Source organism: Protopterus annectens, chromosome 1.part2 (assembly GCF_019279795.1).
Source record: "Protopterus annectens isolate FY-2018-M chromosome 1.part2, PAN1.0, whole genome shotgun sequence".
Lineage (NCBI taxonomy): Eukaryota > Metazoa > Chordata > Ceratodontiformes > Protopteridae > Protopterus > Protopterus annectens.
In genome coordinates this window covers 895438196-895510284 of record NC_056727.1, presented here as the reverse complement: position 1 = coordinate 895510284, position 72089 = coordinate 895438196, and positions in this window count along the sequence as shown.

Sequence of the window (72089 nt, the reverse complement as noted above, 5' to 3'; positions counted from 1 at the left end):
GTCTTCATACTCTACTCCAATTGTCTCTCCCATATCAGCCCCACACTAGACTTACCCTCCTTCTCACCAGCTGAACTCCTACTGACTAACTTCAAACTTAACAGTTCCAACACCATAACTGTCGCAGCAATCTTTATTCCCCCAATGATAATATTAACATACTTGAGAACATCCTATCTCACCTCTCACATACCATCCACAATGAAATAATTATACTGGGAGATGTTACTATTGATTGGCTTACTATACAAGCTACCAACACTACTTCCTGTATAAACATACATGGGTTTGAGCAGCTATTTACAACCCCAACCTACATTAATAAATCTCACCTACCCAGCTCTCTTCTTGACTGGATATTGGTCTCCCAAACTGTTAAATAAAAACAAAGATAACAACACAGGAGGCTCAGATGCAAAAATTTACTAGTGTACACCAGGAGGCAAAAAACCATACAAGTACAGAATTTTGTCTGACATGATGCAGGAAGTACAGAATATTTTATAGTGTTTTCATTCAGGTTTTGCCCACCTTACTGACGTGGTTAGTCACAGGGCATCTACATCACTTTTACTAACAGTATTCTATTCATAAAGATTGCTGATGTTATATTTTTAAAAAAGCTTTCCCTTGGGAATAATACAGCCTTGCAAAGCACCTGGTCAGTTATAATGTCTTTCTGTAAATGTTACTCCTTCAAGGTTTCAGGCCTGCTCGAATACAATAGTTGGTTCAGTCTTGTAATACACTTCTTTGTTCTTCTTGCAACATTTTCTCAGCAGCTGTGTCTTATCTTGGTAACATTTACAAGGCCAATTGTCCCAGAGGAAGGAGAAGAAGATTTTCAATGCTTTATACATTTAATTTCCCGACCCAGCAGATAATAATTAGTGAAAAACATAAGCTTGCTGAGCTGGCTACTGCCAGGGTCAGAGTTCAAATACACTGCAGTTCCAAAGCTTCAAGCAATTACATGTAAAATCATTCTTATTGCCATATTATTAATAGAATAAAATGCATTATATACTATTTGCTTTTAAACTAGCACTTTATATATGTTCAAATACATATTTTCCTCCCTTTTAATACTTTTATTCTATTCTGAAATATAAACAATGTCATTTCGTCCTCTGGCCTTCTCCTTTAAGGACTTTCAACCAGGTAAGTCATTTAGTTTATACTTCAGAAAGAATTTCATCTGAAATTAATTTTTCTAACTCAATGTCTTGGTACAAAGTTTCAGTTACAGATATATCAATAAAATCTTTGATTAATCTTTTCATGCAGGGAATCCCACAACAGACACATGCTCCTAATAGGAGCAGACCAACACAAATAGCAATCAAGATGTTCATTAGGATAGAACCCCACCCACCAAACAGACTCTGGAAGAAGTTCGTCAGTGGGTTTGGGCCTGGTTCAGTCATGGCCAATACCTGCTGTATTACCTCTAGGTGGTCATTAATTTCTTGTCGATTGTCTGGTCTAAACGCACAGCATTCTTCTTTGATAAGCGCGCACGTACCACCTCTCACCGCTAGGGTGAAGACAAGAGACATTCGATTTTGTAGCACAACAGTTCTCATTCCATTCAGTTCATCAGTCATTAGTTCGAGAGCAGAAAAAGTTGCATTACTCATTACTTCGAGAAGTTTTGACAGCTTTCTCAACTCCCAGATCGATTTGACTGCTCCATATGCTGGAAGTATTCCAGCCCAGGATATTACACTGTCACTCAAGTCCATATGAGTCAGTTTTTCTTTGTTTTTTATGGAATGATGGTCTTTCCAACCATCTTCGATTTGTCCCACTGGATTTACAGGTTTTCCCATTAGACCTTCAGGTTTCCGAGCTACATCTCTCACATTTCCTATCTTACCTAGAGGTAATTCTGCAGTATGTCTTATGGCCGGAACCAGATAACCCAAAAAACAACTGCCGGACCAATTCTCAGGTAGCCATTTGTATGCCTTTTTCCCACAAACAAAATAACTGTTTTCTACTTTAGTACTCATGCGGGTTAATTCTGAATGAAACATTTTCTTGTCTATAATAGACAGTTGTTTATGCAAAACAGGATTTCTCTGCACATCACTTAATGTTGTTTTCATTAAGCTCAAATATGAATCATAATTCGTATTACAAACAGTGCCTCTATCTTTAACTTTAATGTAGCATTTATAAGATATGGTTATATTACAGTTACTCCAACCCACTTGAAGTGTATCATTCTTATAAAACATACAATTCCTTCTGTGTAATAGGCAAATACAATGCAATTTTGTCTTGTGATCTTACAGATCCTGTATCAAAAGTAAATTCTCCCAAGTCTCATTTATCCCCAAGGGACAGCGGACATTAACAGTCCTCCATATGCTGTTGGTATAGCAGTACAAACCCAGCAATTTGAAATGTTCATAGTCTCTACATATACACGCTTCATAGCTAGGTATGTGTTAAAGTTTGGATGCCAGTCTATAGACAGTTCATCATGTCTCTCCACTTTCACTTGTGTGGTTACATGTAGGAAAAACCACAACAAAAGGAAGGTCATCACAATCATAGTCAATAAATGCATAGTCAACAAGATGATTAAGCAACATCTTTGGGGTTGATCTGTATTTTTACTCGTTTTGCTCTTGGCCATCCTGCCTTTGTTGTGTATCAGTCCCAAAATGTTTATCAAGTTGAAAATTCTTTACCGGTTTACAGTGCGTTAGATGGACCCAGGACGACCTCTCAGCAACTTTGACTGCAGTAGGCATTGCCAACAGTACCTTGTATGGTCCTTCCCACTTTGGACTCGCCCAATTCTTCCTCTTTGTAAACTTCAACCACACCCAGGTCCCCGGAGTCAGCACTGCTTCTAATGGTCTGGTCTGTCTTTTATCTGAAAAAGAGTTCAACTGCAAAACAGTTTTATTTGTTAACAGTTTTCTCATGTAGCTAGGTAATGAGCTGTCAGCCTCTAGTTTTGCAGGCATGAGAGCTTTCCACTGTGGCACATAATATGCTCTTCCAAATATCATTTCAAAGGGAGTCAAACCCTTTACATTTGGAACTGTTCTCATGCTCAGCAGTGCCAAAGGCAAACATCAAATCCAGTTTTTCTGTGTCTCACTCACTAGCTTCCTCAATTTGTTTTTTAGAATTCCATTGTACCTTTCCACCAGTCCTGCAGACTGTGGGTGGTAAGCACAATGATTCTTTAAGGAGATTCCAAAGAATCTCCCAAGCTGGTGAATCGTCTGATTAACAAAATGTGTCCCATTGTCACTATAAATCCTTTCCGGTATGCCAAATCTGGGAATTATTTCTTTTACTAGGGCTTTTGCCACGGTTGCTGCATCCGGATTTTTAGTTGGAAATGCTTCTACCCATTTGGAAAACATATCTATAATTACTAAACAGTATTTTTCCCTTCACATTTATTCAATTCTATGAAATCCATACAAATAGTGTGGAACGGATATGGTGGTGTAGGAAAACTCCCTTGCTTGGGTTTGAATGCCCCTTGCGCATGATGTTTGTTACAAATATGACATGCTGCACAAAATTTTTTGTATAATTTATGAATCCGTATGTTTGGAATATTCGATTTACTAACTGTACCATCCCCCCTGTTGAGACATGGCACTGCCCATGACTCAACAAAGCTGCATATCTAAATAAATTAGACGGTAATATTGTTTTTTTCTCTTTGGAGACATACAGTCCATTTTCGAGGATTGCACCTCGTTTCTCCCATTTTTGTTTCTCTGATTTCATAGTTAGTGTCTGCATTGTTTTTAACATTTCTAGATCTAAAATCTCAGAGGGTTGTAATTCCTCGGTTAAAAGTAAAGTTTCTGAGTCTGAGGCTGCTTGCTTTACAGCTGCATCAGCTTTTGCATTTCCTTTTGAAATTCTATCCTGTTGTTTTGTATGAGCTAAACATTTACAAATAGCTACTTTAGTAGGTAACTGAATAGAATCTAATAAGTTCAAAATAAGTTGCGCATGATTAATCGGTTTGCCATTAGATGTTATCATTCCCCTATTTTTCCATTGTTGCGCAAAAACATGCACTGTAGAGAAAGCATACTGACTGTTAGTATATATGTTTATACATTTATCTTTCACTAGAGTGCAAGCCCGTGTTAAGGCTATCAGTTCTGCTGCTTGAGCAGATAGGTTATGCTGTAAAGGTTGGGCTTCTAAGATCTCTGTATCTGTGACTACTGCATATCCTACTAGATTTTTCCCTGTAGGACCCTTTCTGCATGAGCCATCCACGTATAATGTCACCTCGGCATCATCTAAGGGCATATCATTGAGGTCTTGTCTGGGCAAAGTTATTTGCTCAATTTCCTGCAGGCAGCTGTGCGGTGTGCCATCCACAGGAGTTGGAAGTAACGTTGACGGGTTTAATGTTGTACAACGTTCAATTACCATATGAGGTTGGCTCAGCGGGATGGTCATACATGAAAGATGTCTAGCAGGAGAAAGATATGCTATTTTCTCTTGCAGTAAAATTATCGCGACTGCATGAGGCACTCTCAATGTGAGAGGGTGGAATAACACCACTGAGGCCGAAGCCTGTACTGCCATTGCAGCTGTGACCACTGCTTGCACACAGTGAGGCAACGATCGTGCCACTGGGTCTAACTTAACTATGATGAATAGTAAGCTATAGGGCGTTGCTTATCCCCATGCTGTTGCATCAGAACTGACGTCATGTATCCCTGTTTACAATCTACGGTCTGAAAGAATCTTTTGTGGTAATTCAGAAGTCCTAAAACTAATGAAGAAGCTATCAATTGTTTTAGTCTGCAGAAAGCTGTTTCTGCTTTGGGTGTCCATTGTAATATATCTTGTGCTGCCATTGGTGTTTTATATATTAAATCAGCCAGTGGAGCAGATTCTAAAGCATAGTTTGATATCCAGCTTCGACAAAAATTAGTTGTTCCCAAGAAGGACATCATTTCCTTCTTGGTCGCTGGTTTAGGTGCTTGTAAAATTGCTGTTTTTCTGTTTTCGTCTAATATTCTACCTTCATTGGATATTACATATCCTAGGTATCTGACCTGTTTTTTCCAAAGTTGTAACTTACTTTTGTTTACTTTATGTCCCTGTGCTGCCAAAAATGTCAATAATGCTATCGTATCCTCCCTGCATTGATGCTGGGTGGGGCTGCTAGCAAAATGTCATCTACATAAAGTAGAATCTGACTACCTCCTGGTGGGGTAAACCCTGCCAGGTTGCTTGCCATTTCTTGTGCAAATATTGTTGGACTTTCACAATATCCCTGTGGTAGCCGAGTATAGGTATATCTTTTACCGTGAAATGTAAATGCAAACCAATACTGGCTATCAGGATGTATAGGTATTGAAAAGAAAGCATTGCTTATGTCTACTACAGTAAAATATTTTTGTTGTGGCTTTAAATCATTCAACAAAGTGTGTGGGTCTGGCACCGTAGGTGCTCTAGGTATTATTGCATTGTTTACAGCTTGTAAATCCTGTACCATCCGCCATTCCCCGTTTGCTTTTTTAACAGGAAATAGAGGGGTGTTACATGGTGAATCAAGAGATTCTACCAGTACTCCTTCCTTGAGTAATGCTGCTATTAAAGGCTTGATTCCTTGCTCTGCATCTTTCCTCAAGGGGTATTGTCTTTTCTGTGGTCTAAATGCTAATTTTGGTGTAATAGTAACTGGTCCCGCTGTTTGAATAAGTCCTACATCTGATTTGCCTGTTGACCAAAGAATCTTTGGTAGGTCACACAAGGCTTTTTCTTCTTCTTCTAATAAGAATGCTAATCAGCTGTCTTCACTAGTTTGTAAGTGTACAGCTGGATGTGTCTGTGTTAGCCAATTCAATTTCTGTTTTTGTATTCCCTGTTCTGATAATTCTAAATCAGTTTGTTTTTCCCATCTTGTTACTTTTTCTCCTAAGTCTGCCCATTTCATATTCTTGCTTTTTGTTAAGCCGACATGCGATAGTCGATTAGATGTGTACAGTGTCATGAATTCCTGAGGTAATGAACAGCTTACCACACTGTTTCCCTCAGTATCCCAATACAAGGTTCGTAATACTAATCTGTTAGCAGGATTTTTGAATAATTCTTGCTCATATTCTTTATCAGGTCCTGGCATACTACAGTAGTATAGAGTACAATGCAACAAATGCTGTTGGTCAGTGTCAAGGGAGGGAGCCTTACTGATGGCTACATTCATCAGTTCCTCGGTTACTGCCCCTGGACCAGTCATAACTAGGTCCTGACTGTACCAGTAAAAAGTCTCATCCTCCAGTCGCACCACGAAAGTATCCATTTGTCTTTGTGCCTCCATACCCTGCATAGTGGGAACTACCGCTATGCCAAATATCTGCATAAGATCTCTTCCCAGTAGGTTTACTGGACATTTTGCAGAAACTACAATTTTACTTTTCTGAGTCATACCTGAAACAGGGTCAGTTATTGCTATATCATGGGAGAGTGGTTCTTTATATAGCTGTCCGTTTGCTGCTTTTTCTAATATATAATCAGGTGATTCGGAATATTCTGGTAACTTGGAGGGGTGTATCAAAGTTTGTGACGCTCCTGAGTCACACAGGAATTTTACTTCCCTTCCCTCCACCAGAAGTGTAACTTCCGGTTTTGTGTCTGCCAGATAGAGCTCCAAGCTCAGTAATGCCAAATCTAAAATTTCACTTTCTTCATCCTCTACATCTACTTGCACTTCCTCTGTTCCTTCTACTACATTTACATTTGTCCTTTGTTTGTTAGCCTTTCCTGATGATTTCTGACTTTCATCACTATCATATAGTCAGTCCTCATCACCTTTACTTTCTGTAGTCACCTTTTTATTTAGCCTGCAATCCCTTGCTAAATGTCCTTTCTTTCCGCACTTAAAGCACTCACCTTTCTTTTTTCTCTCTTCAAAATCTTCTGACCATTTGTCAGATTGTCTATTTCCCTGGGCATTTTTCTTACCCTTTTTGCCGGACTGTACTACAAAAACCTCAGCTCCATCTTCAGCAGTGAAGACTTGTGTCTTCTTTTTCTTTTTACTATTAAAGTGTCTTTCAGCATGTCTAGCATATTCAAGTAAGGCTTGTAGCCTACTTGTTCGATAATCTATCATATGCTTTGTAATAAAGCTACTGATAGGTGCAATACAACCTTTCAAAAATGCATTTTTCAGTTGCTGTTCATACGAGGTATCATGTGTCCGATTTTCAGGAATAGCCATACCACTATGGTTATTGAAACATTCCAATAATCTACCATAGTACCCATCTACAGTTTCATTCTCTTGTTGTATGCATTGATTAATGCAAGTCCAATCTGCTCTAGGTTTCCATTTTTCAGAAATTCGGTCTGTAAGACCTTTCACTCTGTTGTCTAGTTTTGCATCACCATGTGGGAGTGGTTTAAGCTCTGCATTACAAGGATTCCAGGTGCCACAAATCATGTGCCAGTCTAGACCCACAATTTGTCTAACTACCTTTTCTACTTCTTCCCCATTCAAGTGGTAACTTAGTCTCATACCTTGTAAATCTTGTAAAAACTTTGTGTAATTAACTTTTGGATGAGGGATTCCCTCTGTAGCTTTCCGAATATCTTCCAGTGTTCATGGTCTGTATACTAGAAGAGTTGGGTCCTGCCCTTCCTGTCCTGCCTGAGGATTTGGTACCTTGATTAGTGGACAGATTTCTTCCTCATTTTCCTCTAGTGTGTTTCTCCCTACTTGATACAAGTCTGTGTCCCCAAGTGTTTTATGTGTCCGGGACCTAGTTTCAATAGGATTTCTAACAAATGGTTTTACTGTTCTTGTGACATCAGGATAACGTGGAGGTGGACCAGCTTGTCCTCCTGCTTCATATCCTGAAAAAGGCATCGGAGGGGGCGAGGGAGGAGGAGCCATCGCTATTACTGTATTATTATCCTCTTTATCTAAAAATAATGTCTTAGCATTTTTAGTTTTTTGTTCCCTTCGGTTTACTTCCTCAATCCACCTGTGTGCCTGAGGAATGCCTAATCGTTGTTGTTTTTTTGCCTGACCTTCTGCGTCAGATTTAAGTTGCTTTAAAAGTTTAACTAATGAAATTTTATTTAATTTACCATCAAATCCGTATTTATTAACCCATTTTGTATAATACCTTACATTATCAGCCCGTTGTAATTGCATATATTTTGCGTCTTCAGTTAGGGCCGGATCTCGCGATGTTTTAGTGCACTGATTTCCCATACTAAAAGAAAATGTTATGTAACCCTTTTCACCACGTGGTATTTCAATTCCTTACACAGTTTATCTAGAATGACTGCCTACCTTATTCTGTTTCCCTGATCTCTGACAAAATATAAAGTAATTTCCTTTTGTCCCTGATCTGTATAACAAATCTTCTGACAATAGTATTTACTGCAACCTAGTCCCTGATCTAAAACAGAAAAAAGGCAAATATCTTCCTACCTGAGCCTCCTGAGTCGACCAGTTCGAGACCGCTCTTCGGCCGCAGATCAGAAAGTGGCCAGCCTCTCAAAACGGCAATTCAGTCGGAGGTCTTTGTATTTCAAGAAGAACCGTTTTGGTAGCTTCTCCTGTGCAGTGTTCGACCACCGGTACACTCTGATCTGTAGCTGTCTGAGGGTTTCCGATTCAAGAAGGACCAAACTGTTAAATAAAAACAAAGATAACAACACAGGAGGCTCAGATGCAAAAATTTATTAGTGTACACCAGGAGGCAAAAAAACATACAAGTACAGAATTTTGTCTGACATGATGCAGGAAGTACAGAATATTTTATAGTGTTTTCATTCAGGTTTTGCCCACCTTACTGACGTGGTTAGTCACAGGGCATCTACATCACTTTTACTAACAGTATTCTATTCATAAAGATTGCTGATGTTATATTTTTAAAAAAGCTTTCCCTTGGGTATAATACAGCCTTGCAAAGCACCTGGTCAGTTATAATGTCTTTCTGTAAATGTTACTCCTTTAAGGTTTCAGGCCTGCTCGAATACAATAGTTGGTTCAGTCTTGTAATACACTTCTTTGTTCTTCTTGCAACATTTTCTCAGCATCTGTGTCTTATCTTGGTAACATTTACAAGGCCAATTGTCCCAGAGGAAGGAGAAGAAGATTTTCAATGTTTTATACATTTAATTTCCAGACCCAGCAGATAATCATTAGTGAAAAACATAAGCTTGCTGAGCTGGCTACTGCCAGGGTCAGAGTTCAAATACACTGCAGTTCCAAAGCTTCAAGCAATTACATGTAAAATCATTCTTATTGCCATATTATTAATAGAATAAAATGCATTATATACTATTTGCTTTTAAACTAGCACTTTATATATGTTCAAATACATATTTTTCTAATGCAAACCCTTCCAAATGCCCTCAGTGACCACTGCCCTATAACAGTTACCAGACATACTCCCCACTTTACCAAACCTAACAAATTTATTACCACCCACTCACTTTCTCATTTCTGTCCTAACTCGTTTATTCACCACCTCTCCAAAATTAACTGGTCTTACCTCACCACTCTTCCTTTAGATGAAGCTGTCTACTCCTTCAGCACTACATTCCTAAACATTCTTAACTCCCTTGCTCCTCTTCGCACAATTAGAATCAAATCTAATACTGCTCCCTGGCTCACTAACTCTACCAAAGCCCTCATGAAAGACCGGGATAGGATTTGGAAAATGTGGACTAAAACTAGGACCCCTTCTCTACTTCAGACATATAAAGAACTCAGAAATAAAATAAAAAAAATCATCCATTATGACAAAATAAACTTCTATGCCAATCCTCCATCTACTCTTAAATCAGACCCAAAGAAATTCTGGAGCTCTATTAAACAGACTCTTCATCCAGGAAATCTTTCCTCTCCTAACCCATGTCGCAATGCAACACCTGAAGACATAGCCAGCAAATTTAACAATCATTTTATAAACTCAGTAACCTCCATAATAAATTATCCCCACCACAGAAACAACACTAGCACCCTCACAAACTCTATACCACTTCCAAACCCTCCTAACTCCTTCTCTCTAAAAGCAGTATCAACTAACTATGTAAAGTCATTACTCTCTAAACTTAAATCTTGCTCCCCATCTGTTGACAAGCTACCCTCTTACTTCCTGCAGATTTCATCTGAGCCTCTTGCCTATCCTGTATCCATCTTAATCAACCAATCCATTTCTGAATCCTATGTCCCCACTGTGTGGAAGAATTTCTTTACTCTACCCATTCACAAAGGGGGCAGACATATCCAACTTCAGACTGATTGCCATACTCTCTCCACTCTCAAAAATCCTAGAGAAATGCATTCACAAGCAGGTAATGCATTACCTTCACCAAGAAAACCTTCTTACACCCACACAGCATGGTTTTCGTCTGAAGCATAGTACAACTACTGCACTCCTATCATTCATCAACATAGTCTCCCTAGCTTGTGATAACAATAAACTTGTATTATGCCTATTCCTTGACCTTTCTAAAGCCTTTGACACTGTCTCTCACCCACTCCTCCTAGATAAACTCACTAACTTACATTTCTCTCCCCCTACTATATCTTGGTTCTCCAGCTATCTCTCAACCCACCAGCAATCAGTTAAATGGCCCTCTGCACTATCCTCCCCTCTCACTGTACAAATGGGAGTTTCCCCAAGGGTCCGTACTTGGACTACTACTCTTAAATATTTTCACCAACTTGCTCTACTCCTCTTGTCCCCAGTCATCTCTTGTGCAATATGCTGATGACTCAACTGTTATAACCATTGCTGACAACCCAACTGACATCCATTCAACTACCCAGGCACCCTTTCACTCCATTGAGACTTGGCTTAGTGATAACAAACTAATACTTAATCCAAAAAAAAAAACTAAGCTCCTAGTCTTCCTCCCTAAAAACATCATCACACACAAAAGTGCATTTATCATCTTATCCTGCAACAACACTATCATCTCAGCTGAATCTAGTACTAAATTGCTAGGTGTTACAATAGATGATCAGCTTAAGTTTGATCTCCATATTACTAACTCAGTAAAAAGAACTCATCAGAAACTTGGACATCTTTTCCGTAGCAAGAAATACTTAACTAACACTGCCCAAATAACTCTCTCCCAGGCTTTATTACTCTCAACACTCCTGTACAGCTGCCACATATTCACAAACCTAAATTCTACACTTATTTCCAAGCTTGAAACTACCTATATTAAGATCACCAGATTTGCAGCTAACCAAACCTACAAGTCACACCACTGCTAGCACTAAGCAACTAGACTGGCTAGAATTCCCTCAGCTGCTCCAACTATACCAACTACAAATCATCCACTCTATCCTCTATCTAGCCTCCTTCTGCCCCAGCCTCTCAACTATCATATCCAAATATTCCCCTGCTGTGATGCTACGCAGCTCAAATCAAGAATTATTAGACATCTACAAACCCAAAACCAATATAGGCTGCCTTCTCTATAACTATAACCCGGCTATATCCTGGAACCAACTCCCCTTGGAAATAAAATCCCTCCAGCATAGCAAAAGTTTCAAATTAGCCACAAGGAAATACCTAAAAACAAAATGGTCTTGCCACTGTAGCCAACCACCCTGAACCCACCATCCTTTCACTTATTTCACCACCTTACTCTTAATGTATTTCTAACACTATTCCCCTGCCTCTTCTACCTCTTCCCTTCCTCTATCTCCAACCACTCTTAATTCTTACAGTCTCAAAACAACCTACCTGTCTAGTCTGTCTCCTACACTCTACCTCCCATACATCTCCTACTAGCCATTCCTACTTTCCTTTCTTGTTTCCAAACTCCTATACATCTAGATCCGACCCACTTTAAATACGCATCTGCCTAGCTATTAACTCATTTTGCTCTAAGCAGCTTAAATAATATTGTAACTAGTCACATTTTCTTCTGCTAATTGTTTAAACCCTTGTTTGTAGCAACTCACATACTTGTCTGCCAATTGTTAATACTCTCTATAATTGAATTGCCTGAGGAGCTTTGTTTTTCTTTCTCCAGGTCTCTGCTTGTAAAATCCTATAGCTGATTGTTACTACTATGTAACTATATTTTAATAAATTGTTTTCTAGTCCAGAGGAGCTTTTCTCCCCGGGTCTCTGCTGAAAATGAGCCAAAAGCTCAGCCAGACTAACCTGGTTAACAAATGTAAAATAAAAATAAAATAAAATCAATTTGACACTTTGAATTTCAGCAAGTGGAAAATGTATGACTAATTCCAATAAGAAAAAATAGAAATTACTTCTATATTTTTGAAGCATTTTTTGTCAGGAATCTTCAAACTTCTACCTACTAATGTAAAGGACTGCATCCCTGCACACCCTAGTACACATTAATGTCAAACCTGCTATCCTTTGGCTAGGAGAATGCTCTGAGATAAAACAGGTCAGTAGTTAAGATACATTTTAATTAACTTAAATGATATCTTAGTGGCTAAGGTATTCTTTTTAATTTTGTTGATACTTTAATAAAGGTAGGCATGTACAAGTAGGATCAACAGGTGAAAAAGATAGTGATATCACAATATATTTTGCACAAGTTATAGAAGGAATACAGTACTCATTACAGCCGTGTGCTCCTCCAGGCATCTTCTGCAGTTAACCCTTACTGCCCCTCTAGGCGTCAAATAATGAGTGTTCATATTTGCATTAATAATTCCAAGACCATGTTACTTACAAGGTACCAGGATATTTTGTCTTGAACCATATGTGATGGCAAACACAACTCTATTGATATTTGACCTCTCTCAATGAGAATTTTCTAGAACTGTAAGGTGATAACTTAGTTTTTAAAGGCTTAAGCCACGCCCACTAGGGGTTAAAGGTGCACACTCAAAAGAGCTGCTCCGGAGTGAATGAGTAACCGCAAGTTTAAAAAGTAGTATTAAAATTGGTATTATTCATGTCCAGTTCAGCACAATATTAAATGTAATGAAACAACAGACACTGATGCCACTCAGTAGTCTTTCGAAAGGGGATGGCTCAGATACCACACGATATTTATGTTCAATAGAAGATAGTTATAGAGGATAGGCATGGATGCCACTCAATATGACATCAAATCGGTGGTAGGAATGGATACATCATATAGTGCAGTAGTTACTTGTAAGGCAATTTGGGAAATCTGGGACAGCAGATACACTGTAATTTGGAAAAAAATGCATTCCAATTGGTTAGAAAATGACAAATACAATGCAACATCATGGAAATAAATTCAGAGTAGCTGCAGTTTTACAGCAGCAACTAGGTGCTATATGGAGCTATTACGCACTCACTGCAGCAGAAGCAGGCAGCCAAGGGAACTCCTGAGACAGATGGCATTTCCTTTTCTAACTGCACAAGATAAGGTGAAAACTGGGATAACGTCAGTGTAATAGTCACAGGATTACAGAAAAATGGAAGATAAAACAGAAAATAAACTACTTGCTACTCTGTGGTGCTCCCCACCATGGTATTGTGCATATTACATCATTTCCCAATTATTGTGGGCCTAGTTATATAGTCAGTCCAATAGCAGATTAGCCCAAACTAAAGCAGACCTGGAAAATGCAATATAGCACAAGTTCTGCAAGTGGCATTCAGCAACCAGAAGCTTTACATTTTTGCTGCTCCAGTGGCATAGAGGGATAAAGCCATAATTATGGCCCAGTCAACCTGTGTACAATTAGCTCTTCAGACAACTGATGGAATGGCAGGAAGACATAGGTATGCCTGTCCGGGGTTGTAGGGCTTTTGTCACTGATGTTTAATTAAGGGAGGCATGGTTCAAACAGTGGAGCTGCTCTCAAACATAAGCAATGAGCATGTGAGATGCAGCAGAAAAGTTGGTAGGGCAAATACAGAAATCCCCACCCAGGACAGAGGCAGAAACCCTTAGGATACACAACTGGCACCAGAAATAAAGGACCAAGTCTGGGGGGGGGGTCAGTAGGAGACAAGGGTGGTAGACACAGTGTGGACATGGAGTACCGGGAGCTTGGACAGTAATATGATGTCCCAAGGAGGACCAAAAAAAAGACAATTTTCTCTCCTCTCATCAGAATAAAACCAGCTTTTTGAGTTCTAGCTAAAACATTACCAAAGCACAAAACAATGTTCAAATCAGCACAAGTATGTTCCAAACATAGAAGACAAAGACCTATTCCAGTTGTTGCATGTCTGGTTTTACAGTCAATTCAATGGTTCAATGTCACAAACAGAAGCAGAGCGGATGAAACTGATGACTGTCTGTTAATTCAAATAGTTCATATCCTTAAATGTATAGAGTAAATGTGCAGTTGCCAGCCGTCTCCTGATCATGAAACATAATTGCTGGTATTTCTGGCAATGAGACCTTGAAATGTACCAGGCTCATGTGCGGTTGCAAAACGATGTATTAGCACAGTTCACACACTGCTTATTGACATTTATCTGGTGGTTGTACTAACTGGATGATCACTGAAAGTCTGAGGACCATAAGTGCATTCCTCAGCAACAAAACATATGTGATTAGTAGTGGAAATATTTACTGTCTGAAACTGCAGTATCTCACATATTGCCCTACTCCAAGGGATATCAGTTTTGCAGTTAGTATGTAGTAGGAGTATGTGGTGATACAGCCCTTTACATTGGGTAAGTAGTAGGGAGACTACTTAAATGCTTAAAACATATAACAGTAAGTTCCAAAAATGTTCTGTTTCTTGAAGTAACTGAGCTAAGATTTTCAAAAGTATTGGGACCTGGAGTATTACGTCATGCACTTCCTGTACTGTGCCATTTTAACTATACCATGGTAATACAAAATTGCTATTTGACTCTTAATTATGGATATTGGAAAATATAATTCTGATAGCTTCCAGGAGTACTTATTTGCAAATATTTGGAGACCCTGTTACAGGTAACCTGGTAATGGGGCACTACATGTTGATTCTCCATGGAATAAGTTTTTAGGGTAAACTGTTTTTTCTTTGGGATAATATGGCTGATAGGGTGGACACACAAAGGTTTTATTTTTTATATCAAGTCTGATACTTTTATATTGCCATAAATAGTAACAAAAAAGACACTGCATTAACAAATAATGCTCATATCAGTACTTTTTTATTGCAGCACTTATTGTTTTTGCTTTGACCTTAACAGACTAAGTAGAAAGCAAGCAATTGCACATATGTTTCTAGGTACGTACTGGAATAAGCTGCCCTTGTGGGTCATTTTAATCTTAGGCAACTTCTCTTGATGAAAATCAAACTCTGCACCTCTTTTCTTTGAACTAAGCCCCATTCCCATTATGCCATCCCCAAGGCCTGGCAATTTTTTCCTAAGTCTGGCCTCCAAGTCTGCAGTGAGTCTGGCTTACCAGAGCAGCTGTGACTCTATTGTAGCTTTAATTTTGAAACAAGACTTCCTTAGACCATCCTTAAAGAAGGCTAATCATACTGCAAAATTGCAGATACTATATAGATTAGCAGCAGTGAGGCTTTACTAATCCAGTGAGCATAAATCTGGTTTTACAGATTATATATCATTGTGCTCTACTTTTGTTGGACCTCTAAATTACAATACTTAACAAGACTTAAGTCCTGTGAAAATGTATCAAGCCAGTGACCAGTTATCAACTACTGTCTTAATATGAATAATTATAAATTTGTTAATGTTCCCATGCTGTAGTAGTTTCATTTTCCACAGATACACACAGCAATAATTTAGTTGTACATCAGCATTTAAGTTTATAACATGGGGGTATTATACACATTATATGTACATTTTAAGTATTAGTGCTAGCTTTAAAGAAAGAAGGCATTTTCTCTTTAAATGTTTATTATGCAGCCAGGGTATTTATGAATACACAGAACAGATACTCTATAACTAGCAATGTAAATGAGAAAACCTTTCAGAAGAAATTTTGTACTTCTGTAATTACTGACAATGACATCTTAGTTATAGATACCATTGAAGTGAACTTGGTGACTGTCTACATTTCAAGCATATTTCCATCTTTCCTTTTAGGTTATTTTGTTTTCTTTCTTTTCTTTAAATGGGCCTATATTAGATCATCGAAGTGTTAATACTTCGAATGGTCTAATATCAAACCGAAAATAGCGAACGCTGAAAATAGCGAAGCTGCAGATAACCAAATTTTTTTCCTAGGGAAAGAATTTGGTTGTCCGTTTCTGTGGCTTTGTTTTTTTCAACACTGTGGTGGAAAGTTATGTGTTGGGTTCAGGTAAGTGTGCGATTGTGTGTACGTTAGGGTTAGGGCGGGGTATGTGAGTTAGGGTTAGGGTGCGGGTGAGGTGAGTGTGTGATAGTGATTGACTTTAGGGTTAGGGCAGGGTATGTGAGCTAGGGTTAGGGCACGGGTGAGGTGAGTGTGTGATAGTGATAGACTTTAAGGTTAGGGTTTGGGTTAAGGATAGTGGCTAGATAGTACTGTATGTACAGTTTAGTGTAGGGTTAGATGTAGGATTTTAAGTGTATATGTGGGGATTGCTGTTTTTTTGGTGTGCTTGTGTTGTGTGTGTGTTTCTCAGAACAGTGAATTTTTTCCAAGGGAAAAAAATTCACTGTTCTGAGCTTTCGATGTTTGTAGATTTTGTGAGTAGAAGTTCAAGGTTGCTGTATTCGATGATGTGTTCTTTCGTTGAACTGATATAGACCTCTTTAAATCATGTGTTTTTTTTTTTCAATTTCTGTACTGCATTTTCATTTTTAAACAACCCATATCTTTATTGAATTATTACATATTATATACACAATCATACATTTATGTAAATGAAAACAAACCATACTGACATATTTTCAGTTGCTGCTAATATACATAACCTGTAATCTATACAGTCATTGTCAGTCAAAAGGTACATAGCTCATTACATGACTACCTTCCCTTAAACCTCAGTACTCCTCCAAGACATTATTCTAAATATATTGTTTATACAATTCCCATTTTTTTATGTAATTTGCTCCTACCCTTTTCTAAATATTGCACTTCCAGTTATTTTATCTCTTTTACTATATTCACTACTTCTAGTACAGTTGGTTTAGAGTTTGAGCTCCATTTTTTATTAATTGCTTTTTTGTCAGCCACCAGAATTAAATTCAGCAAGGCCTTACTATGTCAAGTCAGTTCTGATTATGTATCATAGCTCAAAAAACATCATTTGCTTAGTTACACCAATTTGCTCACCTAGTATTTCTGTCAGAGTAATCTGCAGGGAATTTTTAAAGTCTGCCAACTCAGTACAACTCTCTGAAATATGTTTCCAAGTACCTCCCCATCACACCTCCAACATTTACAATATATGCGAGGAAAATTTGTTTTGGAATCTGTATGGGGTACAAAATACCTATGCAAATACTTCAAAGAAAAAATCCTAACTCTTCTAGACTTTGTTACATATTTGGGAGTCATACATATACCCTCTCATTGTTTCTTTGTAAATTGCTTACCCATTTTCTCTTCCCAATCCTTTCTAACCTCTCTGATTGATTCCTATAGTCATCATGCAATATTTTATATGGCCTACTAATTATCCCATTTAACAGCATTTTCTGATATCAATCCTTGATAAGGAAAGCAATCTCTAGCATGCAGTCCAAATGATTTATTGGCCTTTTCCCATTCTGTTACCTTTCTCTCACCAATTATTTGCTCCCAATACCTTGGTTTCTTTGCCAGTATTCTCCAGTAAATTCAAGCCTATTCTCTGTACTCATAATTGCAGTCACCCCCATTAGCAAAATCTCCTTTCTGTGATGGCTTAGTTCTTAGAATAGTTTTTGCTACTTTATGAATATAATGTTCTGTATGGTTATTGTTATTCTCCTTAAGGATCCGTTCCATAATACATTTTGATATGATAAACAGGCATGCTGTATTCAGCAATATATCCCTTACTTTCAAGGTGATTTAGAGCTGTAGCTTTGTGGTTCAATGAACCACCTTTTGAAAAATGATTGTGAGGGCTTCAGGCTTATAGTGATTTAAAAAATAAGTAAATATTTATACAAACATATGGCGTGATGCATGACACAAAATGTTTTAGGTTCTTCATGTGTTCCCTTTCTTTTCTGTCAATGGAAATTATCACTTGGTCAAGGGTTGCAGATATTTTAAGAAGCTGGTCTGTACTAAATGGGGTAATCAATTGCTAAAAATGATCAGGGGTATATTAGTTGTTGTCCCTTATAACATGCATGTCAGTTTCAAACCTTAAGGCTTTTAAAGTAACTTGCAATTCTGATTTTGCTTTTCTTGTTAGCAGTGATGCAATTTAACCAGGCTAGAAATGGGATTCATGATTTATCTGAACATATTAATATTTGGTGATGTGAATGAATGCAAAACTAACTAAATCTGTAAATAAAACTCTAATTATCTATTATGCTTGCTCAATAAAACAGACATTGCCAAAACTCAAATTGAATGCAAAACATGCATTTCTACTCAGTATGGAGTTCTTAACAAACACATTTTAAAAAACAGATAATATACTCAGAGCTACAGAGTACTATTGGAATAAAGCCATTCATTTTCAAATATCTAATTTACAAAATTAGTTTGCCCTGTCTCCAGTTATCTAATGTTTCCAAATCAACTTCATGTAGGAGTAATGCACAAAGTGACTAGAATTAAAACCTTGCAAAATTTACTTCATTTTGTTAAAGTGTATCCTACAGGAACTTAGAAATGAACATTTTATATTATTTATAAGAACAGCTGAAATATGACTGGGAATATAAAGACCCTGGGATTCAGAAACGTGCCTAACATGACAATAGATTGCCTTCAGCGATATGTCTTATAGTGCTATGGGACCCAAAGCTCATTATGGGGCCTAAAGTTCATTATCAATTAAGAAAATGAAACTCACAGCTTTGGTCAGCTTATTAGTAAACCTACTCATACTGGGAGTGGGACCTATGGGGATAGAGGATAATCTACACTTGAACCTAGGGATCAAACGAGAAAAATGAATGAGCACAGAAATGGCACACTTTACATGTGCTAAGATGTGTGAGAAGAAAGAAAGAGTGGAACTGCACTTTAAATGGGTCACTGTACTAATTAAATCTCGTTTTTCACCCTTAAAAGGAGTGGTTATGGAAATACAGGACAAATGGAAAAAAGGGCAGCAAGCAGACGCTAGTACACAAGGGAAACAGGAACAGCAAGCAATAGCTTCTATACAAGGGCAATATGGAAGGGAAGCACATGAAGGGTGTATGGTGAAGAAAGGAGGGTATACATTTTTAAAAGAAGGAAAGTAAGGGCATGTGAAGGTGCGGCAAGAGTTTAATGGTCAGTAGCAGGGACAAACACAGGAATGTAAAACAGACAAAAACTGACAGGAGAGGTGCTGACTCACTGAAGAATGGGAGAGAAAGGACAGTTGGGTTAGTTACATATAAATAAAGGAAGGACAATGTTGATGGGGAGGACTGGACAGCAAACTGGGAAGGATAGTGATATACAAGGGAGGAGAACACTGCAATGGAGGACAAGGTATATACAGTTGTCCGGGTCCTTATCAGTTCATCAAAAAATCAGTTCAGCGAATGGCATTTTCAGACCAATTACATGAAACATGCCATTCATCGAACTGTTCCAACTGAGATCATGGTACAGTGAGGAGTGTGAAATTTGCCCTTTCCTCACTTATAGTGCAATCTCAGAGTCAGTATATATGATTAGCAGAGGGTGGGGGGTACAGCCCCCCACATGAAGTGAATTTAATGAACAATATTTTCGATGAAATGCCATTCATTGAAGTGATAGTTTGATATATTGATATAGACCCCAGCTGTCCATAATGCAATGCCAGTGAGATACCAAGGGGGTAGTCATACACCACCCTGACCACCCTCCCCTCTGACCCCTGCCTAAGGTATTAATGGCAGGGGCAGGCAGTGATGCAACTCTATCAATATTGAAATGTGCCTTTCCAGGTAGATGATGCAAGCTTCCAGCAGCAGATCTAACATCTCCCCACCACCTCAACTATCCCTCTTTGTGTTGAAAAATCACTACACCTGACAGTGCCACCAGAAAGAGCGAAGGCACTCTCCCACAATGAAATACCATCAGGGGCAGGAAAGGTAGCCTCTTGGCTGTTCCCCCCTCATGTAGCCACTGGGAAGGCAGCCTGGGATGTGGGTTGGAGAGATATGGGGTATGGCTTGGTTTGCTGAGGGACTGCAGACCTAGGCCTTGCTACTGGCACTGCTGTGGTAGCTGCTGTACAAAATTGCAAAATAAATGCAGAAGAAAAGCATAACAGACATAAAATAAGTTGAAAAGAAAAGATAGCATAAAAGTAAAGGACATGACAGAAAAAATGCATAACACCAATATAATTAATTTATGAGACAGATCTACTAAGGACATCATAACAATATATAACTACTGCTGTATAAAGCCACAAATCTGACTAACTGCAATGGTGTACAATGTAAAAGCTGCTATGCTATGATGTGCTGCCTTATAAGGGTGGACACAGGTAGCCATTCTGACATTTGTAGTTGTGCCAATGACAGTTGCGTGTAGGATTACTAATCTGCCTATAAAGTGCTCGGACTTTATTGTGTACCTATAGCCATCTGCCATTCTATACCTCTCCTTTAGTCAAGCAATTGCAGGTTTACAAAAATAAAACTGCAAAGCTCACACACAGATAACCTAAATGGCTGCATTCTTTATACTTTGACTACCATGTAAGCTACTCTAGGAATATGTGTTCATATAAACATACCCATGTACCAGTCTAAGGTGACTCATATGCATATTGTTGTCAGATGATTAATGCAAGAATACAACTTCTTAACAGAAATGTAATTACAGAAGGAAAGTAATAGGAACCCTCACACCTCGAAAGTCTTTCCATCATCCTTCTCTGATATAGAAAGTGATTCTCCTGTACTGTCTCCAGAATGATAGAATAAAATATAATATACAGTAGCATACCTACAACTCCTACTACACTATGTAAGGCAGCAGTATATGTCTCTGTAGACTGGGCAGTTGCTTGTAATACATCTCCAAGGAGTTCCCAAGTAAGTACTCCCAATCGTCCTTATGCAACAGATATAGGGAGATCTTTGGAGCCATGCTGCACCACCAGGGCACCCTGCAACACACAGTACCATTAAATGCCATTAGAGGGATAGCTGGCTCCATCTGCACCCTGTGCCAGTATCACAAACCAGTGTCCCACTCCCTCAGCTATTTAAGCGAAGAGAAAAAAAATAAAAATAAAAAAGCACTTCACTGTATTAACCTGATTTATTGATTAGCTTATTACAGTGAAATCCATCACAACCTCCTAAACCCTTACATTGAAAAGAAAAATAAATGCTTTTGCTTCTACTGGCACCTTAACCAGGTGGACAGATGCACGACATGCCATCCCCTTCCCCAGCCATTTATGTCCTGTTTCTGTTCCCTGCCCCAACCCTCCTTTGCCAACACAGTATATTAAAAAAAAACATTCTTTTAAACTGTAGCAAAGAATTTGTACAGTTCATAACCTACCTGCACAGAGCACTAAGGTGTTCATGTACTAGAAACAAATACTTCATTTAACCTGTAGCAAACTGCTTGCCAGAAATATAGCTAACAGTTGCTACAGTTTATACCCTGTCTGTACGGAGCACTACTGCACTCATGTTTTAATTAAAAACAAAAAAACAAAAAAAAACACTTCCTTTAAACTGTAACAAACTGCTTGCCGCAAATGTAGCAAACAATTGCTACAGTTTAGACTACACACATTAACTGCATCAGTGATCAGGTTTGATCACAAATTTAATACCAGATTTTAAAAGACAGTATTGCACTAAAGAGTGAGCAGGATGATCAATGGTCAGTTGCTCCCATTCCAACACTTTGCACCAAGGGTCATTGCGCCGGGCATCCCACCCTAGCTACATGGAAAATGTTGGCCTGTCATAAAGGTGTGAAAAATGGCATTAAATATGTGTACTCCCTACATGATTACTATGTAAAAGAGTAGATTTGCTCTTTAGTACCTTCATTGGCTGCAAAAGTAAGATATGCTGCAAGACATCCTTGAGGGATCGATGATCTTCACACATATGCTCATTGCATTCTGCAGGTGCTCATGTGAATGCATGAAACTGAAAAAATCTCTTAATGTGACTAAGCCCATAATAACGTTCATGAATTAGTGCCCCATTAGTATAACTACCACACTCAGAGGCTTGAATTTACATGATATATAACCTACCTGCTGCCAAGAGCCTGTTTGTGCAGTCCCTGGTACATAAGCTGTGTTTATTAGATGGTGGATTTCCTGTTTGTGACCTAAGCTACCCCATTGCAACATAACACTGACAGATTCAAATGTAACTAAACTACTTTCCCATAATTGCTTCTGAAGCTATTGAGTTATGCTCATTAAATTACTTTAAATACACAGTTTCTGTTTTTGACTGCAGGCTAAGTATAAATGGCATAACATGGCAAGCAACAAACATAGATAACAATGGCTCTATCTTTCTTTGTTTACTGTGAGAGGAATGTGGCCAATGTAAGTCATTATCACCAACAGCAATGATCACACTGTGATGTTAATCATGCCAGTAGTATTAGCTGAAATGCCCCGATGAAGCCAATAACACTTGAAAAGGCAGGTTGCATAGTAATTTTGTTTCACTGTAGCTTTACTTTTTCTGAACCATGACTAAGAACATTAAATGTGAGAAAATCAGTTCACTTAAGATATAAATGCAAAACCCTGTTTTCTTTTTCAGCAGAAAAGACTTTCTCATATTTAACTTCTGATCACCAATAAATCACAGTCAAGCTTGTTGGCAATCATAAAAGTCGCATTCACACCTCTCAAATTTCCTAGCATTAAAAATCATAGCACTGGCCTTTAAAAACCATAGAAGATGGACAAAAAGAGGATCACCTTCTTATTTTTCACAGTAGAAGATGTTTATGTATTTGTTTTTATCTTTGCATAGGCTTAGTTTATTTAGTAAGTACCAATAATCAGGTCTGACTTTAACTGTTACATCAGTAAACTAAGAGGAAAAGGTTAAATTTGAGGGCAAACCTCATATTGCTATGTCCAAATAGTAGCAGTTGAGAGATATGGTCACATTCATTTATCTGGGTGGCAGTAGGCGTTAATGAGTTAGTAGCTCAGTTCTTATTCAACATGCATCCCTGATTGTACAGGATACTTTTATTTTAACAGTGTTATTCCATTCTAACCACATTTGCAACACTTTTCCTGATAGAGCAACACAGGTCCAAAATAATCAAAGAAAATATAAATGGAATAAGTTGTATAATCCAGCACATATTTTATTTACTTTGTGAATACATTCTGTAAACAGATTACCTGTTTAGAACTTTAAGTAACTCAAGGTCACAATTCAGGACTGGGACAATCCTGACATTTATACAATAGAAAACCAAAAAAAGGCATTTGAATGATTTCAGAGCCTCAGGATGACCCCCCCCCCACACACACAATATGTCTGCAAACTTGCATCTAGATAAGGTTGTGAGAATGAAGAAAGATTACAAAGACATGTGTCTGGAACATTTCTCCCTGGGTCTCTGCTGAAAATTGGCTTCATTCCAAGTCAGACTTTCCCAGTAAACAAATGTTAAAAATAAAAAAAAATGCCTAATACTTAAATTTTATAAGCACAGTATTTTGTGATGTATGTTCTCTTTTATAGTTTTCAGTTGCTGTGATTACGGAGTAAGACTAAGAGAGGAATTCATAAAATTCACATCTTTGGGCTGAGCAAATTTGGGCAAATCATGGCCATTCACAGCTGTGTGTGATTCAGAAAACACATCAATCACTCTCCATTTTTATAAAAGATACTCAAGGTCAATTGAGGGATACTAGTCCAGCCTGGGGAGAAAGCTGCAATAAATGTGATGTTAACCAGCAATGCTAAATACTCTGAGACAGTTAATATGCTTAACCCCTCAATACTGTCCCTTCCCACTTAGGAGTCTCTCCCAGTTTCCTTCACTAATGGAACATCAGACCATAATTTTTTGTATGATGGTTATAGGCTACCAGCAAAATGTTTTGCTTTAGGTTACCTCTGCATTGAGTTCTGTGAAGCTTATCCATAGTCTGGATTGGACAAGATTCACACATTTTGGACATACCCACATGTTTACATCTTATACTCCCATACGGATTTAGTAGTTAGACATGTAGGCTGGTGGCCTGTAACCATCATACAAAAAATTTGGTATGATGTTCCATTAGGGAAGGAAATTTGGAGAGACCCCTAAGTGGGAAGAACAGTGTTGAGGGGTTAAGCATATTAACTGTCTCAGAGTATATAGTACTGCTCATACCTCTCAACTGTACAGATTTTCACAGAATGTCCAGATTTTTGCTTTATATCTTTGGTCCATTTTTCATAAAATTGTGGCTTTCTGGCAAATTAGTGGTAAATCATTAAAGATTAAAGTTAGAAAATAATGACAGACATTTGAGTTTTAGGCTTCATACCCTTCAGAAAATTAATGCTAATGCAAAACCTGTTATTCTATCAACTTTCTAAGATTGTAAGAGCAATATTTGGGCCAGTTTTTCATGGCTTTGTCCAGATTTCTTACTCTAAGAAGTTAAGAGGTATGGTACTGCTGGTTAACATCACATTTATTGCAGCTTTTCCTCCAGGCTGAACTACTGTGGTATATACTTTTGAAGTTTTTATTAAAATAAGGTCTTCTAGGTTAAAATCCCTCAATGGACCTTGAGTTTCCTTTATAAAGATGGAGACGGATTCTAGATTCATCCTTAGATTGGAAGACAGGATGGCATGCCTAAGCTGAAAACATCTCCAGAGATCTAATGTTGAGAAGTGAAATTACTTGTAAACATTGTCAAAAGTAACAAAACAGAAGCCTGTGGAAGACTTTTGTACCAAATGGGTAAATGAGAGAATCCCTTTATCTCAGCATGCTTTCCAGTTCACAGAAAGTCCTCATGTCTTAAACAGCAGGTTTTGCCAAGCTGGAGTATCAACCTGTCCTAATACGCGACTGTTGCTAATCCTCTGTAAGAGTAAAATGGCTTTGTAAATGGAAATGATGCAGTTACGTTTTGCAGTCTTGATGGTAGTTTGTCTCTGTGCCAGTGGAGACAGGGTTCTCAGTACATCAGCCTCAACTCAAGCCCAAAAGGCTAGTGGCATATATAATACTGTAAAAAGATTTTTGCAGAGCAAAGGCAGCAGCATATTTTTTTAATATTTGGTAGCCCTAGATATCCTTTTGCTAAAGGGGAAACATGCCTCACAGGAGACCTTGCATTTTCCAGAATTCCAGATAAAACTAAATATTAATTTCTGATATTAGAATAGCCATGGATTTGATGTGAGGACTGGAATGTGTTTTAAACATAAAATAGTTTTGGACAGTACATCATTTTCAATGCCCTTATTCTGCCCAGAAAATGAAGAGGTGTCATTTACTCCAAGAATGAACCATTAAGGGTGTAATTTACTCCGAGTGAACCACTAAGGACCACAGTGACCATAACTTATTCCAATTAGACGGGATGATGCATTACATGTGTGCTACAAATCTAATGCCAAGTGTCTGTGAGCTTAGTTCACTATTTGTAAGGAAACTGAGAGCCTCACAGTTTACATTTGCTGATTGCTGTGTTACGGGGTAGAAGCATAGTTTTACATACATTGATTTTAAGACCTGATAATCTTTGGAATCGTGAAAATAGATCCTTTAAAATATAGGTATCAATTTCTGGGTTTCTGCACTAGGCAGTCATAGGCAAACATCTTTGCTATAATATTATCATATCTGAGCTGCCATCCATTTAAATGAAGTTGGATGACTATTTCCTCATCAAGGGGGTCATAGCTAGTAGAAAAAGGGAAGGGGAGAGGGTACATCCCTACCCTATCCCTCACTGAAAACTAAATGGTGTAGAAACTGTATTCCCTGCCTAGACAGTAGTTATGGGGTGGTAATACAAAGCTCTGATAGCAGAAATCAGAGAGAGAGGCCAGAAACATCCATTGTCTTCCTTAGGTACTGCCATATCACAGTATAAAAAGCTTTCTCAAAGTTAATGAATACTGTCACAGACATATGTAGGTTGCTATGTTCATTTTGTGTTAAGACCCCAAGGACAGAGTTTGATCTGTATTTGATGTTTCTGTTATAAAACCAACTTGGGATTCATGAATTAAAGAGGGTAAAAGTTCCATAGGGCTCCATGCTGGACCCATTCCTCTTTAGCATCTGCTTTGTGGAAGGAAACGGCAATGTCAAAGGCCTCTGGCTGACCAACATGCAGATGATCTCAAACTGGGGGCAGTCATAGAATCCTCCCAAGACACAAATATCTTATGGGGGGGTCTAACATGGACAAATGACTGGTTCCAAGGCCAGGGCCTAAAACTCAAGGTCAAGAAATTCATAATTGTACCTCTTGGTAAGTCATCCACCCTGGGGAAAAAACACCCCTAAGAGTAGACCAGGTAGTCAGAGGTTTGGAAACACATGTAGATAGCAACCTAGCTTTTGACCTGCATGTGTTAAAGGTGGTATATAAATCATTATATGTCATTCATCTTATAAGTAAGAACATGGCATCTAGGTCCAGGGATGTCATTGTGCTGATGTATTTGGCACTTCTCAGGCCCATCATTGAGTATAATGCCAACTTCAGTATGTACCTAACCAGACACATGCAACAACTGAAATGCTCATAGAGGTTCCAACAAAAACAAGACCTAAACACAAAGTTCTATGTGGATCCCTCAAAGCCCTATACTCTGTTTACTACAGATTACGGGGAGGTGATCTATGTCTGACATACAAGGCTTTCTTGGATACTGCTCTGATGTACCTTTTGCATATCTGCAAAACAAATGGTACCAGAACTACATTTCTTGCAATACAAATAGCACATGCTGGAGAGGCAGATATGTATCTCACAGAGTTCACACTCTCTGGAATAGGCTTCCCATCCATGTAAAGCTGATTCTCTCGTTAATCTTATACAAGCATGACCTAGACCATTGGATGGGAAATTGTAAATTCCCCCAGTCTGGTGCCCATGTCTCCATGGCCTGGGCTAGTCATTAGACCATGGCCTAACCAATATATCCCCTGTATGCAAAGACCAAGACATAACTTGTGGGACACATTTGGGTAACATGGCTTGGCTTATAAAAGCCCTTGTGTTCGTCACCCTAGTACAAACTTATAAACCTATGAAAAGGGGGCAGATTCTATTAGCTAACAATTTACCATGTAGCTTACCTTCTGTGTTAATTAGGGAGATCTGACAGTAACTTTCCATTTTCTATAAGTCTTTACCAGGTCCAGGTATGATCACTATATTAGATGCTTACACTGAGGGGCAGTGGTACCCATTATAAAGATACTATTAAACAGTAATGGCCCACTCATCTGCTCTTAAATAACATAATATAAGTCAGATGTCAGGCTTTCCACGTGGGAATGACTCTGATAGCAGCATTGATCTTAGCTATCATTACAGATGCAGACAGCTTTTCCTTAACCTTAGAGTCTACTTGAAGTAGTGAAATTTGGAGAAATTCATTAAAGAAAGTGTGTCATAACTGGGAATCATCTTTTTTGGGTATGTTTTATAGTTGGGTTTCTGCAACTGCCTCTAGGGAGGAGGTGAGGGAGCCCTTAACTTTAAAAAAAGGGAGTGACTACATCGTCAATACTGCTTAAGTCAGTAGATCACCCTTGTAGCCATTTGTGGGAGGCTGCTCTTCTCAGATATAAGTCAGTTTTGATTTTCTTTGTTTAAAATAGTTCCATTTTTAGAAACTTGTAATTCTGCAGCACAGTTTTATTTCATGCTCTACTTTTTATGTATAAATCCCATAATAGTGCTACTTTGTCCTATAAAGCTTGTAATTCTGAATCAAGTCTACCTAATAACTGAGCTTTCACAGGTGTACATATTGTTTTTAACCCCACCCCCATTTGAAAGACTCATAACAAAGCATTTATTTAAAGATTTAGAGTTTAGATAGTAGTCAACCATATCTCTCAACTGTCAAAAATTTCACAGAATGCCCAGATATTTGATTCATAATTTTAGGCCTGTTCACCATAAAATTTGTGGTTTTCTAGCAAACCATTGAAGATTGAAGTCACTAAGTAATGACATACATTTGAGTAATGGCATACATTTGAGTTTTAGACTTCATATCCTTCAGAAAATGCATGCTAACACAACTCTTGTTATTCTAGCCACTTTCTAAGTTTATAAGAGAAATATTTAAAAAATTTTCCCTAATTCTGGGCCTTTGTACCCCATCATTTCAGGCTTTGTCCAGATTTCTTGCATTAAGAGGTATGTGGTCAACCTCTTCAGCTATGAAAGACAGCAGAGTTTCCAGTATCAAAGTATGTTCTTTCATCTTCTTTAGTTTAGGCGGGGAAGAGGAATAGGTGGGGAGGGGTTCAATAAGAACTGCTTGGTGTTTGGTCAGTGCAGAAGGAATATTTGAAACCTGAGAAACAAACACACACACATACACACACACACACACACACACACACACACACACACACACACACACACACACACACACACACCTAAAATGCAATTAAGTGAATATTTCTTTAACACTGTTTGCTAACAGACTCTTAAAACTTTAACATATTACACATATGTTAATTTTCTTAATGACAGTCGTACAGTTTCAGGAGCTGCTTTACTGATGCATTGCTATGTGCTATATCAATGTGAAAATCATGTGTTCATAGGCATTGTTGTGTAGCTTCTTCCTCAGACACCTCCATCCTTGCCTTTCATCTCCCTGAGTGCTTGCTGTTCTTTTTATCTCTGCCCTATACCCATTACAACCTTTACTGTTTTCAGTCAAACATTATCACGCCACATACATGTCCAAAATGGCTTAAAACAGGAAAAATCATCCATCTGTGGTATAATTTGCATGACAGCAGAGAGCAACTTCACTGCTCATATATAAGCAAGCAGAAATGACTCTTCCTGTCCTATTATAAAAACTGTCAAAAATATCTTAGAACACATTAAAACCTTACTACCCTTCACACAGCTGAGGTGTACTCCAATGCACAATACCAGCCAATACTGATAAAAGGTGACAGTACTAGTTGCACTGTAACACCTTCCATGCCTTTTTGCAGTAATAATGTGTTATGTACATTGTCACTAAATTACAGGGAGATAATTGTGATTCCTTGATTATTAACATGTTATGTACCAATGTCATTTTTTTATTTTCCCACAGTGTTTAAATTTTCCCTTGAAATATGTGTTTTCTTACAATCTTATTGTAAGTTCTTTCCTATATGGTATCATTTGCTAATGAAGAGGTCTAGAGAACACCAGTTAGGCAGACATGGGTTTAGATAAATGATCTATACCTTGCAGTAAGTACTTACAATGTGTATATGGGATAGGGGTAACTATAACACGTGCTTATGACAGTTTGCCATTGATGTGTTCATTGTTAATACAATAGGGGGTTGGTTTTGACAGCCTGATAGTCTGATTGTTGAGGCTGTTTTGTAATGGTCATTTTTTTATCTTCCACTGCGTTTTAACATTTCCTTGAAATGTGTGTTTTCTTATAATCTTATCAGACATTTCTCTGTGGCATTTATTAATGTGCTGAGCCAGATGATCCAGAGAATGTGGGATAAACAAGCAGGGTCTCAAATCCATTGAGGTTTAATTTGTAGCAGTCTGACAACAACCTGTACCTTGCAGTTAGTACTTACAATGCATATATGAGATACTGTAAGGATAGTATGGGTGTGTAACAGGCTGCCATTTCTGTGTACATTGTCAGTACAGTTGGGGGTGGGGGGGTTGATGCCCTGATTGTTGAGGCTGTTTTGTAATGGTCATTTTTTATATTGCATAATGTTCTAACATTTCTTTGAAATATGTGTTTTCTTGTAATTTTATTAGAAGTTTCTCTGTAGCATCACTTGCTATTTCACTGCAATAGTAATTGTATACCATTCAAATATAAAATAAACATGATAAAAATGTAAGTGTCAGCTTCTATGGTTCATTCAATTTATACACTGATGTCTATATTGTCCAAACATCGGCAGAGGGCTTTTAGTCACATGCTGGCTGGTATGCTGTTTTCTGTTGTTCACGTTTTAGATTTCAACACTGTTCGAACATTTCCCTGAAATATATATAGTCAGACCCCTTCAATATAAGTTCTTTTGTGGTTTCACTTGCTAATGACCTGATTTGAAGACATATCCTTGTCAAAGGCAAGTGTTCTAACCAAGATAGGTATATTTTTGTTGTAAACAGCAATAAAAATTTAAAACAGCAAGCCACCAAGGCAGTATTTGTGTAAAACACAAGCTTATTTAACATTAAACACTGCCAAAGTAATACCAACTAAGCACTTTCACCAAGAAACCTGAATTGGCTTCATCAGAGTCACTCAATTACGATGTAACTTCCTTTATATACTCTTATTTACTTAAGCAATTATTCATGATTTTGCTTGCATCAATGAAATTACCCTGACTAAACTTAAAGGCATACTTCCCTGAATATGTAATATGCAGAATAACATGCTGCAAACCACAATAATCAGTAAATTCAAGATACAAATATATTAGTGTTAATACTAATAATGAACATAATAGTATAAAACATAGTTAAAAAAATAAATAAACTTAAAAATGCAAAACATAGGTGATCTGTTAGTTGCAGTCAGATAAGTGTTTTCACAGTACACTTAAAATTAAACCTCTGCTTCCCTTTGCTTCAAAAAGGGGGTTATTGAACAATAATCATTTAAACCTGGCTTGCCACAACCGTTTAATCTCAACTGAGATTTGTAACTAACAGATCAACTAGGTTTTGCATTTTTTAGTTTATTTTTTAACTATGTTTTATACTACTATTATGTTCATTATTAGTATTAACACTAATATTTTTATCTTGAATGTAGTGATTATTGTGGTTTACAGCGTATTATTTTGTATATTACATATTCAGGGGAAGTATACCTTTAAGTTTATTCAGGGTAATTTCATTGATGCAATCAAAAGCATGAATAATTGCTTAAGTAATAAAGAGTATATGAAGGAAGTTACATCATAATTGAGTGAATCTGATGAAGCCAATTCATGTTTCTTGGTAAAAGCGCTTAGTTGGTTTTACTTTGACAGTATTTAATGTTAAATAAACTTTTGTTTCACGCAAATACTGCCTTGGTGGCTCACTTTGTAATATTTTTATTACTGTTTACAAGTTTTTGAGCCATTTGGCTTGGTTTTGTTACATTGTATTTTTGTTGCCCTGCTATCATGCGTTCATTTCCCTTGAAATTTTTTGAGTCACCTTTTCAGTGAGTGCTTCAGGGGCATCACTTGCTAATTCTGTGCTCTTGAGAATATCATTTACATAGACAGGGGTTCATTTCCATTCATGCATGTTTTGCTTTTCATGCTATCATGTGTTCTGTTTCACTGAATGTAAACAATCCTAAAATAATATATGCATGTATTATTTGGGGGGGGGGGTCACTTTCTTTCATAATATATTTCTGCATTCTTCTACAATTGCTGAGCTTGAAGTTGGGAGATATGGACTTCTATCTCACCTCCAACGTGTGCATTTTGTATTTGCTCACCTTGTTTTATACCCTGTGCTTGCTTCGCATTTTCATTTCAGTTTGCCCAGAGCTCCCATTTCTGAACTATACTATGGTTCAAAAATAGACATGACATACATGTGCCAAGAATAAGCATTTAATTTAGTCATCTTTCTGTGCTCATATGTTGCATGGCAGTTTTCAGAGAACAACATCCATGGCTAGTAGTCAGCAGAGAGAAATGGCACTCCATGTCCAATTGTACAAATTGTTTGATCAGGTTTTTTTATTAGATAGACATTAGACAGGCTAAAAGAGTAAAATAAGCTAGAAATGGTGTTTCATTTATGCATGCATTTTTAAAAGCTGAAGCAAAGACTGAATGCTGATTTTGCAGCAGTAAATCTCAATAGTTAATACTGGAGATGGAAACACAAGTGTGTAAAAGCTGGTACTTGGTTCCAGTTGTTTCCAGTAAGCTAAACAGGTTATTGTTTTAAATATTGTTAGCTTTTCAAATACAAGGCAGCCCACTATGGTTAATGACTGGGCAGATGACAAAAGTAATGTACAAAGTTCAAACCCCAAGGATAATCAAAAGTATGATAAAGCTCAGGTTAATATTGCCAGTGATATACAAGATTTTTAAAATAAAAAGGACAGCAGACATTTTTCATGCTACCAGTGTTTAAAAGTTCAAAGATTACTGCAGTTAATAGCAAGCCTTTGGATTTTGGATTTTTAAATAAAAACAATCAGCCTGGGAATAAAATAACAGCAGAATTCCCAATGTGACAGTACCATTTTGACATTATGTCAAAATTAAGTGTTATGTTTACAGACTTGCAACAGCTTATTAGCAGCAAATGTTTATGTTCATGTTCATGCAGAAAAATGTATGTTTATTTTATGCAGAAAACTGTAAGTCAGCACAGCAAGTAATGCTGCCAGTTTGTAGTTGTTAAAGCTGCATTTCATGCAGAAAATATAAATAAAGTTAGGGCAATAAGCAATGCTATCAGATTATAATTGTTAACGATGCAAATGTTATTTTAAGGACCTGATACTAAATACAATCAAACAAGAAATGAAAAGAAGAGGTTTAAAAGGCCTAATTATAAAAAGGACACTTCAGCATTAAAGCAGGCCTTACTTCACTTCATCGATGACTGGAACAATGCAAAGCAAAATTTGGAAAAGAAATGTGGGACAGAAATTGGCTGTCTATGTGTATTTTTCAATGCTTTTTTATTTGTGTTCAGATAACACTGTTAAAATTTTTCATGTTTCAGACAATTGTATTATGTTTTTAGACAATGTTCTCATGTTTTAGTAATAGTTTTCAGTCTGTGTTCAAATGCATTTCAGTTTGTGTTTAGATAACACTGTCAAAAATATTCTCGTTTCAAACAATGTTATTAGTTAGGATATAACATGTACCAGTTTTAGTTATGTTTTTATCTGTGTTTAGTTAACACTGGCAAAAGATATTCTTTCGGTTTAGTTAGTTTCCAGACTATAAATAGCTATTTTTAAATGTTTAGTAGATGCTAATGTAAATATCAGTCAAGTTTCAGAATATGACATTCATATTCAATTGTGTTCAGCATAATACATTTTAGTCAAATCTTACTTCACATTATTCAGTCATCAGCTAAGGCTAAAGTAACAAAATTATTTTTTGTTATAGGCTTATTATTTAAATAATAGTAGTAATAGTGATAGTCAAGACGTACATTTCAGTCAAATCTTACAATACTTCACATTATTCAGTCATTAGTTACTTATTTGTAACAGGCTTATTACATTATTCAGTCATTAGTTAAGGGTAAAGTGACAAAATTATTTTTGTTACAGGCTTATTATTTAAATAATAGGTAGTGAAAATAATAGTCAAGGCATAACAGGGCAGGCTTAATTTGTTAATTATTTTACAGATTACAGTGCACATTTACAGATTGCAGTGCACTTTACATTAGTCAGGAATTAAGGACACTAACAGACAATGCAAAGGTATAGACTTAAAATACAGAAAGTATAGGTTTTAGTAAACTATTATAATTCATAAATATTCAATAAATATTAAAAAAGGTAAGTAGCATTATAAATAAAATGTATAGACACAAGTTAACACAGAATATGGTAATTATGCTTCAAGACCATTTATAAAGTGATCTTTTTAGTGCAGATTTCAATTAGTTTTCAGAAAATAGTCATCATGCTTGATAGGCTATACAATATGTGGCAGAAAAAACTGCCAAGGAGGGGATTTACTCTACATCCAATGCAGTAAAAGAAAGTTAAGGTAAAAGGTATGACAAAGGTGAGTCAAGTGGGATCAACAGTTGAGGCAAATCTGGCAAAGATCCAAGACATTCAGGGAAATGCTAATAAGACCGCACAATGCAAAGTTACTAGTCCCATACCTCTCAAGTGTACCACATTACGAGGAACGTACCTCATTTGGGGTATTAAAAAGTTCACGTTCCTTGAAGTTCCTCAAAAGTTCCACATTGAAAGACTCTGTCACACATTCAGTGTTAGGAATTATTTTAAGTGAAATCCATTGTAAATAGAAATTAATCATATTAATTCATTAAAATATCTTCTTTATAAGTAAAACAAGTATATTTTAACCATCCTATGACCTTCCTAGTTGAAGTTGTTAGTAAACCATTACTATGTGTTTCACATTTTGCCTATTTGTTCCACATTATGAGGGCTAGTGTTCCTCATTTTGCGGATGGTAGGTTGAGAGCTATGATCAGTCCAGTCCCTGGAGTAAGGTTGTATGTATATAAAACAGAGTAAGGGACATTTTTGCCCTACATGCCAAAATTATTGTCTAAGCAGATAATAAAGTACCAACATTAGCTACTAAGTTATGTAGGTTTTCAGGAATTTTGGCCTATCATAAAGTATAGGTTTTAAAATCTCAGTTGCAGAGAGTGCCAGTTTCAAAGAGCACGGTACAGTATACAAATAAATTTTGCAGGACCTTTTCCTCTAGCAAAAGGGGGTTAAATAATGTACAAGTTTAAATATATCACTCATTAAATACTCTAAAGGCTATAAATCTAGGTAATATGAAATCAAATAATAAAGTTAGGAAATTTCAATCCAAACAGGACATAAAATGCTCAAGTGACACCTAGTGGTCAAATTTAAAATTGCAAGTTTATTCAAATCATAAAGTTAAAAGACTTCATTCCAAACAGGGCATAAATGATCAAGTGACACTCCGTGGTCAAAATTAAAATTGCAGGTTTACCAAATTTATTTTTTTATTTTATTTTCAGATTATAAGTCAAGTAGCATAAAAGCTAAATACAGTAGTAAGTAATATAAATGTAAGGTAACTACAGAAGTGGGTCCCAGTAGACTTTCATCAAGGGACCTCAGGGGCAACTGTTAGACCAGGGTTTTTCAATGTACAAACATTAGACAGGGTAAAAGAATAAAATAAGCTAGAAATGGTGTTTCATTTATGCATACATTTTAGAAAGCAGAAACAAAGCATCTTCTACTGAATGCTGACCTTGCTAAAATAACAGTTTGTCAAGGAAAGAGTGCAGAGAGTACTTGTTATGTTCTTTTCTCAAGGAAAGAATCAAGAGATAAGTTAAGTTAAAAACAAGACATAGCCTGAGGATCAAGGATTAGGGGATGGATATAGTCAGTAGAGGAAAATTACTGAAAAATAGAATATAATATGCTGTGTTCAGAATAGCAGGGCAGTTAAGATTAGTAAGTTCATTTGACCTGTTACTTCAGAGAAGATATCTACCATTCAAGCATGAGTACAGAAAACAGGGCATCTAGAGACTGTCAGTTTACATTGTTCAGGACAATCATAACGATGTACAACAACTTGAATTGTTTATCAGAACTGTTAACAGAGACAGTATTTCAGATATTATGAACATTTAATAAAACCTTATTAAAAGAACTACAGTGTTTGGAGAATTCATGCTGAACACTGCACAAGACTTGGTTCATAAGGGAGAGACTGACACCTATTGAAGCACGAGCTTGGGTAATTAAGACTTTTGTTTCTCAGTCTTATGGCATACAGTGTTTCCAGATAACTATGGTAAAGTAACTTCAGATCAGATCTTACACAAATGAAGGAAATCCTTGGCACATACTAATCAGTCATGCAAATGAGCTAAGCTTCGCCGTGCATTCAAGTTTGAAATAATGTACAATTACTGCTATTATTTGAAGTTCTTTGATGGCTCAGTGCACCTATGCAATGATTCTTACTGTGTCAATATACTGTTTGGATTTTTAAAAATCCCTTAGTTTTGTATGTTGTTTTATGCTTTTTCTGTTTGCAGTTTGCACATGTATTACATTTCCCAGGAATATGTGTTTTCAGTGTGATTGCCAAAGTTACACTCTACTTATCCACTTAAGTGGATTCATTGGAGAGGTAAAATCGTCCTGTTGTATAATACCTTTAAATGTTTGCTACTAAGTTTTTTTTTTAATTTCATTATTTAGACATGACCAAAAGACATAAATGTGGTTATATACATGACCCATACAGCAGAGCAGTGTTAAATAACTTATAATAAGGAACAACCAAACATGCAAGCAATTATTTTAAACATTTTGTTAATCTTTGCTGAGTTAATTTGTCTTTTTCATAACTTGCTGCCTGAAATGTTGAACTCCGGTCGATCCATCCATCCATCCACCCACAGTCCTTTTTTCCCATTTTTGTACATCAGATTTGGGTGTCACTTCAATACTGACAATCATGTAGAGGCAAGGTTCACACCACTGGATGGATAGCCTGCCACAGTAGTTCTTCCACACCACACTCTCGCACACACACTCACACCTATGGCCAATTTAGTGTGTCCAATCCACCTACAGCATTTCTTTGTAATTTGGGAGGAAACTGGAGCACCTGGAGGAAACCCACATGAGCACAGTATCATCTTTAAAATCCTCATGGTAAGTACATAACTCTTTATCTGATGCTATCCGTGTCATTATTTATCAAGGATGAGTCAGAGTTCCCAGCTACTATGGACTCTGGGTGGCCTCAAGGAAGGATATGCCAGAGTACAAAGGAACCAAAGGAATCCCTTTTTCAAGACACCAATTCCAACTTATAGTGCAAAACAAAAGTGTGGGGATTAGACCGAATAGCAGCAGCACAAATCTCATCCAAAGAAAGTTTTGCCAAGAAAGCAGAAGATGTGACCACAGACCTAGTAGAGTGGACTTTAACTGGTCTGGATAGCTCCATATGCCTGCTATCATAAATGTAAGAAATACAGCTAGCAATCCATCTGGAAATAGTTACCTTACAAACGGTTCTGAGAAAAGGCCATGAAAAGCTGGTCTGACTTTTGAAATTCCTTAGTCCTCTTAAGATAAAAACATAGTTGTCTATGGATATCTAAGCAATGCAAAATATACTCCCCTTTATTACAATAATTAGGGAAGAAAATTGGTAACTGGATAGATTGGTTGAATTTAGCTTCTGAAGCCACCTTCAGAACTAATGAAGGATTTGCCGTAAGGGATACCCTGTCCTTGTGGAAGACCATAAAAGGGGGCTTAATGCTAAGGGTCTGCAACTCAGAAACTCTCTTGGCAGAAGTAATGGCCACTAAAAATGTGCCATCTTCCAATACAGAAACTTGAGATCACAAGATGCAGCTAGTTTGAAGGGCTTTTGTCTCAAGGACTGCAACACCAATGTTAAATCCCAAGGTGGGGAAGGGTCTTTACTAGGTGATCTGAGAAGAAAGACCTCTTTGGGAAAGGCTTTACATACTTTAGAAGAAAAGGTTAAGACCTTCATTCAGATGGAAATTAGAAATGGCCACCAACTGGAGCGTAATCGTAGAAGAACAAGTGCTTTCCTGAAAAAGAGAAGTTGATAACAGCAAAATATCAGGAATCAGGGCCAAACATGGGTCCAAATTGCATTGTCTAGCCCAAATAGAAATTTTTTTCCATTTACTGGAATACACCTTCTTCATAGATGGCTTCTGGGATGCCAAGATAATGCTTCTTACTGGAGAGGGGAGCCTGGACTGTGAAATAATCACTGGAACTAGAGGAACCAAGTGGTTAGATGAAGAGTCTGGAGATTAGGAAGTGAAGGACCCCAGGGATGTGAGATAAGAGCCAGAAGTGGATACAATATCCAGGCAGGATATTTCAGATGAGACCGAAATAGGGAGAGCCATGATTGATGAGGCCAAAATGGGGCAATGATGGTGAGAGGGGTCTTCAGGTGGTATGCTTTCTGTAGGACACTGGGAATTAGGGGAGTAGGAGGGTAAGCATAGAGGAGTCCCAATGGCCAGTCGTGAACCAGAGTGTCCCTGGGTGACTCCTCCATTGGAGAGATCAGGGCATAGTAGTTTCTGCATTTGTGGTTGACTGGGGAGGCAAAGAGATTGCAGCATGGTTGATCCCAACAGTTGAATATCTGATGGATTCAGGGACCACTCATGGGGACTCAAGATAGACCTGCTGAGTTTGTTAGCCAGCACATTGGAACTGCCAGGAATGTGGGTTGCAAGACAAAAGCACCTGGAAGACATTACCCATTCCCACACTCTCATGGCCTCTCTGCACAGGTGATAAGACTGTGTTCCTCCCTGCGTGTTGATGTACCAGACCACTGCCATGTTGTCCGTTTGAATTGCTATAGTCCTGAGACATAGGCACTCCTGAAAGACTTGCAGTGTTAGAAAGACTGCTCTCATCTCCAGGATGTTTATGTGCAATTTGGTCTCTGTGAGGGACCACATGCCTTGAATCGTCCTGCCCTGAAAATGCCCCCCCAACAGGGAGGTATCACCATGGTCTTGGGCAGGGGAAGACAAAAAGGGTCTACCTAGAGTTAAGTCCCAAGAATGAAGCCACCAAGCAAGGTGATTTCTGCACATGAGTCATCCTGATGGGACATGGGCTGAACCTGAGCTGACCACAGAACTGCCAGGGTCCACTGCAGAACCAACATGTGATACCTAGTGAGTGGCACTAACCGGATGGCAGCCACCATCAAACCTAATGTTTGAAGAATTAGATGGGCTGCTGGGTGTGCTAGGACCAGCAAGTGAAAGACCTGAACCTGAATAAGTTGAACTCTGCATAGGGGTAGTCACTGCAGTCTCTGACACTGTGTCCAGTTGAACCCTATAAACTCTAGGTTTTGGCATGGAGAAAGATTTGATTTGGGCAGGATGACCATTATGCTAAGATCCTGAAAGAGGTTGGGGGTATAACTAGTGGCCATTGACAGTTAATGCCTTGTGGGGACCATGAGGAGCCAATCGTCCAGGTACAGAAAGACCTGGAAGCCTTGCAGCCAGAGATGTGCTGCCACCACTGCCATACATTTGGTAAACACCCAGGGGGCTGTGGTGAGTCCAAAGGACAGGGCGCAGAACTGGTAGTGATTGGCCCCTAACTGAAAGTGCAGATGTCTCCTGGAGCATCTGTTGATCTTGATATGATAGTACATATCCTTGAAATCCACTGAACACATCCAATCATCCTTTTGCAAAAGACGCAGAATGGACTGAACAGTGACCATCCAGAATGTGGACTTCTTGACTGTCAGGTTTAGTTCACTAAGGTCCAGAATCAGATGCAGGCCCTTAGCCTTTTTTGGCACCAGACCCTCCTTGTCCTGTTGGGACCTCTTGGATGGCTCTTTTTGTAGAAGGTCCTGAACCTTGATATAGGCCAACTCCTTTTGGTGGGGTGGAACATCTGGGAGAGATTTTAGAACCAGAGGTAATTGAGAAAAAGGAATGAAGTAACCCCTGGAAATAATTTTACCACCCACCAGTATGAGGAAATATTTGTCCAGGCTAGTGGGTGAAGGGAGAATTGTCTCTTGACTGCCTCCAGGGAAAGACAGTCAGGCAGGACTTCAGGAACACTGAAAGGGCTTTTCCAGGGACCCCTGATTCTGTGGACCCCCCTCTGCCTCAGCGTCTACCTTGGCTTATGGAAGAGGATTCTTGGGGAGCATCCTGGAGGGAGGACTGAGTCCTGTGGAACCAAAGTTTCTTACTACCTCTCTGAGTCTTAGAAAAAGATCATTGGGGAGTAGAAAACTTGATTCCCACCATGGGCAGTGTCTTACCCTCCTGCTAACTGCGGGCCAATGTTTCCTTAACAGAAGGTCCAAACAAGGCTGAACCATCAAAGGAAGCACTAGTAAAGGATGCCTTAAAGGGTTACGCAAGCCAAGAAAAGTGAAGCCAGGCATGATGTCTAATGGCATTGCCTGTGCCAGCTGCTTGAGCACATTGGAGATCAACCTCATCGAAACATTAGCCAGGGAAGTCAGCTTGGGCAACTTAGGCCAGACCAACTTAAGACTCTGTAGAGGTAGCAACTCTGAAAGGGAAGTTGTGAGTTCTGACACAAATCCCTCTAAAGCCAGGAAAAATGTTCCATGTAGTTGTTTGCTCTCAATCTGAATGTAGCTGAGACAAACACATACTTTCCAAAGGGGTCAGTTGCCAAAGGCTCCCTATTCAGGGGATGGACCAAAGATCTCTGCTGTGCTAGCTCCTTCTTAGTAGCAACAGCCACCATGATGGTATCAAAGGGGATGCCCTTACTCCAAAAAGCCTTTTCTTTGGGGGGACTGAGGAATTTTTCTACCGTTTTGGATACTGGTTTCATTGTATCCAGCTCCTTCCAAGCTCTGTCAGAGATGAGATCCACAAGGTCATCAGCAAGGGGGGGACACTCGGGTAGAAGATGGGGCTATCCCGAAGGTGTTCAGCAACACAGATTCCTCCGAAGACAGGGTTGGTGGAGACCAACTGCCACTTTGCTTGAAAAATTTGAGGATGTCCCCAAAGGACACTTCCTCAGACGGAAGCCTGGGGGGACCTGTCTCCCTCCTTGAAATCCATGTCCTCAGTTAGGGACTCTCTAGGATAGTCCAGGGGCCTCTTCTTACACATTTTCTTCCGAGGAGGTTCCTCCAAGGTGACTTAAGGGAGGATTTAGTGGAGACATGCACCCCAAGTGGGGCAAGGCCCATCTGAAGGCACTTAATGTAGGGCTGACCCTGGATGGATGATGAGGCCTTGCCACCCAAAGCTGAGAGGGGCTGGGTGGACCTAGAGACACAAGACAAGTGGCTGCCAAGCTGGAAAAGGTCCTCTCTACCACCCAGAAGGCGATGACCTGGAAAAGGCTCCCCTCTCCTCTCCCATGGCTGCAGTCACCTGGGAAGGAAGAAGGGACCCTGATGCAGCACCAAAGCCCCCAGTTGATATTGGTCCCAAGCTGTCCTGCATCTCAGCCCCCAAGGGAAGGGTGCAGTCTGAAAATTCTGGGCCTGACCCCACCCCCAGGGAGCCAGCACTGACCTCAAGGGGCCAAGGTTCAGCATGTTCCAAGAGCTGAAAGCAGCAGAGCAGAGCCCGCCAGGGACCCTGACAGTGTCGAGAAGGGAGGGACTTCTCACAAGGAATGCTGTGATCCTGATGTTACAAGCCTGGGTGGGTCAGAAGAGGAGAGTGAAGTCCCATGGATGGAGAATATCCCCTAGGCATCTGAGCTGGGGATGGCAACAAGCCCAACTCGATTTGCAACTTGAGGAGACTTGTCATCATCCTATCCATATCTGTAGGTAACAAACTTTGGAGGACCTGGAAGACACAGATGAATGACCAGACCTAGCTGGAGATCCACCAAATGATTTACAATCCAGGGAGGGGGATCGAGTCTGACACATTGAATCCAAAGACGTAGATTTGGAAGGGGGTTGTCAATGATTATCAAATCCAACAATACAATTGGATCTGAAGCCCTGCTAGGATCTGATGCCTTAGTTAGCATGGCAAATAGATATGCTGAATCAGATCTGCAGACCTCTGAGGCACCAAGGCCTCAGACCCAAGAGATTGATCTGAGGCTCTCAGAGTGAAAGAGCTGGGATCCAAAGCCATAGAGGCTGGACTCAGATCCAGGGATCTGCGATCTGAAACTCTAGGCTTTTTGGAGACCAAAGGAGACCCCTTGGAGGAAGGGGAAGGTCTCCTTTTATGGTCCTGAGAAGCCTTAGAAGGAGAGTCCAAAGCCAGTGGACCCCTGAGCTAACCCTTTTAAGAGTAACTTGATTCTGTGCTCCATAAGAACCCTGGGGTTGACTGTGGTGAAAATATTGCATTCAACCTTCAGGTGAGGCTCTCCTAAGCAATAAACACACTCCACTTGCAAATCAGAATGAGGCATCTTCCAATCGCACGAGGAGCATCTCTTAAAGTCAGAAAGCTTGTCAGACATGTTCCAACTGAAGGCACATTCACATTGAGACAGAGAAAACACCACACACACACAACCCAACTGCACCGAACAAGCAGTGAGATAGCAAGCTAAAAAACTACTTTTCTCTCCTTTTTTAAATTAGGTAGCTAACTACAGGGGAAGAAGGGCCCACGGGGAAAAATAGGGCTGGAATCCTACAGATAGAAACTCACTAGAAAAGAATAAGGAAGGGAGGTAACAGAAACACTACCACTACTACTACAGTTAACTACTCCAAAAAAGGCTAAAGGGAACCCAAAAGGCAAATAACCCAAAGAAAGTCACTTATCTGATAAATGAGCTTGAGCACCTAGAATCACGTCCTTAGTGTTTCTGCAGCAAATGAGATCTGAGAGTTACAGGTCAGCATGGGATTGTGAGGATGGGAGGAGCTTAAGCTCTGGATCTGTCCATCAATTGCTGGCTTGGATCCGAGGTCAGATACAAAACCTATCTGTGATGAATAAAGATGCGAATAGCATCAGATCTACTTTTTTATGCTCAAGATATAGGGACAAAACCAAAAATAAATGTAAGACAGGGGTTCAAAATCAGAGACAATTCTTAAATATTCTAATTCATTTAGAAAGTTAACTGAACAACAGGCTTTGCATCAACACATTTTTCTAATGAATAAGAAGTATGAAACACTTATATCATTACTGGCTGGCTGCAAACCTCACTGGCTTAGCAACAAGTCAAAAATTTTATGAGGGTGAAGATAAAATGGTGAGGCCAAATCATGGACAGTTAAAAGGTATGCTGAGTCATCCACTGCCCATAATATCTGGATACCTGCAAGGGAAAAACTTACCTGTTATTATCCAGACTATCTTTATGCTGCTGTTTTCATCTTCTTGTGGCCATGCTGCTCAGTCCAGTGTTCCAGATTTCTGGGCATTTAGCTTGATTACACCCATTATCTACATAATGAATCCTAATTTGTTGTCTAGATCATGAGTGAGACTGAGCCAAAAGCTTGTAAATTATTACATCTTGAAGAGGAGCATTGCTGTAGCAATGTTTTGCCTTATGTTGGTAAATAAATATTTAAACAGATAAACGTAGAATTCAGAGAAGCATCACAAGCCAAACGGCTCCATAGGTGGCTAGATATCACTACAGTTATGCTACAGTATTAATATTCACTAAATGAACAATTAGCATTTATATATGCATTTTTAGCAACAGTATCTGCACTGAGTCAAAGCTGATTGTCCTGACCATTAATACTAAAGGGCAAGCATTTTAAACATATGCAGGTAAAAAGCTTAATTTGTGTAAAACATCCATAGATGGTTATATACTATACATATTAGTCATTATCATCATCAAACCCCTCCCCCATTTCCCATTTTTAAATGACATTGTAGTGTCACATTAATAATAGTAACCAAATCACCTAGACACAATGCTTACACCTACAACTAGCTAACCCTGACATAACATTCATATTAATATTAGTCATCCACAATCAAAAACTCTTGAATAACTATTTTGCAGTGCGGTGGTATTCCACCTTAGTTTACTATTGCAAAGTAAGATTTTTTCCATATTCATTTTTATTTGTTTTCCAAAAGTAAATTACAGTAAATCACAATACAATCATGAGAATTGTCAGATACAAAGTAATATTTGTTTCAACATGCAATCAGGTCATATTTCTACTAAGTCACATAGAATAAAACACATTTACTATTTATCTTCAAATGTTAACAGAAAATGTATAGAATTATCCTAATTGCACGGTGTAATAAACTTTAACACATTATATACAATATCTACAACAGGTGCAGCAGCAGCTAAAGGGCAGAAGCAGGAGAGACATGGCTCTGTATTTGATTCATCCTTAAGTTGCTTGTCCAAGCTTCTTTCGTTTGTACTTTTCTTAGTATACAGAAATTTTGCATAGAAAGTGATGATTTGATTCTTTGAATAATATTCATTCTTTTAGAATGTGGTTCAGAAGGAGACTCCAGTATTTTTGATAATATGTGCATTTATTACTATCTCTCGTGATTAATGTATGTGCTGTAACATATCTAGTAGCTTTGTTCTTGAATTCCTCCCATAATAGTTTGGTTCTATCTGTCCAATTCTGGGTGATATTTAGTTTCATTAGTGCAAATAATGTGACTAATATCCATGTGTCCTGCTTAGTAATTTTTTTGGGGGTGGTTATATGTAGGATAGCAAATTCCCACGATAATGTTGACTGCTCGTAACCCATGTTTTTCTAACTTCACCTTTACAGAACACCATAACTTGTATGCAAATTTACAGCCCCATAGGATGTGAAATAGATCAGCATTCACTGCTGGACAATAGGGATAGTTTGGGGAGTAGTTTGAATTACATTTATTTAAAATCACTGGTGTATAGTAGGTATTATTGCTAATCATCAATTGCATATAGATTAAACTATTGAAATGGAACAATTTTAGTCACTACCGCTTTGGATTTTTGTTCATCTGTAATGTTTTCATTTTTCTCATTTCAGTAGGCAGAGAGCAGTAAGGATAATTGATATTTGATGGATGTAATTAAATTGTATGTGTTAGAGAGCATTTTCTTTTTGTAAGAAAGGTATTGGAGCATTGATGTTGTAGTATCTATGTCTGCTTGAAGTGAATTGTTAAAGTTACCCAGTGGGGCAGCCAAATATTTAAGTTGTCTTAGAATTATATGTTTTTTGCTAAGCTTCAACTTTTCTCTGGTCTCTTCTATAGTATAGTCATTCATTTTGAGACTGTCCCATGTAACATAGTTCTTAATTTGTGGACATTGAATGAGATTTATCATATTGTTATTTAATGTGAGATTAGGATTTAAATCTATTGACAATCAACTGAAAATATCCACAAACCAGGTAACCAAAGGGAGGAAGAACAGCAAAGTCTTCTGTAGAAAACACTCCTTTATTGAATAAAACCACAGTAGTTAAGCACTTTCATCCCTCTCATAGGGACTTCAGAACAATACCATCAAGATTTCCCAGCATTCATATGCATTTAACAATAAACCAATTAATACCTGTTAATTGCATTATTTAAAATTTACATTGTTAATTAAAAGAAACATACAATTATACTATATATATATATATATATATATATATATATATATATATATATTATACAATAATGTTACTGAACTGTGTAACCTTGTTGAATAATAATGTTAACCCAAAATGTGATTCATTTTTAAAAAACAATTCAAATTCACCATTTAATTTATACCTGGAAACCTAGTGGCATCCAGAGTCAATTGTCATTTTAATTCACAAACATCTAAAAACTCATTTAGTGCCCCCCTTGTTGATCCACTTTAATTTGTTGTATTATTAAAAACTTAAATGAATGGCCTACATTTTCCATAAGATGGCTACTCAAAGCATTTGTATTCTTACCATGCCTTATGTCTAAAATATGCTCATAAATCCTGTTCCTAAACCGTCTACATGTTTTTCCTATGTAGAATGCTGGACACAGGGAACATTTTGCAATATAAACTATATTCTTGGTTTGACAATTATGACATCTTATGAATATTTTCTTACCATTTAGTTTAAAAATATCACCCATAATAAATATATGGGAGCACTGGGAATACAGCCCACATTTAAAGTTCCCAACCTTTTCAACCACACCACAGTTACTTAACCTACTCCCTTGTTCCAAAATTTTCTTGAAACATCTGTCTCTCTGGAAAACAAACTTTGTTTTTTGTTTAAAATATTTTGACATATTTTTGTCCACTGACAATAATTCACATTTTTTTTCTATTAGATGACATACCATGCGGGCATCCTCGAATGTGCATACACATTATTCTCTGTATCAGACTTTTTTACTTCTACCATAGCTGTTGTATCTAAGGAATTTAATATAGGTAAATAAAAGACATTTTTTCCATTTATTAATAACCTCTTCCATAATAGCAGTTAACATTTCCATTGGATAATTTCTTTTCTTAAACATATCTAATATGAAATTCACCACTTCCATAAATTCATTATCCAGGGAAGTCATTTTTGCAGCATGGACGTAACTGCCCTTTTACTATAGATTTCTTTTGAAAATCACGATGTCAACTATTAAACTCCAGATATGAATTTGAAAAAGTGGGTTTTCTTTATATTCTTGAAACCAAAGTTTTTTTTCTCTTTGTTTATTTTTTATCCCACATCCAAATACATTATTTATATTTGACTATATTCATGGGTGAATTTAAAACAACTCAAAGTGTCATTAACGTAATCCAAAAACTGCATTAGAGAGTCTCTTGTCCCAATCCAAATCAAAAACATATCATCCAAAAATCTAGTGTAATTTTTGATATAACTCATGTACAAAGATTTAAAAATAAAATGGTCCTCCCAGTATGACATAAATAATTTGCAAATATGGGGGTGCAAGCTGCCCCCATAGCCACACTGGTGTTCTGATAAAAATACTTTCCCTCAAACCTAATGAAATTGTGTTTCAGTACCATCTCCATTAGGGTCACAAATAGATTAATTTCATCTTGATCATATGTGTCTGTTATTTGTAACTGGGTTTCAAACCATGATAAGCCCTCTTCATGTGGTATTACAGAGAATATTTTGCAAACATCTATGGTCACCAAAAACATATGTTCCATATATTGAAATTTATTTAAATTTGCCAGGAACTGCCAAGAAGCTTTGCATATGTGTTTAAAGTGTTGCAAACCTCTCTTTAAGTGAAAATCCAAAAAATGTACCTATAAAACAAGTTTTGCTTCTTTTTGCATCTACAATATTTTCTAACCCTTTATGAATTTTTGGCAAATCAAAGATGTTTGCTATCACTAGATGTTCGTTTCTCATAAAATTGTAAGCATCTATAACTATTTGTCCTTGCAATAACATATTTTCTAATGCCAAATCCAACTTTTTATACAAAATATTAATCTCATTCAAAGATATTTCATGATAGGTGTCATCCATCAAAAGGGCTGACATACAATTTAAATAATCACTTTTGTCCATCACCACCACTCCACTGCCTTTATCTGGCTTCATTATATGTATTTTTCTGTCTCTCAAAATGTTAAACAATATTTTTTTTCATTTTCTGTTGAATTATCACTTTGAATTCCACAAGGCCATTTATACACTTCCCTTATGTCCAATTCACACACTTTTTCAAAAAAAAAAAAAACAAATTACACATAGGTGGGTTAAAAGTACTTGGTTTACATAATCTTGTGTTTATTTGGTTATTATTACAGTTATTATCTCCAAACCATGCTTTTAAATTTAACTTCCTTGTGAAAAGTTTTAGGTCTATTAGGGTATCCGCAACCCTACCCCTCCTACTTGCACATAAGTGAAGCCCTTTGCTAACAAATTTGCATGGGTGGTCTGAATATCTTTATATGAATAATTATAAATCTTAAAATCCCCTGTTGCATTGACAATCATTTTTGGCAAGTTTTCCATTTCATCTGTGCCACGCAGCATACCCCCCATAAACACACATTTATTGTTAACTTTAATATTTTGTTCATTATTTTCCAGCATATCATTAAGAGAAACACTTTTATCCATTGCATAAAAATCTAAAATCTCACTAACATCTAACATTAAATATCCAGGACAGTTTGCTTCAACTTCCTGGTGATTGCTGTCAGTATTTAAGTCATATAAAAACATAACTTCATTCACAAACATGTAATTTCTACTCACATTCTTTGATAAACCCATGTCAGCATCCATATCAATGCAATTAATGTTATTTTCACTTGAATGCATATCAACGACCTCACCAAAAACTGTTACAGACTGTGTAGTCTTATTACTTTCAATTAAAAAACTGTTTAAACATGTGTCTGATGTATTTGTACCAAAACAGTCACCAACAGATGATTCATTACTTTTGTTCCCATTTATGAGGTTGATGGCAGCATCCATCATCTCTTCCTCTGATAGGGAGCATGATCTGAGTTTTTTTTTTGTCTTGCTCCCTGTACTGCATAATCCCTACTGATGTTGTTTTCCCCATAATTGTAAGTCCAATTGTTTAAATGAGGGCCCCAGTTCTTCAGCCTCTCTGAGCGCCTTGTTCCTTGGTCTAAAGGGGCATTTCCTCTTTCAGTACTTGATGAAATTGCTGCTGACCTCATCTCATCTCTAAGTTTATTCTGATTGGAAGGGATGTCTGCATTGCTATGGCAATTTACTAATATTACTAATATTTTGCATATTCAGTAGCGTCTTTCTTTATTTTATTCATTTTACGAGTGAAATGTTATTACACACATTCTCTATGTGCATGAACGAATTATCATCATTCGTTCTATACTGGTTTAACAATAAGTCCGACTGAATCATTGCATTTTGGAGGTCCAGTTCCACAGTCATAGCTTCCAGTTTTTTGTTGTTATATTTTATCATTAACTTGAGAATATCAAAGTCCGCTTTATCAAACACCACATGTAGTTCCTTTATGAAGATGGGATTCCCCTCTACTCCATTTGGGTAACGCCACAGATGTAAACCACGTGGAACCTGCTCAAGTTCCAAATTCCTCTGCAGGTATCCATTCTCCAACTGTAGTTTCTTGAACAATAGCATTGTTTTTTTCAAAAGCACTCAGTCTTTCTGATAATGAGAAGGTTTGCTCCCTCTCATTGGGCTCCATATTCACTGCATTAAAATTATAATTGTTATTTCTCCAAGAAAGAAAAGGGCAATTTGCACCATCGTTTCCACTGCCCTCTTCAATACCATTACCAGTTCTCGATGCTTGGGTGGGTTGTGTTAATGGAAGCCCCAAACTGCTGCCTGAATTGCTACTGACATTCTGTATATCCAAAAGATTCTTAATTTGTACGGAATGCTGGGAGAGTTGCTGGTTGATTTTGTTCAGCAACTCTATAATGTCACTGTTGGAATTAGCATTACTGTTTTCCATGAAACCACACTGTCCAAACCTCTCTATGCAGCACAAACAATCAACTGAAAATATCCACAAACCAGATAACCAAAGGGAGGAAGAACAGCAATGTTCTCTGTAGAAAACACTCCTTTATTGAATAAAACTACAGTAGTTAATGGCTTTCATCCTTCTCATAGGGACTTCTTCAGAACAATACCATCAAGATTTCCCAGCATTCATATACATCTAACAATAAACCAATTAATACCTGTTAATTGCATTATTTAAAATTTACATTGTTAACAATTAAAAGAAATATACCCTTGTACTCATACTATATATATATATATATATATATATATGTATATTATACAATAATGTTATTGAATGGTGTAACCTTGTTGAATAATAATGTTAACCCAAAATGTGATTCATTTTTAAAAAACAATTCAAATTCACCATTTCATTTATACCTGGAAACCTAGTGGCATCCAGAGTCAGTTGCCATTTTAATTCACAAACATCTAAAAACTCATATGTTTTTGGAGACCATAAATATTTGCAACCTATTCTCGGTAATACCACACGAAGAGGGTGTAGCATGGTTTGAAACCCAGTTACAAATAACAGACACACATGATCAAGATGAAATTAATGTATTTTTGACCCTAATGGAGATGGTACTGAAACACAATTTCATTAGGTTTGAGGGCCAGTATTTTTGTCAGAGCACCGGTTGCAAATTATGTTATGTCATACTGGGAGGACCGTTTTATTTTTTAAATCTTTGTATGAGTTACATCAAAAATTACACTAGATTTTTGGGTGATATATTTTTGATTTGGATTGGGACAAGAGACTCTAATGCAGTTTTTGGATTACATTAATGACACTTTGAGTTTTTAAATTCACCCATGAATATAGTCAAACACAAATAATGCATTTGGATGTGGAATTAAAAATAAACAAAGAGAAAAAAACGTTGGTTTCAAGAATATATAGAAAACTCACTTTATCAAATTCATATTTGGAGTTTAATAGTTGGCACCCTGATTTTCAAAAGAAATCTATAGTAAAAGGGCAGTTAGTCCATGCTGCAAAAATGACTTCCCTGGATAATGAATTTATGGAAGAGGTGAATTTCATATTAGATATGTTTAAGAAAAGAAATTATCCAATGGAAATAACTGTCATTAGGGAAGAGGTTATTAATTAATGGAAAAATGGCTTTTATTTACCTTTTTTACATTCCTTAAATACAACTGGTGACCCCTAACTGGGAAAAGCCGAAAGACAAACATTCCTTAAATACAACAGCTATGGTAGAAGTAAAAAGTCTGATACAGAGAATAATGTGTATGCACATTTGAGTTTTATTGCTACCTATAATAAGGATGCCTGTATGGTATGTCAACTAATAGAAAAATACTGGGAATTATTGTCAGTGGACAAAAATATGTCAAAATATTTAATACAAAAAACCAAGTTTGTTTTCAAGAGAGACAGATGTTTCAAGAAAATTTTGGAACAAGGGAGTAGGTTAAGTAACTGTGGTGTGGTTGAAAAGGCTGAGAACTTTAAATGGGGGATGTGTTCCCACTGCTCCCATATATTTATTATGGGTGATATTTTTAAAGTAAATGGTAAGAAAATATTCATAAGAGGTCATTATAATTGTCAAACCAAGAATGTAGTTTATATTGCAAAATGTTCCCTGTGTCCAGCATTCTACATAGGAAAATTTATTTATTTTTATTTTATTTACATTTGTTGACCGTGAGTGTCCGACTGGACGTAGGTCCATTTTCAGCGGAGGCCTGGGGAGAAAAGCTCCACAGTTAAAATAAACAGACAGTAGTTACATTGGATTACAGAGCAATTAACAATATAACATAGCAATTACTTACAACATATTTACAGATGAAGAACACAGTACATCAGTAGACAACTAGAATCTTTATCTGTGAAGTATATAACAGACATTAACAAATGTTACACTAAGAAGTTCCTGCTGTATAAGTACTAGGCTTATGAGCATCTGAGCTTGCTATGATCAATGTAGTTAGTGGAGTGGAAAGAAAAGTAGTGGTTGGATGGGGTGGGTGATTTTAGAGTGGGAGTTGCAAGGACATAGCCAGCATGTTTTGAATGTCACGAAAAACTTGTAGACTGTTTAGGAGCAGGATTTATGAGCATCTATTAGACATAAGGCATGGTTAAGAATACAAATGCTATGAGTAGGCATCTTATGGAAAATGGTAGGCCATTCATTTAAGTTTTTAATAATACAACAAATTAAAGTGGATCAACTAGGGGGGCACTAAATGAGTTTTTAGATGATTGTGAATTAAAATGGCAACTGACTCTGGATGCCACTAGGTTTCCAGGTATAAATAAAATGGTGAATTTGAATTGTTTTTTCAAAATGAATCACATTTTGGGTTAACATTATTATTCAACAAGATTACCCAGTTCAATAACATTAGTGTATAATATATATATATATATATATATATATATATATATATATATATATATGTGTGTGTGTGTGTGTGTGTGTGTATAGTATGAGTACAAGGGTATGCTTCTTTTAATTGTTAATGTAAATTTTAAATAATGCAATTAACAGGTATTAATTGGTTTATTGTTAGATGTATATAAATGCTGGGAAATCTTGATGGTATTGTTCTGAAGACGTCCCTATGAGAGGGATGAAACTGCTTAACTACTGTGGTTTTATTCAATAAAGGAGCATTTTCTACAGAGGACTTTGCTGTTCTTCCTCCCTTTAGTTACCTGATTTAAATGCATATGTTGCAGAAGAGTCAAAGTATATACTAGGTTTATAGATTCAAGTCATTTCCAGAATATTATATTATTTTTAAATAGTTTGTGTAATCCAATTTTCTTGAATTGTTCTTTCTGGATAAAAGGTAGGGCTTTGGGATTAATATGTAATGATTTAACATGTTCCAACCATAGTTTAACCCATGTTGGTGACCATTCTTTATCCATAGGAGAGTGTTCTGATATCTGTATTTATTCTGTTAGAGTAACTTGTATCATAATATAGCTTGAAATCTGGAAGACACAGTCCCCCTCTTTCTTTCAGCAGGATTAAGTTTGAGTATTTGATCCTTGTTGATTTTGGGTACCAGATGAATTTAGTTATTTCTGTGCAGATTTTCAGAAAGAAGTTTTCAGGGATGTTAGTGTTTGTTGCATTAAATTGATAAATCACTTTTGGAAGAACATTCATTTTAATGACTGCAACCTTAGCTAAGATTGATAGTTTCATATTTTTCCATCTATAGAAGTCTTGGTTTACTTGTGTCCATAGCTTCCCTAAGTTTTTTTGTATTATCGACTTCTGATTGTGATTGAAAACTATTCCTAAATATTTGAAAGAGTAGTCAATTTGAAATGGTGTGACCGGGAAATAGTATTCTTTATGGCCTAGTGGATTAATTGGAAAGATTTTTGATTTGGCTGTGTTGAGTTCATAGTTTGATACTTCTGAGAAATTTTTAATAGATTTCATAATTTTACTAAGGTCTGTATTAGGTGTTTAGAAATATATATTGACATCATCAGCAAGCTGTTAGGACAATTTTATTGTTTAGAAGCTTTTGTATGAGGTGATATGTGTGCTGGAATATGAGAAGGAATAAGAGTTCAATATACAAATTGAAGAGGTATGGAGAGAGGGGGCAACCCTGTCTTGTGCCAATTACTATTTTTATTTGTTTGGATTCTATTTTATTTATTTTAATTCATGTGTATGAGCTTTTGTATATTGTATTATGTCAGTGAATTATTTTGGAATATTATAGAATGACAGTGTTTCAAATAGAAATTCTTGATTAACTTTATCAACAGCTTGGGTCTATATTAGAAGATCGAATGTTTAGTTGATCGAACACCTAAACATCGATCTTCTAATATCGAAAGCAAAAAAATGGCGAATGGCCGATTTAATGCAAGGAAAGATTTCCCTTTGGCCATTCAATGGATTTTGCCATTTCTGTACTGTTGAGTGATCTCAAAGTTGGTATATTTAGTTAGGGGGTGTGTGGGGTATTAAGTTTTTTTTTTCAACTGGCCGATGTGCATGTTTCCCTGGGGGTTCGATATTCTTAAGTTCGATATAAAAGATCGATGTTTAGGTGTTTGATCAATACTACAACAGATTTTTTGAAGTTTAAGCTCAGTGGATTTGGGGATTCTATAGATTATTTGGACTTACATGTCAATTTTGACAAAGAGAAAAAAAGCTTTGTGAGTAGAATTTATAGAAAACCAGTATTTGCAAATCAATATCTGCATAAAGACAGTCTACATCCGCAGCACATGAAGAGGGGAGTTATTAAAGTACAGATCATTAGATTGAGTAGACTAACATCAGATGATGACACTTACAAGGAAGAAGTTCAGTTCCTTAGAGGACTTTTTGTTTCCAGAGGTTATGATTTAGATTGGATAAAAAAGATAGAAAAAGAAGTTTTGTTATTAAGAAGAGGGGTGGCATCACCCATTTTACATTCCACATACATTTTAGTGGGTACGGTGAAATATAATACACCAGGGGAGACTAAAAATGAAACACAAAACAAAATACAGAGGTATATGAGTGCATTTCCACTTCCAATAGTGAACGAAATGTGGCACATTAAGAATATTATAGAGAACAACTGGAGAGTCATTCTAGGGAACAAAGAACTAGTGGCGACATTAGGATTGGTACCCAGATTTACATATAAGAAAATAACTAACATTAAAACTATGGTAGAATCTGGAAACAACACAACCACTAGTCTAACTAGGGTAAGATGTAACAAGAAGGGCACCTTTGCATGTCAGAATTGCAAACAGTGTAGGTTTGTAACCAATGCTTCGTTTTTGACTCTCAGTCATTCTAACACAACTTTTTGGGCTAAAGATTACTACAATTGTAATAGTGAAGATGTAGGATACATTGTCACATGTATGTCCTGTGAAAGTTACTACATTGAAAAAACGATAAGAAACTTAAAACGCAGGATCTATGAACATAATCTAGCTATAAAAAAGAAAGATAAAACTAATTCTTTAGCCAGACATGCATTATTATGTACTGATTTCAAAAAGTTTGTATTTTTTGTGTTAGAAAAAATGGAAAAGGTTCCTTTTGATGGAGATGTTAACAACACATTAGATTGTAAGGAAGCTTTTTGGCAGCTATATCTAGGTGCAGACAATGCATCTGGTTTGAATGAAACTATAAATTTAAAATGTTTTTTAAAATACAGATGACAACACATCTGTCAATATTTTATAGAAATGTACTATATTATTTTGTATTATTATTATTTCTTATATATATATTTAAATATATTTTTATTTTCATATTTACATTTATGGCATTTTTATAATAGTATAACATGTATATTATTTATTATTAATTTTTTTTGTACATACACACATTCTTTTTTATTTTCAAGTTGAATGGTCATTATGTCATTTCCTGTATTTAATTGACAATTAGTAATATAAAAAGGAAGCTTGGGTAGGGCAATCATTTTCTGAAGAAGTTCACAAATAAAAAGTGGATGAAAGCACTAACCTACTGTCCAATTGTGGTTATTGAATAGTTGAACAGGACTGGTTTCTCTCCCTTTTTGTGTTTCGTGGCAAATTCTAATGTACTCAAGATCTGGATGTTCCTGTACAACACAGTAACCTAATTCCCTGCTCTCAGGTTCTCAATACATGGATACATATTATATATATTTATTTCAGGGCCACAGTTTTCAGTTTAGTGTCTTTAGATTCTGTTTTATATCTATTCTTATCCTTTTCCAAGGAAATGATTTTTAATTAGTTATGACCCTGTTGAAAAGAAATAGTAGTAGTACACAGTACCTCAAAGTCTTGCATTAGTAATAGCGTTCTGTCTTGGAATTTGTAGTGAGCTTCACTTTATTTCTAGTTAGCATAGGAGGTCGCTACTCTATTTCTACCTGGTTTTCATTGGTTTCCAATATGGTGGAGTGGTTTCTTTCATTTTATTTCTTGATTGCTGTCTCAGGCTTTGTGAATTGTCTAGACAGATTAAATAGAAGATGTACCACCTTGTAATAGGTCCTGGCATGAAACTGAAGCTTAAAACTTTCTTCTCCATGCACACTGTCTACTTCCTGTTAATATGGAAAGTTGCTGTGTTGGATGAAATGTTGAAATGCTCATTTGATGGTTCAAGTTATGAATTCACTGCCATTTGATACTCGGAGATTTCACAAGTCAGGAAGTGTGTTAAAAGCCTGTAGAAATGCTGTTTTTGCTTCTTTTGGTGAGTTAACCATAAATCTGTGATCTTTGTATTGAAAGGAAAGACAGCTGGCATATTTTATTTGAAACTTGATTTTCTTGCTTATTAGGAATGCACACAAAAGGGAGAAAGGACTTTTCTTTGTTGTTTTATTTGCATTGGCAGATCCTGGGCAAAGGTAATTTTCTGTCCGTACCAGGTTATAAACTTTTTAGCATTTAGTATTTTCTGCACATGTTGAAAGTTAAGAAATTTGGAATACACTTGCCTCGGCTTGCTTATGTCCTGAGATTTGTGGAGAGCTCTATGTATTCTTTTAATGTCCATTTTTTTTCAATTTCTTTGTCTTCTAGGAGAATACTTATAATTTGTATAAGAGCATCTTGTAGTTGGTGTTATTCATATTTTTCAGGTATGCCTCTTATTAACAGATTATTTCTGCATCTTCTTCCCTCAACATCTACTAGTTTTACTTGGCTTTCCTTTATGGATGCTTCTTTCGATTTTATTTCATTCTGAAGTTCTATTTTCATTTCATTTTTTGTAGCTTTTGCTTCTGTTATGTCAAGATGTTTGTCTATTGGCTCTAGGTTATTTCCAAACCCAGTTAACTGTTCTGAAAAGCCCTGTATAGCTGCTTGTATTTGGTAGGAGTGCAGATTTCAGTTCATCTATGCTATAGAATGCTTCTGATGTTTGCTTAGTATTCAATTTTGAAACTTTTTGTATTTTAGTTGTTTTTTGCCTTTTAATAACTGTTTCTTTGTCTGGTGAGTTAATTTGCGACAGCTTGGATTTTGTAGTTTGTAAATCCATTTGCTCAGTTGTTTGAGACATTTTGTTAAGTCTTGTAGATTCTTTCCTTTTCTCCTGTAAGAGCCACAGGCCTCAGCACATGTGCTCTAAGGTATTCGATTTTCTAACTTACTTTTTAAGGTATTTTGAGTTTGGAGGTTGTTATTTTTTCCAGTTTTTAGTCCATCTGCATCAGATGATATTTGGGACTTCTTCTGAAGAGTTTCTGCTTGTTATTTTGATGGCTGTTTAATGATCATTTCTTCTGGTAATGAAAGCTGCAGGGAAACAGTGCTCACAGGGCATCCACCATCTTGGAATGCAAAGTAAGATTTTTAACTCATTTTCCAAACAGTATAAATATCGTAAACATTGTTTTTAAATTAAAACAAGACAATTGGATTATTTTAGAATGGTATCACCATATTAATGACTTAAACAAAAATGCTGGCTTTTATTAATACTTTTATTGTCCTCTTATGTGAGTGGATATTATTTATATTCAGTTAATGGCCTTAATGCACCAGTTAGGTATAAAACAATTTACAGTGTATGAATGTATGGCAGTATATTCTATTAAATAAATAAATAAATGTGATTGCAAATATAAGCTTACTTGACTAGTATGATCTTTGTGTATCAATATGACCATCTAGTAACCATCTAATTTTGATATCTTTTTTACCTCATCTAATAATTTAAAGTCAAATTTATTTTCCTGAAAACTTCATTTATTTTTCTATTTTTACTAAACTCATTATAGATGCTAATATTGAAAGGTAAAACATGGGACCTGATTCCAGAAAACTTGCACTCAGTCTAAGTTGCCACTTACACCAACAGAGAGCTGAGTTAGGTGTTTTGAGTCTGGCCACCCTTGCAAGCCTGTTCACAGATGGGCCTAACACTGAATTAAGTCACTTACACTGAAAGCAAGTCTTTGGGAATCAGGGCAGACTTACACTGAGAGCAACTCTTTAGGAAATCTAGCCCATGATTTCTATTTTGGGAAACAATAACTTATACTACCATGGGAAATAAAAATTCATGATCATCAAAGTGGTATAAATTCATGCAATCTTTCTTATCAGAATCCCTTATGATCTCTGTCCCCATTTACCAGTGATTGAGAAATATAGTTTGTTTTTGCAGAATGTTGCTATGAGACAAAGAAAAATGAATACCATATCCCTTCAGGGAAAATTATACTTGCTTTTCTAAAGAAGAAGTTTTTCCTGCTTATAAAACTAGTTAAATGTCAAAACAGTCAAGTAACTATGTAAATAGACTGAATGCGATCATTTGTATATAATGTACTCCAAGCTATGGCAGTAATTTGTATGTGAATTATTAAAATTAAAGAGCAGCATGAAATAAAAGGCTGGAAGTACATATGCTAGACTGTTCCTGCATTTGCTCTATCTAAACATATCAGGGAAGTTATTTAACTATAAAGCAACATAACTGCAGATTATATATCATCATCTCAGACATAAATATATTTCTGCAAAATCAGGAAAACAATAAGAAAATAACATATATGAATAATGACCCAATGGATAAGAAAGATAACACATTTGAATTACAGTAATTTTATATGTAAATCAAATTAAGCCAGCATTTAGTCGTATCCTGCAAATCGCTTTACTTATTACATAAATTTTATTAACCAAAGTAATGATCTGGCTCACAGGGACCTTTTCAGAGAATGCCCAGAAAAGGCAAGATGATATAAACTGCAACAATATAATCCATATTAGATAACATGAAACAGAAATGCAAAAACAGCAATGAACAGCAGTAATTAAAGTGAACACCAGGATACAGATCTGAACTGTATAATAGTAAACAAGGTGCATAGAATTACAACTGATTTCCCAGAACATTAAGAACATAAAATGCCAAGTAGGCTTCTTGATGGTACAAAGCTATTACATTCATTTGTAAATATATATATATATATATATATATATATATATATATATATATATATATATATATATATGCAGCTGATGTAACAACGTGCAAAATAAATGTAGTTAAGAAGACATTAGATTCAATAAATCTTTCACGATTCGCAAAGATTTTGTGCACACCATGCTGCAACACACACACAGTAGCACACTGTTTTGTATTCAGTAAATACTCTACATGGTGTGTAGAGCTGTGAAACCATGGTAAACACCATGGCATGCTAATTACAGCATAAGCAGCTGAACTGTATGCTAATCAACCAATCCAAGATGGAGGAGCTATTCAACAAGCTATTAAGCAACTGTGTAGACTCAGTGCTCGTTTTCCCTGAGAATTCCAAAACCTATTGGGATATAACCACAGAAAGGAGTCTACACAGAAAAAAATGTTAAGGGTTGCTGTTGCTTTAATTCATGTGTATGTGCAACAGTCTGACATCTATACTGCTGCTAATAGACTATGGCCGAGAAGGAGAAGAGTTTTCAGACCCCAGTTAGCTTATCACAATCTGCATGAGGTAGAAATTGTTGAGTGCTACAGGGTGGATAGAGACACACTACAGCAACACAACTCTGCAACCTCTGTTTTCCTCAGCTGAGACCCAAGGCAAACCGATGGGAACTTATACCAGTGGAAACAAAGATATATGTAGCTCTTAGAATTTTAGCTACAGGAATCTTTCAGAGATTAAAAGGGGGCATACAGGGATGTGACAGGCATCAGCATCCAGGATCCTCCATCAGTTCCTGAATACTATGCTCCAACATGCCAGTGACCACATATATTTTCATCATATTCCTTAGGACAGGGTCACAAGTATGCAGTAGTTCTACCCTGTAGCACATCACCATGAAGTACTGGGTGCCCTAGATTGTACACGTATAGAAATCAAGGCACCACCCAGGGAACAGGGAAGGGTCTACATAAATAGAAAGGGATTCCACTCCATTAACTGCCAAATCATGTGTAATGCTAAGGGAATCATCTTGAACGTGTGTGCTGGCAACCAAGGCAGTTACCATGACTCACATATCTGACACACCCCCAGCTGTATCAGATGTTCACTAGGGGTGATATCCCACAAGGCCATTTACTGAGGGGGGGTGCAGGTTATGCACTGGAACTGTGGCTGATGACTCCCATCAAAAATGCACACACACCTGCTGAAGAATGCCATAATGAGGCAGATACTCAAAACCAGAAATATTATAGAATATGTGGTCAGACTGCTGAAGTCATGGTTTCAGTGCCTAAATACATCTGGGGGAGCCCTGCAGTACAATCTACATACATGTACTGAAATCTTCACTGTCTGTGCCATACTTCACATCATCCTGAGAAAACAGCTTCAGCAGGATCAACAGGGGGAAAGGGCACACATCCCACCAGAATGAGGAGTCAGAGGAAGAAGCACAAGCTGTTGTGGGTGTTGGCAGATGTAGTCATGCTCAGTATGCCCTCACATTGGGTAAGAAGCATTGCATAGCACACTCACTGACCACCTAAGGGTCTAAAACCTTTCTCCTATGCAAATAAATATAGTAACATTGATGGCAGGCAATGCTCACAACCTTTAACTACCCATGTAATGATTGTGTGTTCCTATCATCAGACAGACTCATCCATGAACTAAAACTGTAGCAACTGCTGGATTTCTAAGGTAAGTGCTGAACCTGGAGTGTTAAAACAGAATTGTGTAATAATACAAATGAATGGCATATCCTTGCATGTTGTTACTTGGTAATGTAAGTAAGTAAAAGGTGGGTGATTTGTATAGCAATGACTTCAATATGTGACAGCAGATACTTATATGAATACACGTGTCCTTTATCAAGTAATAGGCCTCAGGCATCAAAGATTTCCACATTCATAACCTCTTAAAAGTACTGGTGGTCACTGAATGTCCTCAGTTTGGCCACATACTTTTTTACTGGAAAATCATTAAAGTAAGTAGTTAGAAAATAATGAGACACATTTCAGTATCAGACTTCATGACCCTCAGAAGATTCTTAAAATACTGATGCAAAAATTGTTTTGATTCTATCAACTCTCTAACTTAGCAAGACCAAAATATGTCAAAAGTACAATTGCCAAAACAACATCACAAACACAGATATCCTAAGCGCTGAGTCAGTTATGGACCCTGAGCTTCGGACACAGAGCTTATATATCCCTGAATCCAAAAGATATTAAATAAGGATGTGGCACAGTTATCATCATGTGTGTGTGTGTGTGTGTGTGTGTGTGTGTGTGTGTGTGTGTGTGTGTGTGTGTGTGGGGTGGGCAGGAAACTTAGGCTGACACTAAAGGTAAGTGAGTGCATGTGACTAAGAAATTGAAACTGGTAGACATTTGGATAAAGTAACAAATGGCCACTGAGACAGAATGAGCTTTATGTCTTATGGCTTGAACCATGTAACTGTTGTGTATGTGTCTGAAAGGGTCTATATTAGGTAATCGAACATTTAAAAGTTTGACTATCATATGGTCGCTACCATATGATTGAACTTTTAAAAGTTTGAATATATAATAAAAAATAAACTACACAAATGACCTACCTGAACATTTTAAGCAGGGTGGCAAGCCCCTCTGCACCCCACACATGAGGGGCTGTGCCCCCACACCCCCACTCTTTAAATATACCAACTCTGAGATCATATTACAGTACAGAAAAGGGAAATCTTCCCATTCTGCACTGTATGGAGATCTCCAAAAATTTGATCCTATGGTGTCAACCATATGACAGTCTAATTGTCTGAAAGTGTCCTCCAGATGAAATTGGTTTGTGAGTGTCTGCAAGACCACAGCGAAGATCTGCACTAGGTCTACATCTTGGTATGTGGAACAGGTGTAAGCCATGCATGGTAGAGGTGGCAGTTCATGGTTGTCATACCTGAGCATGAGAACTGTCTCTGCCAGGAGTTGCACTGGCACATCCTTGCCCACGGACAGATACATTGCCACTGCCTGAATGTGTCTGATATTTACTGGCTGTGGTCTCCTCACAAGCATGCCCAGGACCATGACCTCATGGCCTGCCATGTCTGGGTGTGGACACCTCAACCACTGATGGAGCAGTGGAAGTAGTGCCACTGTGGGAGTTTGATTGGGCACAGACATATTTGGCTAACATCAGATGATGTGGCTGACCTGCGCCTCTCTGCCCCTCTCCAGAAGATGGGCCATCACAGACAGTGCCGATTCAGTGCCATTCATCTGATCCATTGAATTAGCAACATGGTGGAGGCAGTCATGCATGTCAGCCTGTGCCACATCTACAACCCTTAGTCTTTCTCTGGAGGACCTATTAGAATATGCCTACTCCTCCATGATTGGCCTAAACATACGTCAAGTGGCACAGGAAGACACATCTGGATCAGGTGGAGGATGGACAGCAGACCTCCTTTGAGCACCCCTAATAACCCTGCTGTCTGGCACCTAACCCACACTTTGGTTACAGCCAGAGTCAACCGGCACTGAAGCCACAGTAGCCACAATACCCTGATCAAATGTCTCACCCTCCACTTGTCCAATATCTGAAGGCCCACTGGAATGGATTGGCATGGGTCTACTAGCTGTGTCCAATGGAATTACAGGAGATGGCTGAATGTCATACTCTGTGTCAGATTCAACTTCTGTAGTCCTGGACTGTGCCTCTCTTTGGCAACCATCATCTGAATCTGCTGTTACTCTGACATCAGGTGGTAGAAGTCCCATACTTCCACTGTCAGTCAGACACAGGAAAAAAATAACATCTACACTACTATAGTCTAATATATGCTAACAAACTAACTGTGGTGCCAGTGTTACAGACAGTACAGCAACCCAAACAACAGTCCTGACACCCACATCACACATATGGATACAATAAATATTTCTTTGAACTGCTCATCACTATTGACATAAAAATGTTTGGGTTACCATGTGCAGATGTTTGTAGTGTCCATATGGAGGATAGTCCTGAAGACATTAATCAAAAGATAAGGACACCATCATCACAATTAACAATAACATAGGGGTTAAAACTTTTTTTTCCTTTATATGTCCATTAACGATACTTTTAACAAGAACTTGGATGAGACATCCACCACAAGCCCATATGTAATCAACCAGAATATGTTAACTGTATCAATCTACAACTATCCCCTGTGTCTACAGGCCATCTTAGAATTCTACATCATTACAACATAGGACATTTACATTTCAGAAAAATAACAATAGAAGAGTATTAAAAAAGTTGTAACATTAGCACTTGTGATGACAGTTAATAAGGCAGTGCATCTGAGAAAGTAAAATGCTCTGAGAAACATGCCTATGCCATCAGTAAACTTCTAAGAAGTGCATACAGATAAAAGTAGCATTTGTTAATGTGTATGTGCGTATATATATATAATTTTTCTTAGTGACAGGTGAGCATATCCAGTATATAACTGAAAAATGCAAGCATACTTTATCAAAATCAGTGGTCTTCTGTGCAGATAAATCTCAAAGTAATATCTTCTTCTATGTTACCTACATAAACAAGTCTCCTCGCATTCAGTTTCCCAGCTAGATGGTTCCCTTTTTATAGTGTAGATTCAGGGCTGTGAGCACGGTCAAAATGAAAACTAGGTGTGAACTCATTAGAACTGATGAATTCCAAATACTTGGCTCTGTGTTGCACATATAAACATAATGCAGACACTCCCTCAGTGTTTGTTGCTAATGGATTGCAACTGTGGATGATTACTGGTAGGGAGAAGGAAAACACAGCACCAATTCAGACTCCCTTACCTCCAGAATGTGTCAGCCAGGTTAGACTTACAAAGTGTAGAAGTAATTGTATCAAGCACACATTTCACAGTTTTTGTTCAGTAACATCCAACCTCACCTTAATTTCTTGACAACTGTATAGTATTGCCATGTAATATCCTACACATTTTAAGGGCAATGATACCGAATGCCTTACAGACTGCATATCTCAGATTACTAGTCAGATAAGACAAGAAATGAGCAACAAACACAGAGAGATAAGACAGGGCTGCATTTATGCAAGCAATAGTCATAAGTGATTGTGTGATCACTCAGAGCACTACACCTGAAACTAATACATGTACAAGCAACTATCAGATGTTTTGTTAAGACTGTGGATGATGTTGCAATTGCTTGTATGCACAATGATTTTAGTTCTGTACTGTAAAGCTGTTTCTGTGGCAAAGAAGTACAAGACTCCCTTACTTTGTTTTGAAGGTTCAATAGAGTGACAGTTCAAATCCAGACCTGTATAAATATTTCATGTGTACCAACATAATATTTTTCTATTATTGTTTATGTAACAGATTTATTTTCTTCCTATCTTATAATTTCCCCTTTTTTATTTTTTTTAATGCCAGTGTTTGAGTGGTGTGTGATATAGTGCAAACAGGGGAAATGGAGAAACACAATAACGCTCATGTTTAGATTTACTTATGTAATTTGCTTGATGCTTAGCAGTGCACAAACTTGAACTATTGGCCCACACAAGAAGCATACAGAACACCTGCAGACAGGGTGTAGACATTTTAAATGTCAAAAAGGATACAATGTTGCAGTTTATTGTGCAACATCTCTAAGCGTCATTGAGCACTGGTTACCAAGCTTCCCCAACACCTGCAGCTATCAAACACATGTAGAGAGGAAGCAGTTAACAATTTCAAAATGGATACATTGTATCAACTGTGGGTTGAGCACTGCACAAACATGGTAAGCAGTGTTGCACAGTGAACACACAGAAATTTATAATGAATAGGGAAATATGCACCTGTTATTTAACTATTCCTGTGGCAACAGGTGTAAGTGTAGGGCTGTAATGCAGATGGCCCTGGGTTGTAGTACAGGACATGCAACATAATTTTACTGTTATGATAGTTCATTTTATAGTAATGAAAAGGAAATATCCAAGTGTTGTTTCAATATTCCTGTGGCAACAGGTGTAAGTGTAGGGCTGCCATGCACATGGTCCTGGGTTCTAATACAAGAAATTCTAGACATGTTAACTGCTGTTTCACTTCACATTATATTTATTTATTTATTTTACATTTGTTGACCGGGATAGTCTGACTGAGCTGAAATAGCCCTTTTTCAGCCAAGGCCCAGGGACAAAAGCCCCACTTACATTTATATAAAGTTTAAACATAAGCAAATTAACAAAAACATAAGCAATTAAAAAGCATAAGCAATTAACCAGGTTATCACATAATTATAAATAGTGGAGCTGATATGAATTATATGTATGAAGGATAAGACACCCTTACTGTGTTTTGAAGGTTCAGGTGTATGACTGAGGGTTTACTGTCTACAATTTTTCTATAAGTATAATTCTGCTATCTGGACTTGTATGGCCTTCATACATAAGTAAGACACACACAAATTAATGTATATACATGGACCTTGTCAGGTCAAACACATACATGGTTAACACTTCAGTATATCATCTGTATTTATCAGTGATTCATGACTATGTCTGAGAAGCACTTCTTATGTGGCAAAGATGCAAAATCACTACTCAGGATGAAAATGTTTTGTCCCTTGTGTATAGATTTGAATCCCACACTGGAAATATAAATTTTAGTAGTGTATAACTCCAAACAAACATGTGCCATGTCATGAAATTTATGCCCCCAGTGCATGTCTGCAAAGTTAAATCACATAACAGTTACAGCAGCAGACAGCCCTCAAACTGTCAGATTAACCTTCCAATTTTAAAAAATTGCTTTTGTCTCTGTTTGGCACTGTTGCTCCACTTAACACCCCACAAACGTGGTTGGTATCATTGATTGGGTTTGCATGCTACCAGTAAATGTGATAACAGGAATTGGCAGGAAATCGTTATTTGCTATTGCACTGCTTTGGGATTAGACATGTCTGTGTTAGAGGGGAAGGTGTTCAATTTATGAAGCAGAGGTGGAGTGTTCAGGAGTCCAGAATATTTATTGGACTCCTGGTAAAGTGCCACAGCCAAAGGCTTCTGCAGGGGGACTGTTCTGGCTTCAAGTACAAGTCTGAGGCTTGTAATAGTCTGGGCAAGGATGTATCCAGTATAACTGGCATCCCACACACTGGAGAACAGTGTAGGCACCACTTCAATGACCTAAAAAGGTGCAAGAGCGATACACTCAGCATGGGGTTGGATGAGTTCTGAACTAGCAACATTCCACATTTGGGTAAGTATGCTAATAAAGAGAAATTATAATACCTAGAAAGCTAAATATATGCAAGACTGGTATACATAATGCTCTTCTGTTCTTTTCACAGCTATTTCTGAAATAGACGGGAATAGGCAAGCCCATGGTGATCATCTAGAGAGACTGAGGGATGCAAGTGTTATGTATGCAGCACAAGAGAATTAATATTGTAGCTTTAAAATTTAAAGAAAAAAATGTCATTTCTATACAGTTGTAGTAAAGTAAGCATGCATATCCTAACTGTAAAAGCAAGTATGCATGCATCAGTCACATACTAGTAGCACAGATCAATGGTAGCAGTCAAGTGTAAAACTGTAGTCAGAGATTGTGGATTCAAATGCCATGAGTAACACATATAAAATACTGCAATTCTTTATTGATATTACAGAAATTAAAGTCTACACAGGTGGCATAAATATGAGCAATCTGTAATTATAGTCTTTAGGAGGTATAATTACATGTAAAATGTCAGATAAAATAGATGTATTATTGTCATAATGCATTGTATGTCACATATGATGATATTAATTTTGTTTTCTCTCACCCCAACCCTTATTTCTTGTTTTATTTTCTATTATGTGTCATCACAAAGCCTCCATGTCATCCATTCACAACACAGGGATGTAGGCCAACCCCAGTGGTTCAGCTTTCTTCCCCACCCCACTGGCTGTGGCTGCAGCAGCACCAACACCCAGGACCTCTGGGACCTAACCTGGCAGTACTGCTTCTGTTGTTCCTGCACTACCTGCACCCTCAGGTAGCACTAGCCTGGCAGGTTGCGCTGTGGTCCTATATGGGAGTACTGGCAGAGATGGACATGCCAGGAGTTGCCAGGGTTCATGTATAGGGTCATGCAATGCACCATTGGTCTACGCCTATGCTGGATGAAGAGGGTGCTCTCCCTCATGGTGCATAGCAGGAGGAGGCATCAAGTACTCCAGCAGCCAGCAGAGTAAAAGGGCAGTGATAACAGTCCTGTGGGTGAGGACTAGATTCTCGCTGTCCCCCTGTTTGATGGGCATGGACTTGTGTTGTGCCCTCTCTCACCCTAATCATGGTGTCCTCCAAACATTTGTGTCCTTCACCATCCCTGTGTCTTGTCTTGTTTGACTGCATTTGCTTCCTTACCTACCCAACTTACCTGACCAGGAAATACCAATGTCCATTACCCAACATTCCTCTCTTACCGAAGTAAAAAAAAAAAAGGCCACCTGTCCCACAAAAAAAAAATGTCCAATACATAGCTCTCCATTTTGAGGTCTATATGGTGATTGAAGTAGTAAAACCTCAAACCCCTATAAAAACATTTTTGAACCAAAAAAAAAGAGTGTAAGCAGGGGAGCAAGCCACCCTGCACCCCCTGTGTGGGGGGTTGCCCCACACCCCCTGCTACTTAAATATACCAACTCCAAGATCACGCTACAGTATAGGAAATGGAAATCTTCCATTTCTGCACAGTATTGCACTGAAGTGCGATCTTGGAATTGGTATATTTAAGTAGCGGGGTGTGGGGGTGCAGGGGGCTGCTTCAAGCAGTTAATTTTGTTTTTTTTTTCTTTTCTTTTTTTTTTATTGGATATTCGATGTTTCAGAACTTCGATGCTATGGGGTCGACCATATGGTATTCAAAGTTATAATATAGACCACCCATTTTGCACATGTGTCTTCTTAACACTGTTGATTTGGTCTAATTGGCTATACAACATGATTGTGTTGTCACCCCTTTTTGTAGAGGTGACAGTCAAAATTCAACTATTATTCTGCATATATTTTCTTTTTACACTACTGAAGAAATGAATAGCTATGGTTCTTTACTACTTCCTTTTTCCACATTCCTACACTGCTTTCCCTTTTTTCTCCCCCCTGCTTTCTTCCCATTTCACCAATTTCCTATATAGCCTATTTTAATACCTATAATCTGGTCAAAAATTAAAATCACTCACAGCACACGTATGTGCTGAAAAAAATGGAGCCCTTCACTTGTTGACCTCTGTGTTTGTGCAGAGTTTGACATTGTGCATCAATGCCAAGCAATGGTGAACAGCTCTTCATTGGTGTGGTTACCTCCACATAATGCTGCTTTAACATGCTGTACTAAGTTAACAGACACTAATAGCAGTGAAGGTAATATAAAGAATAATTTCTTTGCCTCATCACTACTTATTTAAAAGTATTATATACACTTGGATTTGAACCCTCTATCATCTGGGCTGAAAAAAAATTGTTAATGCATTTACATCTGCTGCCACAGAGTCAGCTAAGCAACAGGTATGCTTCCTACCCACAATACTAAAGACTCTTAGAATCTTAGCAATGAGACTCATGTTTGCGTACTGCTTAACTATGTGCAAACAGGGAAAGTGGTAGAAATGTGTATTTTGCATGCGTAAATACTTTGCCACCCATCGTGAAAATCTGTTGCTTTGCAGTGCGCTATGCAAAATGGGCAATAGTATTACTTTTGTTTGCTGTCCATTTAGTAGTCATGCTATGAAACTACACATGGAACCACAAACAAAATGAAAGCACTTTCTAAGAAAAAGACATATATTTACAATGAAGCCATCTATTACCTCCCTCATCCACTGCAACCTTGCTTCCTCAGTACTTGTTCACAAATATATCAACTACACTACATAAACAAATAACAAATGTTGTCTTATTTACCATGCACATATTTAGAATGACAATACACATTCAGGTTTTCCAGTACTTGCAATAATGTGGACACCTATTTGCATATAGTTTATAACTGTCTCTTAATGTATATCTGCACATGGGAAACAGAACCACCAAATAATACATATTGCACACTCCTCAATTTGATAACAAGCAGAACTTTAATATCTTGACAGTTGGACATGGCTAGTTATCCATTTCAAACTGGCCTCCCAACATCTTCACTCCAATATCCACTGCTCATGTCATCCACTATAAGTTGTCCTGCAGCCTTGTAAAAGTCCCATGGTGCTTATGTAAAATACAGAGTTCTTTGGTCTCTGTATTTAGATAGGTAGGGGTTCTGTTCTCACTGCAGTCAATTGGGAGGTTGTATGTGTGTGTCTATCTAGTCAGAGGACCATAACTGTGTATCCTAAAGTTATCACTGAAGTCCCATAGAGTGCTAATATTTTGACACTTGCACATGTCTACATATCCATTTCATGCTGCCTCCCATCTTCTCTCCATCATCCACTGCTGATGTCATCCAGTATAAGTTGTCCTACAGCCTTGCAAAAGTCAGACTTGTGCTTTGGCTCTTGCATAGAATACAACATTCTATAGTCTGTGTACATTGATATGTAGCAGTTCTCTTCTCACTGCAGTCAACTGGAAGGTGTGTGTGTGTGAGTGTGTGTGTTTGTGCACTTGCTTGACATTAGAGAGAGCATTTCATACCAGTATGTGGGACACTGCTATTACCATCTTCTTCACACCAGCCACTGCTGATGTCATCACCTATAAAGTGTTGTCTGACACTCTCCAAATCAAACTTGTGCTGTGGCACTTGCATTAAATACAGAATTCCCTAGTTGGTGTACTTAAAGAGGTGGGGATTCTTTTCTTAGTGCTGTCAATTGGGGTGTGTCTGTGTGTTTGTGAACTTGCTTGGCATTAGAGAGTGCATTTTATACCAACATTTGGGACACTGCTATTACCACTTTCCTCTCACAAGATTCTGCTGATGTGCAGTATTCCCATCAAGGCAGGGTCAGAGACTGGCCTATAGGCCCGGTACAAGTCACCTCATCCTATATGATATGGATTACAGTGACAAGACTTTCAGTCTATCCACATATGGCATGGCATAGTTTGTAGGCCCTGTATTTTCTTGGTGAGAAACCCCTGTAATCTGTCCAGCTACTGCAGGTGTCTGGTGAGGTACTTGCAAAAAGTAGCATTATACTCTATTAGTGTTCTCATGAGGGTCTAATACAGTGCTGTTATATCATCCTCAGATCTGAATATGATGGCCTGACTTATGAGGTGCATGATGCAGCCTTTCTACACCACTGTGGAAACCTGGTGATCAAAGTTCAGATTGCTATCTACATGGGTTCCCAGGTCTTGCACCACTGGCTTCCAGCATAGAGACAGTCTTGTTAATGCTGTAATTAGTGGGGGGATTACATTTTGCGGAAGACAAAAATGACAATTTTTTTGTGTTTATTTGCAGACTGTGTGGCTTTGGCACCAATTATCTATTTGTGTTTCCCACCTGTGCCCTCGGACAGATGATATGTGGAACATCCACCAGCATATGGCCACAATGGTGACTACTCCCTTGTATGTAACACAACTACTGAGTATGTGCAGGACATCCATTACAAAGTACATAATACCTCCATAGCTCACAGCCTTCCTCACACCAATAACTGAGTACAATGCACCCTTCTTCATGCACCTCCCTACACATCTTCCAGTAATGTGTAACTGAAGTGTGTTACCTTTGCCACAGTGAGTTCTCACACATCATAATGGCCATACCTAGGTATTCTTTTTGTTGCATAAACATTACTGTTTGATGGTGTGAACTCTCCATCAAGGTGTTATACCAGATGCATGTGTAATACCTGTTCCAGTACATACATAGCTGTTTGACAACATTCATGGCATGGGTTACATTAATGATGGTGTGGATTGCACTCTCTCTCTCTCATATATATATATATATATATATATATATATATATATATATATATATATATGTGTGTGTGTGTGTGTGTGTGTGTGTGTGTGTGTGTGTGCCATGCACACCAGCCAGCTAGCCTGTATTGATTATAATGTCACATACAATTATAGCAGTGTCCCTCCTAACACCTCTAGCAGATGTTACAGTGTCAGGATGGTATGCTTCAGTACCCACATAGACTGCTGACATGTCATAATAGTTGTATAAGTATTTTCATGCAGAACCATCTATGATCACTCAGAATCACATATGTTATGTCAGAGATATGGGGTTATTGGTGGTATTATTCTGATATTGTCCAAGACTGTGCATTCTTCTTTTACTATTGTCCATGAGCCTGTAACTGTGTCCCACTTATTGGAGACCTCTGCTGACATTACAGTCATATTCATGCAAATCAGTTTGCACAGCTTCACAATATGTACCCAACCCCAGTTGTATATAACATCCCTGATAGATGTCCTCTCCATTTTTCATGTCAGGAAACTTATATCACAAACAAGTCTTCTCCAGTATTATAGCACCTTGTCTGACAGTCACATAATATACATTTTCACTGTGCAGTCCGTACTGTACCATGTTGATGTGATTAGTGTTCCGGCTACAACTGTCTTTCATTTATATGCCCTCATGTGCTATACATTAGGATGTTTCAGCAGTCCTCTTTCCCTGCGTTTATTCCTACATTTCATCTGTGTGTCCCTATCCAATATACAAGCTTCCCCTTAGTGTTTATTTTAAATGGGAGTCCATGTACTGTTACAGATCATTTACACAACTTTTGTACAGAATGCCTGGAAAGGGATTCCTCAATACTCTCTACTGTATACACTGTCCTGTAATGTGCTTGGACCATATACATTGCTATATGACAAACCCTGGTAATCATTGTGGCATTCCATGCAATCACACTAACCTAGTTTGTTCATAGGTAAACAGGTCTGCTAGCCATGTTGCTTTACACAGTTTTCTTGCTGGCCAAGAAACCACACTTGTTTATGTTTAAATGTGGTACTCTGCATAAATATGTAAATAGCGCTTCTGCTCATCACATACACAGGTAAACTCTGTGCAGGCGTTGTGAGAAACCTACATGGAGTTTCTTGAATCCTGCAGATTGTTTAGTATAAAATAAATATTTAGTTGATGTGGCTAGGGAAAAGCAGTTGCAACCATCATCATGTTCTGACATCTCTTTTATTAACAGGAAGGTCATTACATTTTTTTGCATCATGAATATAAATAATATAATATATAGACTTGAGAAAGTTGTGAATTAAGTTCCAGTTCTCTATCAAAATAGATAGAGGTGGATGGAGGAGGTCTCTGGACACTAATTTTGGGTGAAAAGCCAAATTCCAAACTCTTGTTAATAAGAGTTAATGGAATACAATCAGTCTTTTATAAGGAGTCAGTTATAAATCTGCAGACCCCAGATTTTGGGGTTATTGGCGGCATTACTTACAAGTGGGAGATCTTATTCTTGTTGGGTTATATTATTACTTTTCCAGTTATTGACATTGCTTCAAGGATAGGAAAGTTAGACAGTTTATTGTACCGATGATGAGTTTTGCTAATTTTGTGCATGAGCTACTAGAAATCTGACAACCAGGAATCAACATGAATTACTAACATTTTGGAAGTGTAGACTAGTTTAGTATGCTTGCCTTAAAATACAAAATATTCAGTGCTTCAAGAAATCAGTTTAACCTGGCTTCATTACTGAAAAAATGCAGTTTAGCAACAATGGTTATTGCTAAGCCAGTTTGGAAGGTTTTTGAGATCATTCTGAAAGTCATCTTTAACAGACAGGTATGGTGCTAGGGATCTGAAAATGAAAAGGTCATCACTACACAACCAAATTATATTAGAGAAGGGAAGATCAGAAGGGGATGAATCGATAAATATATTGATGAGGTCTATACCCAGAACAGAGTTTTAGGGAACTTTTAAGCTGAAGATCATGGGCAAAAATAAAAAGAGTCTTATCTTGGCTTAGAATGATTGTACTGTTAATTAATTTCAGAAGAAAAAAATAACATCTAAGGTAAAGCCAGTGGACATATAAGCAGCTAGTGGTTAACAAAGCTGAAAGTTTTTAGAAGACTGGTAAAATGACTGGCTATGAATTCACCTTCAACAACAGCAAGAACAGAGTCTATAAGAAAAATTAGGAAAACTTCTTTCCTTTGTGCCTGACTGCAGTTAGACTGATATATAGGTAGAATGCAATGTTTGTTTAGGTAT